The sequence below is a fragment of the Plutella xylostella genome, chromosome 5 (genome assembly GCF_932276165.1).
Source record: "Plutella xylostella chromosome 5, ilPluXylo3.1, whole genome shotgun sequence".
Classification (NCBI taxonomy): Eukaryota; Metazoa; Arthropoda; class Insecta; order Lepidoptera; family Plutellidae; genus Plutella; species Plutella xylostella.
In genome coordinates this window covers 6,122,559-6,175,563 of record NC_063985.1, presented here as the reverse complement: position 1 = coordinate 6,175,563, position 53,005 = coordinate 6,122,559, and the positions used below count along the sequence as shown (strand labels likewise).

The 53,005-nt window shown below is 41.9% G+C and overlaps 2 protein-coding genes and 1 long non-coding RNA gene across 5 annotated transcripts; 2 read left to right on the top strand and 1 right to left on the bottom strand.

Annotated features, from left to right (window-relative positions):
- Positions 1 to 686: 686 nt before the first annotated feature.
- Positions 687 to 4,345, top strand: LOC105385675 (phenoloxidase-activating factor 2). Of its 2 annotated transcripts, XM_048633139.1 has the most exons (7): positions 687 to 1,125; positions 1,468 to 1,724; positions 1,878 to 2,039; positions 2,513 to 2,610; positions 2,796 to 3,056; positions 3,436 to 3,634; positions 4,089 to 4,345. In XM_048633139.1, exons 1-7 carry the CDS (start codon positions 939 to 941, stop codon positions 4,251 to 4,253), a joined length of 1,329 nt encoding a protein of 442 aa, XP_048489096.1. In that variant the 5' UTR covers positions 687 to 938; the 3' UTR covers positions 4,254 to 4,345. The 2 variants fall into 2 exon arrangements, with proteins under 2 accessions (XP_048489096.1, XP_048489095.1); XM_048633138.1 differs by having other exon boundaries at positions 687 to 1,724.
- A 2-nt stretch (positions 4,346 to 4,347) lies between these two features.
- On the bottom strand, positions 4,348 to 52,664 carry LOC105385666 (zinc finger protein 423 homolog). Of its 2 annotated transcripts, XM_048633136.1 has the most exons (10): positions 52,513 to 52,664; positions 51,183 to 51,251; positions 44,823 to 44,867; positions 20,033 to 20,229; positions 9,425 to 9,567; positions 7,631 to 7,817; positions 6,668 to 7,285; positions 6,067 to 6,351; positions 5,518 to 5,796; positions 4,348 to 5,406 (listed from the first exon to the last, which is right to left on the bottom strand). In XM_048633136.1, exons 1-10 carry the CDS (start codon positions 52,604 to 52,606, stop codon positions 4,606 to 4,608), a joined length of 2,718 nt encoding a protein of 905 aa, XP_048489093.1. In that variant the 5' UTR covers positions 52,607 to 52,664; the 3' UTR covers positions 4,348 to 4,605. The 2 variants fall into 2 exon arrangements, with proteins under 2 accessions (XP_048489093.1, XP_037968822.2); XM_038112894.2 differs by lacking the exons at positions 44,823 to 44,867; positions 51,183 to 51,251; positions 52,513 to 52,664 and adding an exon at positions 25,998 to 26,367.
- Positions 21,704 to 22,314, top strand: LOC125491362. Its single transcript, XR_007268271.1, has 2 exons — positions 21,704 to 21,990; positions 22,237 to 22,314. It is a non-coding gene; the product is annotated as an uncharacterized LOC125491362 (long non-coding RNA).
- Positions 52,665 to 53,005: the final 341 nt, after the last annotated feature.

Sequence of the window (53,005 nt, the reverse complement as noted above, 5' to 3'; positions counted from 1 at the left end):
AAATTTTCTGATACTACGTTATACCATCATGCCATCACCCTCTGCCACTGCACACAAGGGCGATGACGAACACTATGTACAGTTTTGAATGGGGTAAGTATGGGGGGATAACAATGGGGTAAGTATGTACCTACTCATACAAAGTCCTTAGCTTATTTTTCAACTTGACCCTTTCAGTCACGCATTTTTATTTTAAAAACCCTATTTTTACGTACTTAACACATTGTTAATTTAACGATTGCAATTACCACCAAAAACAGTCATTTAGAATGGTAAAAACATCTATAATTTCGACTACCATTGTGCATACGCAGCGGAATGTAACTGGCCATTAAATATCCAAACTATTCCAAACACCCATTATCACTTGGTATTCTATAACATTATAATTTGGTGTGTGGTTTATTCATGGAAGTAATAATAAGTACTTACCTACGTAAGTACTTATTACTTCCATGGGTTTATTTGAGTATCAGCAAAATTATGTTAACTTCACTCAGATTACTTCAATTAACTAATCTTATGGCTCTTCTAGTAAACAAGACACAATCAAAATTCCTGAAAATTGTCCTAGCACAACGCGATAACACCAGCACACGTCATAGCTTATATTACAATGATGCAGACGCAATCGCTACCTGATCGAATAATCACTAACCCAGTAAAGTACTTCCTAGAGGTGTGAAAAGACAATGTTTAAAGTTGCATCAGATTACGACACATTAGATACCAACAATATGGTGATTGCTCCAATTTGTCGCCATAATGTGCATTACAGCATGAAGGCTGAGCTGTTAGGGAAATACCGCCATTTGCCGTATTGAGGACGGATTTAATGCTCGCTCATCATCGATGATCGTTTTAAAACCAACAGTTGGGTCAGAGCGGCCCTCAGAGCAGCCGCGGTCAGCCACTGAGGTCTAATATATCAGGTTACGATGTGCTTGTGGCTCATAACGGCTTGCCTGGGCGTGTTGCCCGCCAACCCCGCGCCGCCCAACGTGATCGTGGTGGGCCTGCCCACGCCCATCCTGCAACCCGTCACGGTGGCCACCGCCGCCACGGTCGTCACGGTCACCGCCGCCACCGCCGCTCCCACTACCACGACCACTCCAAAACCTCCTGGTAACACGACGCCGGCCCCCCCGCCGCCTGTGACTAACCCGCCCACCACGGCACCTCCGCCGACAACCACGGCTCCTCCGCCGACCACCACCGCGGCGCCAGCCACGACCGTGCCGCCGCCGCCCCCCACAACCCAGCCGCCGCCGCCGACTACGCAGCCACCGCCGCCTGCGACCACCGGTGCGCCTACCACTAACACCCCCGTCACGGCGACCCCGCCGCCCGCCACCACCGCACCGGCGGCCACTAACCCCGCACCCACCGCAGGTGGACCTAACATCATCCTTATATGTAACGACCCTACTCAAGTGTGTGTTGCTAATCCTGAACAACCCGTCACAGGCATCTCGATAGACCCTCGCCAGGGGACGCCGCCGCCCTCGGCGCTGCCGCTCGTGGCGTACAGCGCACAAGACTCTGCCGTTAAATTCCCTAGAGAGAAGCGTAGTGCGAGGCTGCTGATGAGGGGCGCCACCAACGGCACCCGGGCCGGGGGGAGGCAGCGGCGGCAGGCGGGGTGCACGTGCGTGCCCACCGGTACCTGCCCTACCAACACCAACTACGGCGCTGGCATGATAGACTTCAGGATTGTAACACCTGTAAGTTTTTTGTCAGACTTATCAGTCTGTGAATTTATTTTATTTTAAAGCAGTATCAAACAGTTTGTTAACAATACATGTGTGTGAGTGAATGTCATTTTATCATCAGAAATCCGTAGAATATACTTATACTGACGGTGGTGTGTTCGCCAGGGCAACAGCGGGCCTTGTCCGCAGGGGCAGGTGTACTGCTGCACGACGCCCGCCCCTGCGCCCGCGCCCGCGCCCACCGTGGCGTGTGGCACGCGCCAGGCCGTGCCCGCCACCGCCGCCGCCGGCCCGGGGCAGGCCGGCTTCGGGGAGTATCCCTGGATGGTATGTTACTGTTTATTTAGATCTTGATGAAAGAGCAGATTTGGTTTGGTGTGTTGTCCTTGTTAAATGTTGATAATGATATATTAATTGATTGAAAGCGTTAATGTCCTCTTCTCCCAACCTAACAAGGGTTGGCTGGAAGAAATTGCTTTTTGGCAATAAGCCCGCCTTTGTACATTGTTAGTTTTGTTTTAATGTTCTTCACCGTTTATTAATTGTAACTTTATAATGTACAATAAAGTGTTTATAAATAAATAAATAATGTGAACAAAATTTTAGTGATGTGATTTTGTGCCTACGTAGTAAAATTAAAAAGGCAACAGTCATTTGCATGGTCATTTGTGATTTTGTGATCATCATTATGTTTTTTTATACAAAAGGCACATACAATGTACAGAAAAGTTTTAAATAAGAACACGTCACTTCAGCCACCTACAGGCACCTACTGATGCAATCTTTCGTGGTATTTTCAGGCAATCATCATTACCAATACAAATGACTATGTTGCCGGCGGCGTGCTCATAGACCAGTACAACGTACTCACAGTCATCCACCGCATATCGGCATACATGTAAGTACTTATTTACTAACTTGTAGACAACAAAAGAGATCATCGAAACATAGATGATTCATCCATGTTTCATCTGTGACTCTGCGACTTATTACTTAGACTTAGGTAAGTATCTCTTTTGTTGACTGTACCTATAAAATACATACGATACTTATCATATATTTATAGATACCATTTATCCACAGAGTGGCAGGCACAACCCCGAACCTAAAAGTCCGACTAGGAGAATGGGACGCATCAGCCACCTACGAACCAATACCATTCAAGGAGTACACTATCCGAAGAGTGTTCCAGCACCCGTCGTTCAACTCGGCGACCCTGCAGTACGACCTGGCGGTGCTGAGACTGTCCACTCCGGTGCCTTTCACGCCGGCTGCTGGCTCCGTGCCCAGTATTAATAGGGCTTGTCTGCCCGCATCGTCTGCTACTTCGTTTACTGGACAAAGGTTAGTTGGTGGCTGTTCTTTTGTTAATTTGATGAGTGTTGTAGTGAAAAATTTGTATTTTAAATATCGAGATAAATAAATACTAAATATCGAGTAAAGTTTCTAAAGAAAAGCTTGGATATATACATAGGTATGATGTAATCACAGGATAATGCTTCTAAAAAAATATATCATTTCCAATTTATTACGAAAAGTTGTTAAGTAAGTATATTTTCGATTTATATGGAATCTGGAGTAAATCTTTCAGTTTTTTAAAGTATTATAGGTTCCCTGATTAAATAGTAGGTAATTAAGTGAAAATAATACTTATTATTCCTTCATTGGATGGAGACACTGGCGACGACGTGATGGGTCGTGATGATGAATATATTTCTCGCAGATGCTACGTGACCGGATGGGGCAAGAACGCGTTCAACCAGGGGGTCTACCAACAGATCCTAAAGGAGGTGGACGTGCCGGTGGTGGACTCCAACTCCTGCCAGAACCAGCTGCGCGCCGCGCGGCTCGGGGCTAGCTTCGTGCTGGACACTAATACGTTCATCTGTGCGGGCGGGGAGATGAATAAGGACTCTTGTACGGTAAGGAGTTTATGCTTCGTAGCACATCAGTCCAGCTGTAGTATTTGTCACCGTGGTGAAACGTTAACCATTTGGGTCTTTATTGATCGAAGAAAAAAATACGAATGAAAGTTTATCAAGATCTATCTGTCCGACAAGAACCGGGGATCAAGCCCTAGCTACTATACATTACATATAGTTACGTGAAATAGTGCCAAATTAATTCACCCAGTAGCACGATCACCAGTGTTGTCGACTTAAGTCGATATAAATTCGGTAGGAATTAAAGTCTCTAGAATTTATTATGTACTTATATGCGTTTTATTACTTTCTAACGTTACCGTCAGGGGCTCTGATCAAGATTTCATACAAATTTCTATCAAATTACGCTAGCGACTTGAGTCGACCGCACTTGTGATCGCCCTACTGGTTGTATAAAGCTATCGATAGTTTCATATTTCCTATGTTGTTCCAGGGTGACGGCGGGTCCGGTCTCGTGTGCGAGGTGAACGGGCAGTGGACGGTGGCGGGGCTGGTGGCGTGGGGGCTGGGCTGCGCCGCCGCCACCGTGCCCGGCGTCTACGTCAGCGTGCCCGCGCTGCTGCCCTGGATCCAGCAGCAACAAGCCACGGCAGCATAGTAGGTTACAGTGTGAGTGAGAAAAATGGAGCGCTTGTCGTGCCGTATGTTATAGTGTGTGACGTGAGGTGTATTTATTGAATAAAGAATATGTTTTAGAGAAGCTTCATAATTTATTAACTTAACAATTTTATACATATACGCGTATCAATGTTATATAAAACATACTATTCCTAAACACCAACATAAACGATACGATCTATACAGAAAATATAGCGTTCTAAACGCAAAACTTTAACGATATGATGTAAAGTAATTAACTAAATGTATATTCGAATTGCTGGGACGTAATCTAGTATTGCATCGCGGGATTCCCGCTTGTCGGACGATAGTGTTAGCTAGTGCAGGGCGGCTCAGTCCTCCGCGCGCTCCTGCTTGATGCTGGGCGGCGGGGAGGGCGGGGCGGGCGCGGGGGGAGGCGACGACACCTCGATGTACTCGTCCGTGTTGCGCTCCTCCTTGACCTCGGGCTCGCTCTTGACGGGCGGCGCGGGCTCGGGCTCCCCCGCGACCCCCGCGCCCCCCGCGCCTAGCGCCCAGGCCGCGCCCCGCGCGTACGCCTCGTAGAAGGCCCTCTGCGCCACCTCCGCCTCCTCGAGGTGCACGAAGGCGTGGTTGTCGAGCTCGGCGCGGAAGAAGAACTTGAGGTCGCAGCGCGAGCAGTCGTAGGGGCGCGGCGCGGCGGCGTGCTCGGGCAGGTGCCGCTGCAGCCCCGCCGCGTGCGTGAACACGGCCGAGCACAGGTAGCACGTGAAGGCGCCGCAGCCCGCGAACGTGTGCTCGATGAGGTGCGCCTGCAGGCGGGCGGGGGAGGGCAGGGAGCGGCGGCACAGGCGGCAGTCGTGCGGCGCGGGGGCGGCGGCGGGCGCGGCGGGGGGGGCGGCGTGGCGGCTGTAGCACGCGTCGCACACGCGCGCGTCCCCCGCGCCCCCCGCGCCCCCCGCCGCGGCCCCGCACAGCGCGCACCGCCGCTGGTCGGCCCCGCGCAGGTGGAAGCGCGCGTGCAGCCGCGCCTCCGCCTCGCTGGCCAGCGTCTGCCGGCACACCACGCAGGGCGCGGGCAGGGCCGGGTGGTGCCGCGCCATGTGCGACAGGAACGACTCCTCGGACGTCAGCCGCGCGCGGCACCGGGCGCACGTGTCGCCCGCTATCACCTGCAAAATTTAATACGGTTACTTTCACATAAGTTAAGCTGTTTCATTATAATGTAGGTGACACAATGAGTTGGGGTCTAAATCCCGTCAACATTTGATTCCAAGTCGTACCTTGCAGTGCGTGAGCTTGTGCTCGGCCAGCACGGCGGCGGAGGGCAGCACCTCGTCGCAGATGAGGCACTTGTGTCTCGCGGGCGCAGTGCCCGCGTGCGTGCGCGTGTGCGCCTCGAGCTCGGGCCGCGTGCGCGCGCGCTCCCCGCAGTAGGCGCACGTCAGTGCTACCGCCCCGTTCTTGCGCCGCCGCTCCTCGGGCGCGCCGCACGGTAAGCACTCCTCGCCGGAGCCCGTGTTGTTGTTGTTGGAGGGCTTGCGCGCGTCGCCGTTTTGGGGCTGGAAGTTGGTGGTGGTTTTATTAGTTTTGTGAATGTTATGCTGGGTTTTTTTTATATTTAATAAAATATAACAATTTCAAAAGCTAATAATACTGTGACAACTACATAGCAACAGCTCATTTTGGAAAAGCTACTTGATAAAGGTATTGATAGTGTCCTAAAGAGCCACTAAGGCCATAACTCTACAGGCACTATACCGTCAGTCAGACGCCTGACATCAGGTATTCATGGAGCAATTGACTACATAGGTAACAGTAACAGCACTCACCAGCGGCTCGGCGTGCGCGGCCTGCATATGTCTCTCCAGCAGGTACTGCACGGAGAAGGCCTCGAGGCAGGCGGGCGCGGGGCAGCGGTAGGCGGCGTGCGCGGCGGCGTGTTCCCGCAGGGCCCGCTCGCCGGCCAGCACGGCGCCGCACGCGCAGCGCCGGGCCGCGTGCTGCGCGCGCACGTGTGCTGCGCCCGCCGCCGCGGAGTGCAGGGGGGGGGCCGGCGTGCACGCGCGGCACACCCACACCTTGCTCTCGCCGCTGTGCGCCACCGCGAAGTGCACCTAAGGATGAAAAACTTTGTTAGGAAAACTATCCTGCAGTTGGTGAAGATGCCAGCTAGGAGACGGTCGAATGGTGTGTGTGGTTAGTGACTCTGACTGCTATGCCGAAGGTCCCGGGTTCGATTCCCGGCTGGGGCAGATATTTGGTTGAAGACAGATATTTGTACTCGGGTCTTGGGTGTTGATATTCAATATTCAATATGTATATCTACCTATGTATTTGTGTAGATATATCAACTGTCCGATACCCATACTGCAGGCTCTGCCTTCTTTTGGGGTCGGATGGTTGTGTACTCGCGTAGAAGTACGTTCTCACCTGAATAGCGACTTTAGAGTCGAAGACCTCCTTGCAGAGCTCGCAGCGGTAGAGATGTGCGGCGTGCAGGTCCAGCAGGTGCCGCTGCAGGTCGTCGGGCGAGGGGAAGGCGCGAGCGCACGCGTGGCACGAGTATTCCACCGAGGCCGCTAGGTAGTGCGCCGCGAGGTGCCGCTCCGCCGCCGCCGCCTCCGCGAATGTGGCGCCGCAGTGCGGGCACGGCGCCGGCGACCCACGTGACTCAACGCCACCCTCCTCGAGATGCCCTTTTAAATGCACACGGAAAGCTTCAAAGTCGGGTAGAGCAGCATCGCATTGATTACACAGCAAAGTGCTCGGCGACAGCGCAGCTGGCGTCCCGGCTCCAGATTCTGTTCTTGGGCGCTTCGGCGGTGTTGCCTCTTCTACTGCCCGTCGGCTGAGATCCGTGGGTAGTTCAGCGTCTCCGTTCAGCAGTGCGGCGTGCACGGCTCGCACGTGGAGCTGCAGCTGGTCCATGGAGGTGAAGGTGTCTCGCGTGCAGTACATGCAGGCCAGCAGCGCCGCCGGCGGCTGGGAGGAGACGCGCCGCGGCGGTGTAGGCGGCGCGTCGGCCCCGTGCGCTGCCAGCATGTGCGCCTGGAGAGAAAGGAAACACGCTATTTACTTAATATGTGCTGGCGACATCAAATCCTTTATGTCAATTCCCCAATGGATCACAAAAGGGCAAGCGTAGTTGGGCGAAGCCCCATAGACAGCCGTGGACCTTAATCAGCAGTAGGTAGTATAGTAGGAGAAATATAGATGTTACTTATGCCACTTGAGGTTACAGAGGTCATTTGCAATCCGGCTCAAAAAACCTTGATTGATTCTAACTTCATATTTCATTCGGGTATAGGTACGTACATCAAACCCATCAGTTCAAATACGGCAAGACCTTTGTAGTCCTATGCTTTTTTACCCTATCCTAGCATTAGCACTGACCTGCAGCAGATCCGGTCGGCGGAAGGCGTCAGGGCAGCGCAGGCAGCGCAGGCGGCGGCGCTCGGGCCCCTTGTGCCCCTGCATGTGCGACGTCAGCGCCGCCGCCGTGTTGTAGCCGCGGTTGCACACCGTGCACTGGAACGGCTTCTGGTTGTCGTGCGTCTTCATGTGGATCTTTAGGTGGTCGCTGAAGAAGAGAAAAGAAGAATAAAGTTAAGTTCGAATAAGCGTGGTGACTCGATAAAATTAAGTTAGAATAAGCATGGTAACGCATAGAATGTGTACGCACTTAGCCAGTGTACGGATTACCACGGATGCCTGAACAACTTCTTTAGAATATTAAATAAGTCATGTCATTAGTTTTGATCTGCGTAAGAATTTAAAAATAAAACGATTTGAATAAATCTCTTTATAAGGCCAGACGACAATTTGTCATACGCGACATAAGTGCCCACATAAAGCCCGGACCAAACAGAACTAACAAAGGGGCTTTTCACGCGAACTACAGAATAGAGCCGTTCGCCCAAACACCTCCACTAATGGCTGGCTCGCCGTGCCGGGTTAGGTACGGGCCATTATTTCATTTTTGTGAGACCCTCGACGCCATTTGTCAACGCATCATCTCTTTTCACTGGTCGGCGGCTCGTTGGGCCGACAAATTGCGTGGAATTAGTCTCGTGACCGCGGCAAGGTGACGAAAAAGGTGACGTGTCTTCGCCGGCCCGCGGGCCCGGCCGAGGCTTTGTGCGCGTGAGTGATGGGGCGGCCGCCATCAATCTTCCTCTCCACCATTGTCACCGACGGGCCTGCGCACACGCACCTCGCTAAGTTTCAAATGTTTCAATTCACTCACGCCTAAGCCTTTCAAATACTAGTGAATAAATTACGTACTCGAAAGCAACGTATCCTAATGGACACTTATTTGGTGTTGGATAACGTATCACTGTACTTATGGTTAAAAAGATTTCTTTAACAAGCTAATTGGTTAATATGACAAATGATGAGGCTCTACGCATTTGGGGATCAATAATTATCTTAGTAGAAGAGGTATCTATTGTTTAGAAAGTGTGTCAACTACGCATTGCTCACATACCTTTTATACTTACACTTACATTTACCAAATAAACACTGAGCAACCTCAAAGAATAGATGGTTTCAAAACTTCATTAGCACAATCATAATCAACAGCCCGTAGCAAATTCAGGGTGGAATGGACTCCAACTCCTGCTCTTCCTATTTTGCACCTTTCGCTAAAGGTCCTATTTGTATACTGTATTACACTCACTACACGCAGCCAGCAGTTACCTGCATCAAGGATTACGTCGTGCCCACCAAAGTGCACATAGTTTGAAGGGAAATCCTGGACTAACCTGCTCACAATGCGCGCAGCGGAACTTGCGTAATATTGGCATAATTTGGACCTGACAGAGGAGTATTGCTAATGTTTGGTGGTGGTAACCCCACTGGTCTAATCTCGGTGGCGGTACGGCCGCTGCACTGACCTGCGCAAGAAGGCGGCCTCGCAGTTCGCGCAGCAGAACTTGCGTAATATTGGCATAATTTGGACCTGACAGAGGAGTATTGCTAATGTTTGGTGGTGGTAACCCCACTGGTCTAATCTCGGTGGCGGTACGGCCGCTGCACTGACCTGCGCAAGAAGGCGGCCTCGCAGTTCGCGCAGCAGAACTTGCGCAATATTGGCATAATTTGGACCTGACAGAGGAGTATTGCTAATGTTTGGTGGTGGTAACACCACTGGTCTAATCTCGGTGGCGGTACGGCCGCTGGACTGACCTGCGTGAGAAGGCGGCCTCGCAGTGCGCGCAGCGGTACTTGCGGTCGCCGGTGTGCAGCTTCACGTGCCGGTCGCGCGAGCGCTTGTGCTTGAACAGGCGCGAGCAGAACGAACAGCGGAACGGCATCTGGTCCGAGTGCGTCTGGTGGAAGAATAAAAGTTATAGTTAATGACTGTACCTATATCCATCCGGACGTCCCTCAGCGGGGACCAAAGGCTTTAAAAAGATTATTGAGAAAAATTGTATGTGGATGGAGTAAAAGTGGCATAAAAAGAATCTGGAAGGACAGGAGCATCAGAATTTTAAGTTACAACTAATTTACAACTAGGTAATGAAAAAGCCAATCGATGAATTTATAAGAGCTGAGTTCCTAGCTGAAAAATTGAAAAAAATGCAATAAATCCATTCACACATAGATACGATGAAAATAGTGCACAGTACCTAATTTAAATTCAAATAATAATGTTTGATCATGATAAGGAAAAAGGCCAAAAAGAATGTTGTGGCGTTCCTTGGGTGAGGTCTATGTCCAGCAGAGGACGATCATTGGTGTTAATTCAATTAAATACCTCAGATGAGCCTCGTAATAAGCTCGTTGTAATGTCATAATTCATGGTCATCGTGACTACAATATCAAATCAAACCACTCGATTAATCTTTAAAATTGTACACGTATTACCTGCAAGTAATCGTTTTACTCTTGTACAAGAGTACAAGAGTAAAACGTGGTACGTAATAGAAACGTTACCGAGGACTTTGCCGTATCATATCAGTCATCAGAAAAAGTACCGTGAGAACTGGAGGGGACAAAGGCATGCTACCGGGCCCTGAGCATGTCTCACCCAGAGCGGGCATACTGACCATTCTGTATCAATAAGATAAAAAACTGACGGTGGCTGGTCGTGACACGGGAATGAGATATCTACTGTGAGCGGTGCGGTGCGGCCAGTCGATAGATTGATTCGTTCCGATATCGATATCAACATCGCTTCCGCATTCGACAGTCTCCGGACCTATTCGGTACTGTCTGTCTATCGGTCCGATCTGTACCTACATAGCTACTATTATAATAATTGCTCTATTGATAAGATTTGAAGGGAACACCATGACAATAGTTAATTAACTCATACGGCATAACAAACGGCTGAACTGTTTATGCCGAATCAAAGTTAGGATTTCCATTAAAAACTCAAGAACAGACCCTCGTCGGCTCCCCGCGTTGGGGAGCAACAACTACAAAAATTGAATTTTAAAACTTCAAATGTCTCTTCAAATATCTTAAAACACCGCTCTCATTCGCTTGCTATCCAGTCCAAGTGTTCTAAGATTTATTGCTTTAAAGGAATCTGTTACCGTTAAACAAAATAATCGATTTAGCACAGAATCAGAATCAGCGGGGAGTTGATTCACATGATCGATTTCATAATTGTCCGAGTCATTACGCTTTTCTCCATCGAATTGGTGGCATACCGGCGCGGGCGCAGACCACAGTCAAATAATTACAATAAAATGTACGGAGTCTCTGAGATTGCTGATTGCTGGACAGATTGTGATGAAACCAGACTAGATGCTTTTATGTAAAATAATATCGTAGGCTCGGGCACAATATAAATTTCTAATCCAATTAAGTATATGAAGTACACTTACTTCGGTAAAAAAATAGACAATAATTTGGCACGAAACACCATATTTTCCCGTTTGTTAAGTCCAAATAACATTAGTTAGATGTGACAAGAGGTGTTTATGTGGGCAATGGGCCAGGCTCGTGGTTGCCTAACGAGTATTTAATTCAACCAGCCATCGAAGCATCACGACGCCACGCATGCGCCAAGACAGTGTCCCACGATGTTCTACACTCACATTAGTTGGATACCGCAATATTTGTGAGGGGACATGATCAGTAAATTGCTAAATTATCTCTTTCACGTGTATCAGTTTTTATTCTCTCACAAATTAGAATTATATGATTATATACCAAGTATACTTAACCATCCTTTGTTTCCCTTAATCCTACATTTTACAATTCACTAACTACGCAAGAGGCTGAAATTCAATATCTTCAACTTTTTGTTCGTCAAACGCTAAGCTTTAAAACTGGCATAATTACATGACGCCCGCTCCTCATTAGTGTAAGGCACAAGAGGTGTGGAAAAAATGAAGTGTCTATTAGTGGTTGAGGATCACAATGAGGATGCTAATGTGGAGGAGCTGCTGCTGAGACAATGCGCCGGCCTTCGCCCCGGCCGAGGGACCGGACGCCACAATACCAACCAAAATGTCACTCAGTTCACGGTTCTCTAATTGCCACCTCAACGGCACTAATCAACTATAATGCTAATCACTCCTGAGTGATTGACTCGTGTACGTTCTTAGTCATAAAAACAGTCACGAAAATGAAAAACAAATAGAGCGCTCGCCTCCTTTATAACTAGTTGTTATTCACAAATTTTAGCGACAGCTTTGTTCGGCTGAAAATTACGTATTGTCTGGTGTTTGAGCACGCTTTTGTTGTAACTTCTGCTCCTCAATGTCCACGGCTGCCTACATTCACACACACACTCATAGCTACGCTCTTGGAACCGTAACTTATTGAAAAAACTCTTTGTTCTAACTAAAGCATCGGGAATATTTCTCCAAGATTCAAGTTTATTTTGTCATAAGAAATTTTACATACTTTGTATAGTCTCCTACTTGACAGTGCAGGCATTAAGTATTTTAAAGCAATAATATAGGTAGGTGATAGATACTACAATCAAGTGCTAAAAGCATTTTTTACTAGCCAACATCTACCTACAGTATATTCAGTAATCAGAAATTTGAGTCAATCTTCACGAAAACATAAACATATGTTGCAAAATCTTCGACATCGGTGGACTAGTAGTGACTGTATGCTTGTTAACATAAACTAAACTTTATTCTCGAAACTGCTTCGGGACCATTGTAGGAATAGACGTAAGATGGTTGTGATTAGAGGCGAATGACGCATGTAAGCTGTCCGTGTAGTGGCTCGGAGTTCATAAACATATCCCGAGCATGTTTACTCTGCCCTCTTAATTGGAGCAATCGTCTCCGGACAGTATTAATAAATCGGATCGCGGGCCTGCAATAACTCCGGGGCGGAACGTCTGCGCCCGGGACGCGCGCCCACGCATCACTGCCGTCGATTCCCGGACAGAAGATTCATTTTTATAATGACGCACGGAAACGGTAAGGAGTGGGAATATTTTATTAGGTAATATGGAAAAATCATAATTATTGTGAAGTTAAAATATTAAATAAGAACCTATTAGCTTCAAAAAATACCTCACAGGCCTTGTTTATACGGTAAATATTCTAGGACCGAGTTAGAGCCCAGTTCAAAGAGCTCATAACTCTCGGGCGAACCCCACTGAGAACTGAAACACAGATTAACGACTCGCCTTATTGCTGCGTGATGTTTGCGGCATATCGTGCAAAATATTGAGTCTGTCATCGGCGGGGTCCGTGCAGGGATTCAATAAGCCCGGGCTCGCGGCGGGGGCCCGCGCCGCCCCTGGGTGCTGCGGCCCCGCGCGCCGGCGCTCCCGGGGCGGCCCGCTTATGGACCGGAGACACGCGAATAACATCACGTTTCATAACATCCGAGACGTTAGTTCCGTGAGAGAATCCCCACAATCATAACGTTGAACACTTTTCCTCGTAAAAGTAATTTTTAAAACTAGTTTCGGAGGCTTTGGAGCGGTTGTGATTGTCAATAAAGGCAGGGAAATGGGCAGCGGGCAGTTAGTGCGGCTTTCTCGGTGTAATACTTGCGAGGTGGCTGCGGGCAGGTGTCGGGGTCACCGCAGCGCCGCCGCTGCCGGCTCCATCGCCTGTTATAATTCGCGATGCATATCAATGTCGTTCGCTGCCGGTTTTGTCGTCACGCGGCTACTGTTTCCTTTTCTCCTTGCGTAATTTTATAAAAACAACTGCTGAGTCGTATAAGCGCAGCACTTAAGTAAGGAAAGGAATTTTAATAATAAATGATAATGGTCACTTGATGCTACAATTGTGTTCGTCCGACAGAGGTGACTCATATCATATGGCAATTTGTTCTTTAACCCACATAATAAACTCATTCCCATGGTAGTAGTTCCTCGGAAAGGTAGCCCAAGCTAAGGTGCTTCAAGTAATAAAGATTTCTATCAGGCCGAAGTATGACATTGCGCTATCTTACATTACTTTTATTGCATGTCTAATAGGCCGGCTTAGTATTCTAGGAGCATCAATCTTGCAAAGTCAATCTTCAATCAATCAGTAACTGGAGAGCAGCCTTATCAGTGCAATAAAGTGAGTATAGAGATAAAGCTAATTGTGAAGAGTCTGCGGAGCCGCGTGACGGAGCGGTGACGCGCGGGGGCGGCGACGGGTTTACGAGCGCAGATTACACGCATCTCGTCGACTATCCCAATAGCTATCAGCGTATTTAATTAAACTAGATTACCTTTTACTGATAGATAGTATTTATTTAAATGAAATCGCCGAGTACCGCCGAGACGTTCAGCATTCATATTGCGTTTCCCGCAGGTGAGATTTATCGCTCCCAGTATGGGGAGTTGCGAATTGATTTATTCCTAATGATCACCTTTCCCAAGCATCGGTGAGATGATAAAGGCTCGTCTCGCGGAGGCTCGTAGGGAGTCGTTATCGCGGCTATTTCCGGCCGCGGATCTCGGATCACGGGCCTCGATCGAGCGCGATACATTTGTCGGCCGCGGCTCCGTCACCGCACCACGATCCATATCTGCACCGACTTTAATACCAGTTCCATTTCAACCTTATAATATGAACCGACTTTCGTATATCTTATTTATCTAACGAAAACCCCGAGAGTTGCCGGACGAGGTGGTGCTTTTGTCACTTTAGCCGTACGTGTTGATACGGATCGGGCTGCTGCAGCGGCGGCATGTAAAGTGACATTTCTATTTACCCTATCGCCCCATCTGTGCTTCGCAATCATAACACGTGGAGAGAGCGGGCGGCGGCACAAAGCACCGCCAAGATGTACGGCCGGCGCAGATGCAAACACTGCTTGATAAGCTTAAACTGCTCACTGGACTATTACGAAGACAACTCTACAAGCGACGTAACTCTACATCGTTCGTCATTCCTATGCCACATATTTGTTGTCTGAGTATGAAGAATCGAATAGAATTGTGAGCTTGAAGACAATCGGATCATTTGAAGTTATGTGGTCAGTTAGGCGTTGGCCGTAGAGTTCTGCCCGAGGAGACATTGTGTGAGGGCTACAATAGGGATTGTCTCTGCGCGCAGTAATGGCCGCCGGTGCGCATCCAAGATTGCATGAGAATCATGAGATGCATATCTACGCACCGCCCGCTTTATAATAACTGCAGCTGAGGCTGAGAGGCTACGCACCATCGTGACATGAGAGAAGAGCGGTTGTTTTCTCGGAAAGTCGGAGGTAGGTAATTCGGACTGAATAACCATGAAAAACAAGCACTTAATTATCCTAAATAATCTTAAGTAAACCTACCATACCGCGATCAATGGTTTCAGAGTTAATAAGTAGATCCTAATTCCTACCGCTATCATTGGTTATATACAAAGTTAATAAGCAGATTTATTAAGGGTCTGCAATAGGGAATCGAGGGTTGGCATTGTCATAGAATTATGTAGTAAATGATGCTCTACAGCCTTGAAAAAAATCACACAGGTAGCCGAAGAGTCTAGCTAGGTGCTGAATCATTCGAATTTAAGTAAATGATTATGGATAACTGTAAATTAAATTCAGAATATCACGAAAAACCAGGAAATGATACTCCCGTATTGTAACAACTGTGTCGTAATTATAAAAAAAATTCACATGATTCTTATCAAATTATAAAGATAAATGCTTGGACTAGGCGCTAAATACCTTGTTTTTAAATAAACACACACCTATTTTGTGTAAATTAATAACAAACTTGAGCAATTTTTTTCCCTCAAATCTTCATACAAATATCTATGGCGGCTTTATGTGTTATAAAATCATAAACACAAGCAACGTTTGACTCAGTCGGCCGCTGGCCTCCAAAGAAGGGTCACGTCGGTTTAGGCAGCACTGACAGCTCGCGATCTTTTCGTGTACAGATACAAAATCACTGCACATTGGTTGTCATTGCACTTTTTCAACTTTTATGACACCAACATAATTTGATTTGAAATTGAGGAAGCATAATTCTTACACTATATTCAATACATTAACCCATTGAGTGCCGAAGGTACCTAATGTCACTAGGTACCACATGGTACGTACTACGCAATATTGCGTAGTCGGAATTCAATGTGTTAAATTAAATTAGATAGTGGGCAATGTTCTCGCGTGACATTACAGTCTCGTAAAGTACCGATGAGGAGCTGGAATATAGCGAATGGATCTAAGTGATGACAAAACGTAGGAACATTAGATTAGGATTCAAAAACACAGTCTCATGGTGCTGGTTGAGGTATGGTCTCGTGAGGATCTGATGAGGGCAGTAACATGGTGGTGACTGAATTTTATTTCAAAGATGTTAATAGCTAAAAGCATCGAGCTATTAAGTATGTTTTTCAGAGAGACAGAAAGATATTTTTGGTTTCCTCTGGATTAGTTAGGTTTACTGGGTTTACTAAATTCATTCGTAACGTAAAATTGACAATGACGGAATTTCTTCTATAGACAGTAGTTACTAAAAAAACCAACGATAGATGGTGTAATTTGCAGAAGTACCTATCTAGTCACCCTGTCACGGGGTGACTTCGGTTGGTAACTCAGAAAAAATACTATATGTTATTGCATCAATAATAAAAAATATTGCATCAATAATAAAAAAAACAAGAAAATATTCAAAGTTTCCACCCTCGCACACAAATCACAAACTCATGCCTTGTTCTAGGAGCAGGGTCTACCCTAGTGCATTTCCATGACCACTTTTCACTTGTGTCCCACCGGTTTCAGTGCTCAGCGGAATAGCACCATTGACCATTATTATTCTGAGATATCATCACTTCTTATTCTGAGTTACCCAACATAAAAACACGCCATCTATTGAAATCATTTTTTATTTAGGATTTGTCTATGGTGTGGTCCCCAAATTTAAGGGTAAAAGCAAAATAATAATATTTTAACCTTTTTTATACCTATTATATTAAAAGACCTGTTCAACGATACCCTACCTTCACCATCAAAATAACCGGAAAAAATATCAGCCCCAATTTACTTGTATGGGAGAGGGAGTACCCCAATATTTTTTGGGGTACTCCCCATATCTATGCAAAATATCAGCTTGATATCTTTACCCGTTTCTGAGAAAAAGGGCGGTGACAGACAGTCAGTCAGACAGACGGACAACAAAGAGGTCTGTAGAGCTATCCGGAAAAAACGCAGCACATTCTATTCGATAGTCTATTCGAAAGTGCTGTCAACCTGTCAACAACAAAATGGCGGTGTATAGATTTGCGGAAGTTTGACAGCTATCATTCCATAGGTCATTGTCAGAATAATATTATGTACTCTGTGGTCATTCTTTTCGAAACTCATTCGAAAGGTAAAAAGTGTTCGAAAGTGCTGTCAAGTTGACAATAGTCGCACTCGCATTCGATTCTATTCGTTAGCTCGAATTTTCGTGATACGGGTACTGTTGCTTTTTTCCTTTTGAGGTACGAAACCCTAAAAATAAAATAAAATATTATTCGGCTACCAAAAAATATACTTACAAACATACATACATACAATCGAATAATATTACACTCCTCCTTCGGCAGTCGGGTAAAAACAAGTGAGACAGGGGTTCATTCTGAACTTTTGTTCTACGAGTTTTAAAAATTAACAAAAAAAACCTTTTTCATAGAAACTTTGATGACACGTGACTTTTTACCATGGAAAACGAATATTTTTTTTCGCGAATTTGCAAATTCGTAGAACAAAAGTTGTTCAGAATGACCCCTTGAGTCATCCCCTTTCGGCTTAGTATACCCTTAGTATCTACACTTTAATACCTGTAGTTACCTTTCTACAAGTAAGTAAATACTACATTTGTTTAGAAAGGTAATCGGGTTCCGAGGCGTGTTTTGAAACTATACAAGGCCAGAACGCAGAGGGTGGGACTGCTCACGTATAGTTTCAAATTAAAATGGTGCCATGATTTACTTGAAAGTATGCAAGGCCATTACGCACTAATAGCGTATATTTTCAAGTAAGTTGGGCCAAAATTATGGCTTGAAAATATACTGCAGCCGTTACCACTGCGTACTAATTGTGTATATTTTCAAGTGCCAAGCGGCAATGGGAGCACTTGAAACTATACGTGATTAGTTACCAGCTAGTAGGTTTTATATTTAATACCCATAGATAGACAGGGTAGGCTTGATGAAAAACTTGATGAAAAATATGTCTCTAATAGGTTTATAGGGTACCTAATACACTCACGAGCAATCAATAAGTCCAAGTTGCAAAATGTCAACACCAAATGACCCCAATTTTAAAAACATTTCATTTAGAATTTGATCAAAATTTACGTTTTTAGTTGGTTATAATAATATTTTGACGACCGAATGGCGTAGTGGTTAGTGACCCTGACTGCTGAGCTGAAGGTCCCGGGTTCGATTCCCGGCTGGGGCAGATATTTGTTTAAAGACAGATATTCGTACTCGGGTCTTGGGTGTTGATATTTATATTTAGTATCTATCTATCTATGTATTTGTGTAGATATATCAGCTGTCCGACACCCATAACACAGGTTCTGCCTAGCTTGGGGTCGGATGGCCGTGTGTGAGATGTCCCCACATATTTATATTTATTATTTATTATTATTTATTATTTTGATGTGTTGTTAAATGTACTTTAATATTGCCGACGGCGCGGCGTCATTAAGGTAGTCTTTTTGGTTCAGGAGCTATCGTCACTGGAACTTTTTTATTTCTCGTGAGTGTAGTAGGTATTACTCTTAATTCATATAAATAATAAGATATTAGTATTCTTACTTGCAAGTATAATGGCTGTTAATATCAATTAAATTAGAGTTTGTTAATCTTTATTTATTAACTATCTATAGGTGTCATACCTATAGATAGTTAATAAACAGAACAAGTAAATTGTAGTCATGTACATTTACCGAAATAGTTAAGTAAATCAGAATCAGCATGTAGGTATAAATTCTATGCGACAAGTACGCCAATCAAGCAATGTGCGTAATAGCAATGTATATTTTCAAGAACGATTCAGTAAATCCCAACTTGAAAGTATACGCGATTAGTACGCACAAACAGTGTATATTTTCAAGTAAAATAATTTTTTTTTTCACTTGAAACTATACAGTGCTAGTACACTATGGGTGCGTTCTGGCCTTGTATAGTTTCAAAACACGCGGTTCCGAGTATGGAGAAAAGTGGCACCCCTATTAATTTCTACTCTTTCCTGGTGCTTACCAGTGTAATTAAAAATTATACTTACCCTCAAATCACTACTTGAAAATAATTGTCAATAAAGTTGGTGAGTAAAAGTTTATGACCCACTGTGCAAACTTACATGTGTGCGTGTCACTGCGTGTGCTGTGTGAAGAGCATTGAAAACCCAAAATTGGCGCGGCACGTCACCATGTACCGGGCCTTAAAACGTAGGTACACTTGTCCAAAATTAATAATGCACATGCAGATCTTCACACCAGAATCATTAAATCATAAGAGCCTTAAAAAAACACTTGCATTTTGCACCTTGTTCGAAAGAAATAGGAGTCAATATCATGTGTCACATAATCGAAAACAACCGATCTGTCAAAGATTTCTATGCGCATTATCAATTTTGGAGCACTGTAACCATACTGTAACTGATAATGAACCTATACATATAATAAGTATACTGTCGCCTGTCACCTCTGTTCCTAGCCTTACTGATGATGGACCGTTTAAGATGACTAGTTGCTAATGTAGTCTGCTCCCTCGTGTAACTGCCCTGCGAATTTACAAACACCTACAGCAACTAACTGTCCTGCGTCTTATCTAATGTAATATTGTTCTGAGAATGTGCGTCCGTATAGTACGTAAATACATTAAATTACCTCAAATTGTTGCTTGAAATCCACAGAATTGTTTATAATAAATTCAATGGTTTCAGTTTACCAATTGAATAATTTATGTAAGCTTGATGAAGGATACCTACGTATGTTAACCGAAATCTTCCTTCCTATATCAATAAAACTGTGTTCATGATTGGTTCAACTAAATAATTTCGGATATTATTTAAGTTAATTCAGTTAAGTACTTCATTACTTAGCATTTTAAGTACTATTTGCGATTACCTATAAGTACATAAAATGTTTTACGATCTTATGTTTACTTTAGATGTCTATGGAAATAAAATAAAATAAAATATATGTGTGACAGGATCTCACATATTTTTTTTTGCGAACCTGTAAATTCGTTTAACATTATCCTCTTCCACATTGGCGCATCCCAAGATTCCCAAGGGAGTATTGATAAAATACACTCAAGACCAATAAAAAAGTTCCACATGCTATTGACTAGTATTGACTTGCATATATCACTAGAACCTTTTCATTGCTCGTGAATGAAATTCAAAAATTAAACCAACAAACGCTTCACATACCTGCTCATGCTTCTTCAAGTACGACAGCCTCGGGAACGCCTTGTCGCAGAACTGGCACTGGTAGGGCGTGTGGTCGGTCGCGCCCAGCGTGTAGGCGTCATCGGCCGGCTCGTCCGTGGGCGTGCTGGTGGGCGATCGCGACGGCGTGCTGGGCGGCCACGAGCTGCCCGCCGTGCTGCCCGCGCTGCCCAGCGCCTCTGTGGGGGGGAGAGCAGTTGAAGGTTTTGGAGATACGGACGTGAAATAACGGGATATGAAGAGGGTGCACGAAATGTACCAATTCGAGTAACGCATTGCCTGTAGCTTTTGTACATACTATTAGGTATGACTGGTGCAACCTGGATAGTAAGCGACTGACAAATTATGTATCTGGCTACTCCTCTTACCCCGATGACAAACCCTAGTTCAGCTCTACTAGTGTTTATCATCGACACGCTAAGAAGAACATATTTTTTTACTATAATCAGAATGAGATAAGATTCCAATAAGCCGAAAGTCGACTCATAACTCATAACGCTAATGATGTATACAGGGTGTCTGGAATTCAAACCTATTTATCCATACAAAAGTGTACATATAACAGTAAATAATCATAAGCCGAAGCACCACAACCATGCTCACAATATTTGCTAACTCCAATCTATAAAATATCATTACACATCTCGAGATCAGAGCCCATCCTTATCCGTCACAATAAACATACAGATTGAGCATTGTAAACCATCAATTGCGTAGCAAATGACAATCGAGCGGTCCTTACCGCCTCTGTAAAGTTACATTACTGGCATATTACGTCGGCTGCTGCAGATAATACCGCCATAAATATAGGCAAAGCCCCATATTTCGGTGTTAGGGTCCATATATCTCGAGAGCACCTCGGAGTGGCGTGAAATATAAACAAATTGAATGGCCGCCGTGATGAGCACCGCAAATGATGAGTAATGACGGAAGGCGGGAGAGAGTAGTGGATGCACAGTTTGTTAGTGGGATAAAATGGACTGCTGACGGTTGATAGCGGGAAGGCGCAAAGAATACCAACAAGCACCTTTTTAAGGAACTTTACCTAAGCTTTGCTTTTGGCTAGGTTAGGCAGGTATCTCGATATCTATAAAATTACATACATACAGGACGGAAACTACTTAAAGCAATGTGGAAATTTCTCAGAAAAAAAGACTTAGTGGAAAACTCAAGAAGACAAGACATTTAAATAAAGTTAACTCTCCTTTGTTACTTAACTTTTGAGGGATTTCACCAAAATTTTATACATAAGTTGTTTAGTCAATAAAGTAGTATTCTATTCTATTCTAAGTACGAGTACGTATTTAGATTTAGAACAAAAATTTATTTAAATAAAATTTTAAATACGTTTAGCGTTCGAGAAATTTTACTCTTACTGACGCTACGTATACAATTCATTTATTAACTCTGAATTTCAACTCTCTTTTATTATTCTTTGAAAGAGATTCATTACATTCTATGGAGAGAAGACAAGAAGCGGGCGATTTATATCAATTTATGGATTTTCTTTTTACCACCCCATTATGCAGTTACAGTAAATGTAAGAGCTTCACTGAAATATCAATTTCCCCACTGAAAAAAACCCTATAAAAGATGAGTATACTTAGTTTACAACTGAAATATTAGAACCCATTTTTACAAATAAAACCCATTTTAACCTCCTGATGCCCACGGTCCTTCTGTGAGTACTAAACGAGTATAGTTGTTACTGCCCAAGCTATAATATATTTTTTCTGGACTAAATGCCCACGGTCCTTCTCCGAGGACGAATACTTTGTGTTTGAACCATATTTGAATTTACCGCCATTATTTTTTGGGATTGCATCTATGGATTTAACATTCCATCACTGACAGCTGTCTTAAGTGTCATCTGAGGATAATCAATCGTTCATTGAAAAAACGTCAAAAAACGGAACCATGGCGGGGCCACCGTCGACTAAGTAAGTTGTAATCTCATTTTACTTATGTGATCTAATCATTTAATTAAATAACTTTAATAAAACCTTATTGTTAAGTATATTAGCAAGAGACGAATACTAATATTTTATCAATTAAGGATCTAAATAATATTCTACGATCATCCATTTACATTAGTACTCGTCTGAGTACCGTGGTCTTCAATAACATAAACTTTTAGTCCGCTATACTATAATTTTAGATATACTTATTTTTTTATTTTTTTACAGAATATAATGCGAAATCCAAGAAATTGAAGCAGATTTAGCTATGTCGGACATAGATCTCTCGGAGGACGATGACATGACGACATAAATGACTCACCATGAACCCGTAGAATTTGAATTTTGTGATGATGATATCCAGGAGCTGCCAGCTGAGCCTTTCATTTTATCTTATTTTGTTCCTATATTGATCCCAATAATTATAATAGTTGATAAGTGTGAGTTTATCAAGAATAAATATAAGTTCTAAACTTATGTGAGACTGATTTAAAGTGTTAAATGTGTTCCTAAGTGGTTCATATTTCATTAGTTTTGTTATTTCTAACAAATTACCTTATAAATATATTTTCTACCAATAAATTAAACTTTTTTTAACTGCCCACGGTCCTCACATGAGGACTAATGATTTTCGAATTTAAACCTATTGAAACTGGTTCCTTTTTTAATGCATTACCCGTACATACTACTAGGAACACTATATAATAATTTTTGCGACATTTATTCAAGTTTAAGTTTCTGGGCAGTAAGCTAGGTAAACGCAATAGTCCTTGTGTGAGGACCGTGGGCAGATAGTCCTAAAAAATAAAATAACGGCTGGGCGTCAGGAGGTTAAAATATTATTCTTAGTGTTAGTCGATACGTGAAGGTAAAACTTCATAATCTGAAAACCTATTTTGTATCAGAATGTCAATTCGTGTGTTCCTAAGCGTTTTTTGCCACACCCTGTATTAAATGTTTATAAATATTTCTTTATTACTTTTTTATCGCATACTTATAGGAATCGGAATAGCAGACGCTCCATACACACACCGCTAAGATCCAGCCAAGTGGTGGTCATCGCTTAATGGAGGCGCGTGATCTAGGGGGTCACTCTACATATATAACCAAAAACGAAATTTCGGAACGCTGCTGTGCAGCTACATCTCTATCTCATTGTTGATTGCAAGACTGGTCTCCTTCGTTCGTTTTTCCTCAGTATAGAGTGACCCCCCGGCACCTCGTCACCAAGCTGATGAGTGCTGGCGCCGGCGGTGTCCACACAATTAGGAAGTGTGCTTCCGCCGCCCACCGGCACCCGCCTGCAATCGTTCTAATTACTTAACTCCTCGTCTGCACTCCTTCAAGAGTCGGAGAAGTCAAGTATACGGCGATCGATGCACGGTACTTGACCAAAAATTATGCATAAGTACAATTAATGTAAATTGAGACAATAATGTAAATTGATGGCATTTCTTTTAAGATTAGGTAATAAAATATTATTTGTAGCTTAAAATAAAAAAAAATATTTAATTAAATATATATATATACATTCTGTGTTAAAAGTATCGGGACTGGGTCAATAAAACAAAAAATGATTGTTATTCATCCAAATTTATTTTATCACCTTCAAAGTATGCTCCTTCAGAAACGATACACATACGCCAACGAATTATCCAATCATCACAACATTTTTTTAAACGCATATTTCAGAGTTGTGTTTAGTAGTCGCCATTATATGCCATTGGTGAGAAGATGACTTGCTGAGACGTCGACTGGGTTTACCTTTACCACCGAACAAGACTCCGGATGGGTTTTACAAATCAATCACTTACTTGCACTGATGATACTGGCAACGTAGCCGTAACAGGTTACGGCCTGTAAATTGCTGCACCCCCTTTTTCGCAGGTGTAAAAAGAGTCTATAAATTACCATTATTAAAAATATCAGCTGAAAGAGTTTTCAGCTGATATTAAAAATATCAGCTGAAAACTAACTTCATAAAAATTGTCAAGCTCTTGCTACCTTGTTAGAAGATTTATTTACTCATTACATTTTAATTTAATACTAAAAGGATAGATCCATAATAATGCTTGCTAATAACCGTAATTTTAATTATGCACACCAACCTACGATTTTGTGACGAAAAGAAAATTATTGTTTTAGGTATGTGTTGTAGTTGTAACTACCGGATGGACAAAAGGAAATGCGTTGCTTAAGTTTTTTTTGAAAATCCATAAAATAACAAAAGTTATTCTGAATTTAATGATGTACGGAACCCCTTTCCAATTTTACAAAATCCTGTATTACTTCAGCGCAAATGGGCATTGTATCTACGATTTTTATATAGGTTTAGTTGTTAGGTCCCCTAAGAGTAGTTTACTAGTTTATTGAAATTCCTAATCTAAAGTTTTCAGGGTTCAAAATTTCAGAATAATCTCAACACTCTAGGAAGTAGGAACCTAACAACTTGTATAAAAATCGTATTATAGGTTTGCGTTGTTTCATTTTTATTATAGCATATAAAATGATCAGCCGGCGGGCTATATTTTTTTTTAAATCCTATTTATCTTGTCACGAATCATGATAGTTTTATTAATAAGTATACGTAGTAGGTCATCTCAACAATTTATTACGATTTTACGACCTAATCAGTAACAGTTATTTTCCAAGACAATAAAAGGATGGGAAAACTTGTCGTAAGAATGTTTGGCGGATGTAATGTAATTTCTCAATTATTATTATTACGTAATGGATAACCCTTCATCATTTACTACCTATTGGGTAAAAAGAATTACTAAGAAATTTCTATATTTATAATAATTATACATACAGGGTGTAAATTACATGCTCCCGAAAACTGAAACGTTGATTGAACAACTTTCCAAACCAAGAAACATACCCTTGGAAATGCACTTTTTTCGATCTTCCATACAAAATCCCACAGTAGATTCTATATCTAACATTGTATGAGAAATCGAAAAAAAAGTTTATTTCCCAGGGTATGTATGTTTCCAAAGTTGTTCAGTTTGATCAGTAGATCACGTGGTTTCAGTTTTCGGGAGTTTTACACCCTGTATATACGTTATTATATCTTTGTAAGTGCCAATATTTATGATTATTTTTTTAAATATAATAAGTTTGGAATAATTTAACACACATATTATTGAGACCATTGGTATCATAATTCATTAAATTTAAATAGGCAAGTTACGTGGATTTAGGATTCGTAAGCTAAAAAAACCTTTTAGATCAGTCAGTCCTAGAATCCCTAATAACCTACTCATTAGAAAAGTGCTTATTTATATGTTCTTTGCTTGTAACCCTTTCGGAATGGGCTATGATGTTTTTTTTATATCGTTCAAAAATTTGGTTTCATAGGTATACGCTATATTGGAATAGCCTGGTAATCGCAGGTTTTCCATGCACTTCAAAGTTTTTCCATGGAGCATTCTGGGATGACAGAGTCGCCATAAGTTTTTCTACAGCTAACCATAGGTCCGATACGAACACAAAAATCTATAATCTGCTGAAAAAAGCTGCTGGTGAAATTCGGGAAAATTAATCAGTGTACCTATCTCTCCAGCCCAAAGTTTTCCCGTTGGTATTAAGATAAGACTTTTTTCTGGCTTCCGTACCGAAATTTCCACATACGCTGGTCTATTCATTTGTCAGATGTCAGGGGAAATATTCATAGTAAAAATATGGTACTTACCTACCTGCTACTTGACTACAGGCTGGGGAGACTGCGGAGGCTGGATAGAGGACTGAGTTGTTGTTGGCCCCCTTGCCCTTATTGCCAGGCGGTGAAGTAACGACACAGTTACTGAATTTATTAAAACATAGGAACCTACATAACAATTTTTAAGATGAGATCGTACCTACGATAGGCCAGCAGCGGCACCCGATTAGTTCAGAGGATCGGGAAGAGGGCCTCAGGGTTCTCGTCCTAGTAACTGAAAATCCAAAACCTTTCACATATTTCTAATAAGAAATTATAGGTTAAGTACCTTTTATTTCGTCCGGGGTGACGTCGTGATTCTCCTTATTAGCTTGAATCTTCTCTATGAGGTGCTCCAACCTGCTGCTGTTGCCCTTGAATAGCATGATCATGTCGCGCCACGGGCCCGCAGGTGCATCGAGACCACTTTTATTTCGGAACTTTTTGTTTGCGCAATTTATCGCGAATTAATGTTACGCGTGGCGGACAGCTGCGCTTAATTGGCGGCACCCGCCCCCTTCGTACGCTTCCTCCACGCCAATTATTTGGGTGACTGCGGCCCGAACGGGTTAATTAGCGACAGTCATTTGCGGCTTGCACCTTGATGTTGCTCGGACAGGTGTGTGGAGCGAGCTGAGCGCGCGCGCGTGCTGCGGGGAGCGAGGTGCGACTGAGCCCTGAGCCGCGGCTCGGGTCCGGGCGCCCACGTGCCCCGCCCCGGCCCGCCCACGCCCCCCTGCCGACACCCACCACTACTGCGGCCGCTGCCCGACACCTTCACCAAACACTACACCGACACTTTCAGGAGACAGAACTCTTAATAAAAATTCTTATGATATAGAAGAATTGATAAGCCTCAATGCAAACATAAATCAATGTGTAACCAGTAACCACTCTCATCCATCATCTGTCAGCACTCGGATAATTTCACTCGAAGACGTGGAAAGACATGACAAAAATCTAATCCCTCGACATTCGAAATGATGGAATCTCTCCATTAACATGCGACTTAATAAAGCATGCGTGGAAAGGCGTAAGTAGAATGAGAGCAAATAAGAGCCCTTGACAGATACGTGACGTTAAACGGTTAAAAGCTTTTTTTGGTTTTTAGCACGCGTCGGGAAAGCGGCGAGGGATTTCCCCGCGGCCCACCCACGCGGTGGGCGCGGCCCTGGGCGCCGCCCCTCCCCCCGCGCCCACCGCTCGCCCCGCGCTAACACTAACTTTGCCATCTCTTCATTATTTTATTTCCAATACATTTTTTCTTCCTGTGTCTAACCACAATAATACACCTGGCCGAGCGGATCCTACGTTATTCGTATCTGTTTATATTGAAAACGATTGAAAACCTCTTTTGTGTTGCGTACGTACGCTTTAATGAAATTTCATAGTATAAGTAATTAAATACTATACGTATTATTACATGTTACAAGTATCTAAATATAGGTACATAAAGTAATACGATGAAAATATGTCCCTCAGAAAAAAGCTTCAGAAAAGCTTTTCCCAGGAAAAGTTTTTCTAAACATGCCAGTAAGATTTTATTTCGAATAAATATAAAATTATGTACGGTGCTATACTACTATATTTCAGTAAAGTAATGTAATTCTTCAGCAAATGTTTACTGATGCCTGATGTTCTGGTGAACCCTAACTAAAAACTAATATTTAGCTTAAATTTGAGGTAAAGACAGAGGTAAGTTTATCTAATAAAATGCAGTGGACAATATTTTAAACCTTTTTTAACAGCTATAAGTTTTTACATTCATACCATAATGTAACGTAGATACTAATACAAACCTAGATCAAATTTTATATACTTACTTACATAAGTATTTAAAATAATAACACATCAATATTTCATTCACTCAAGCACAAAAGCTCAATTAAAAATTAAGTACCTTAAATCTTTTCTAACTATCCTGCTAGAGATTATTGATCCCTGCAAGAGATAACACATACCTAAGGATTTAGGATAAAACATTTGTTATTTATAAATACACTTACGGGCAAAGAAACAGTTTCACTCACAAAATTCAAACACCAAATGGCATAATTTTTTTAAAACATTTAAAGCAAAATTTGAACAAAATCTTTGTTTTTAGTTGGTAATATTGTGATGCGCCGATAAATGTACTTAAATATTGCAGAAGGGGTCATTAAGTTAATTTTATCAGTTTAAGAGTAATTTGGTGATTTTCTGAATGGAACTTTTTCATTGCCCGTGAGTGTATTAATTCAGGAGGAGGTAATTCATTATTATTATTATTTAATTACAGTGTAAGTAATTCCATATTCAGAATTGTCATAGCAAAACTTAGTATAAGCAAGATTGTGAACTTATTAATAAAAAACAATTACATATAAGATTGCTTTAGAATAGAATAGAATAGAAAGATTGCTTTTTAGGTAAGTAGGTACTTAGTATGTTAGTTTATTTGGAATGACTTTTATATCAAATTGAATGAGTGATAAAACCATATTACTAAAAGTTTTTCATCAGACCATTTGATAGGCCTTCTAACGGATTTACTTAGTGACTCATATAAATAAGAATGTTATGCATAATATTTTTCACAACGAATACGGATTTCCTCTTCGAAACCCTAAGCCCTATGTAACCATATATATTTTCCATCCTGTATATAAACGTAAATCTATCTATATTTGCCGTGACGGTACATCCGATCACCCGCGTCGCACGGTCAGTGCAACAGCACCTCAGGGGCCCTCCACGACCGACCAGCTTTATTATTTACCTTTTAGTTGCGAATACATTATACCACATTGTCATGTTGTGACCGAACTGGACAATTCAACTCCAGAGCTATCGTATAATGTTGGGAATTCTTGTTTAGCTGTAAGCTTCCTCGGGCACCCTTGCGATTTTATTTGTATAATTTGTAAGTTTGTAATCAAAAGAAGGGTTTTATTAGTCGGTCACTTAATGTGTCTGGTGGTGGTTACATAGATAGGAATAGAACTATTGAAAATAAATAATAATGTTTCTTTTTTGTAAAATCAAATGTAATATTCAAGCTTATGTAGAGCTATGATGCTTCAACCAAAATCATCCAGCATTGTGGACCTGCTAAGTACTTATACATTACCGGGTGCATGGGTCTGAAGTTCTGAATGGGCATTTCTCACAAGAAACACTCAATACTATACGATGTATTTACACTCAGTTACACAATCCGCATAGCTGTAGTGACTGTAAGCAATAAGCAACAGCAACACTCATTACTAATTCACCCGACACCTAAACGCCGCACGCCCACATAAATTCAAAACAGCGCCGAACTAAGCGGGTGTATTCTCAATTCCTAACTGATAAATTAACGTACATTAAAATTGCACGAGGTGCTTGCGCGACGGATTGACACTGGGAAAGGGTTAAAACATTAATACGGGCCGGGCGAACTGACACGGCCGATTACCCTGTCACTGGAGTCTGCAGCCACTGAATAAAGTATTATGAAAAAGTGCTCCTTATCTGAAGAAGGCAGTCACAGTTGCGGGACAACTCTGATGAGGGTCACCGATGTTTTGGCGTGCTTCTTTCTTTGTCGGCCGTGTGTTGACCCTTCTCTAATTGTTAAAAGGGTGGTGTGAAGGGAATGCTTAGAAAGAGTATTCTAGCTGGACATAATCTAACCAGGCCTGAGTTAAAAACACGCAAATTGATGGGATATTTATAAAAACTTAAGCTTAAGTTATTTTTTGGTGCACATTTTTTTTAATTATGTGAGTACCTATATTTAATGTTTTATTACCCCTTTACGTAAGTACCGAACAGAATGACCTACTTCTGCCACTCAATCTGAGACAAGTACAAACATAAATTGCAATTTGAAAGACAACCCTTCTCCCATTCGATAGGGGATAGGGGAGCCGATCTGGTAAAGGGTAATTCTCAGCGAAGGTGCCAGGAGTGATATCCCTTGCATACTTTATTGTGAGACAAGATAGACTGTCGTGCAAATAAACGTTACGTTACGACTTTAGTATACTTTAAAACTCCTTAACTTTTCATTCAACTTCATGTGCAAATAAATATATAATTAATTATCAAGATTTAGCTCAAAAGTACCGGTATATTATAAAGATTTCAAAAATGAATTGCTAGCGTGACGAACCTTGTCGTCAATCGTCATCCAACACCCAAACAGTTTTTTTGGTCATCTACCTGCATGATGTAAGGGCGCATTCACAATGTGGCGAGGACACGCGTGCAGTGTGCCCGCGTCCTTATAAATCAGCGAGAAGGCAGAAACCCGTCAGCCGCCCGGATTAGTACGTCATTAACCCACCCTTTCACATCGGCTTTTTGTGTTTCCGACAACTTTATCGTCTGTTTTTTATTAGTTAAGATGTTTAAAAAAGCAGATTTGTTTTTTTTGTGGAGTATTTCGGTGATTTATAGATTGTCAATTAAACAATATTAAAAAAAAAAAATAGTCACGGTTTGCATAAAAATACAAAAGTGGATTACATGAAATGAAAAGCTTTTAGGTTTAATATTATTTCAATATGAATTCAAAGCTTTAAATTAAACCTAGTCACAGAATAACTTAGTACCACCTAGTGTGCATTTTCCAAAACTTTACAAATTGATGATTTTATAATTTTTAGTATATTGTGTCTGTATCTTTTTACCTATTTATACAATTATTTGGTAGAATATATACAATGGGGTAGGTTCTATATCCACAAAATGACTGTGTAGCGATCTATCAATGTTTTGTGCAGAGATGGTGCCATTAGATAAGCCGCGGCGGGGTGGTCCCAGCATGGCGTGTCTGGCCCCCTCGCCCACCCATCGCTCTTACACCTGACACAATATCACTTTACCTCAATACCAGCTACGAAAACAAATATGTACATACTAAATTAAAATTAGCTCAACTGTTTCACAAGTCTTCGAATCTCCAACACGTTTTTCAACTTAATTTCATATCACAGTCGTGACGAAAGTTAACACTTCAACCGCAAACGTGTGAGAATCCAGCGTCATTGTCGGAGTGTCGTAATAAACACCCTTCTCCACAAATGTGGCAATGCACGATGTTATCAGCCGGGCCTAGATTCTCGGATCCCGTGTTCTGAGGATCACGTCGAGATGGTATCCAGCAGGCGGCGCGGGGCCTCGTAGTACGCATGCGCGAGATCTCACACGAAATGGGTCAATTAAGACGTGGGAGTGAACGCGACGTGACCGTAGCGGGCCGCGCCGTCATGACGCTGCGTTCACGCTTGATGCGGCGTAAACGTTCGAGATAACTTACACAAAGACATGTGATGGGAACGCGAACGCCCCAACTTAAAACGATTACTTTTTTGACTGTATTCGACACCGATGTGCTCTGAAAGCGCTATAAATCCGAATTGCGTACAAACGATTAACTCTGGCTGTGAATCCAGTCAGGTTATGGATGGCTTGAGTAAACCGTTAGCGGAGTGGGCGCGAGCATGCAACAATCACCTTCGTTTAACCCTCCGGATGCAGGGGCGATTGGTGATTGTCTGGAATGGGCCTGAATAGCTCCGATGTTATCGCCCTTGTTTACAGACACGTAATGTCGGAGTGCTTACTGCTTAGTGCTTACCCATCTCTTCATTTCATACCGTCAAATTTGATTCCATACAAATTCATACAATATTATTTTGGTGCACTTCACTGCAACGTGTAGGTACGTTGTACCTAGGCTAGGAGTCACCAATAAGCTAGGTTGATGGATCACTATGGAAGTTCCAATAGTTTCACCTGTAATACGCTATGCTATTTAAATGGATACTTCATTTACATAGTGTTTACCAGCGAAACGAAACAATCGGTTCATTAAAATCTGGCCTTCAGAATCGTAACAGTTCGATAAAAGAACGTGGTTTAATTCAGCTTTGTTTTAGTATTTTCTATTCAGGCTGTCTAGTGTCTAGACTTAATTAATCATTGGGATGCCTTTGATCTTAATTAACTTATATCGATAAAACAATACAACAGCTTGTCTCAAGACCGCAGATCTTCAATGTTGTCTGGCACAACCACTCGTTGTATTGTCACTTCGATAGAGAATGTTGTCCATTGGTCGGCGGTGGCCCCGGGGTCGGCGCGTGAGCCGCGATTACACGGCGCCCGCGCAACTTTTTCAGCGTCACTTGGTGCGCTATGCCGCGTTAGCACGCCTCAGCCACGGTTCCGTGTCAAAGCTTACACTATTTGTCTTCAACTAGATACAGCTACATCTGTCCCACGGACTGACCATCAAATTAATCAGACACCTGGCCTTATTCGTGGTTACCGGTTCTAATCTAACACCTTCGGGTTGGCCTTGTTAGCTTCGAAGCTCGCGCTTGATTGATCTTGCATGGCGTTCGGAAATGTAATGGAAAGGAAATCATAAGACAATGCAACAAGACATTTCCAATTTGAAGATTTAGAAGTGATTGTCCGGTGCGTGCAACGCACTGGGTCGTGGTTCCTGCTGCTGCGCGGGCGCAGGTGCCGCAGCGGCGGGGGCGCGGGGGCGGGTGGGGGTAGCGGAGCGGGGGACGCACCTGCAGCCGCACTGATACCTAGATACTTATATTTAAACTATTCTCACCATTGGCTATTTAGGGCTCTCAGAGGATTAACCGCATCATCAACGGCTGTATTATTTATAACACTTGTGATAGCACCGAATAGGTATAATATGCAATTCACGGTACTAAACAGATACATACATGTACGTACTTACACATATACCTACATCCGAAGAATTTTACTAAGAAATTTATTTCTCTTATGAATCCTAGTCCGAAGACTTGCTTCGGAATTTACATAACAATAGTAAGAAACAACAGCATATTACTTTACTATGTGAAGGAAGTCTATCCGCCCGCCCTTCAGACCGGAAGTGGACTCCACCGGAACTTCCGGTGGGCGGCTCACTACTGCGATGGACTTCCGCCGCCTGAGTGTCTTTACACGTGTCCGAGTACGAGTAGTGTAGATAAATACCTCTACGTGTAAATATTTAAGTGAGTATACTCTATAATTTTTCCACTAAAAACTGCGTTGTTTTAGAAAATATTGAAGAAATTTCTACTGAAATAATAAATATTTCTACTTTGTGAATTATTTTTCATTGACATCTTGTATATACCAACCACTACCAGCCGTAGGCAGCATTCTTCAGTGAAGATGTCATCAAGTTGAAACCCGGCCTAGTGTTTACAACAACGAGCGCGGTATCTCAACAATAGAACTAGGCCGAAACAGGCAGGAAACGCCGAAGAACCGAGACGCAACTCCAAAATAACTGTTCTAAGACAATGCTATTGTTACACGAGGAATCTTAAGATATGTTATGGTTAGAAGGGAATGGTTGTGTTATTGTTGCGTTAATATTTGGAGTGGTTTTGATTGTGAGATGGTTTTCGGAAGGTATTTGTTGGTAATTTTGCTGTCGAAGGTTTATAAACATGCACACAATCCTAGTTTTGATTTATTTTTACCAATTTTCTAAGTGCTATTGATACAAATGTAAGGTTGAATTCAGTAAAAGGTCTTGTTAGGTACGTCTACTTACTTAATGAATAATAAAATTAAACACACTTGTAAAGTATAATAAAAATCTTATCAAACATTGAAAATGTCTTTTTGTTCAGAGTCAAAGCAAGGCGACCAGCGCAATTTTATTCAATTTCTATATTTAAAAAAAAATAAACTTCTCTAGGCAGTTAGGTACACATATTTTAATACTCTATAACATGTTTTAAGAATGATTTGATTATGTTGTTATCAAATGTGTTAATTTTTTTGCATGTAATTCAATTAATTCATTAAATATTAATTATGTAATAAAATGAATAATGCATTAATAGTTATATTTTTAGCTTAAGTTAAGTTTTATTTAAGCTAGTGGTTAATGTAAATGTTGTGTGTAATTATTAATAGGGCAATAGATTTAAAATGTTTTTATAATGCTGAATTTTATGTAATATGGTAATCTATAGGCTGTTATTACACCTTTTTTAAAATAAAATAAAACATTACAAATATTAAAAACGGTGTTATTTAAACCGTATTTTCACAAGGGAAAGCCAAACCCTACACTTCACATAACTCCACATAATAAGTAGTTCATCTCCAAAAGCGTATTCAAATCAGCAGAGAGTGAGCTGGCGTAATGGAGCCTAAATCCGTGAAATGAGCGGCCGCGACCACCCAAAATTACCACTTGAAGGCTTTATCTAAGCTTGAAGGCTATTCGCTGATGACAACGATGACTAGAGGTTTTTCGATTATGTGATATAAGTTACACTTGGTCGATGATTGCTATTGGGTTTTTAGATTTAGATGTTGTTGTGAGCAGGTGGTTAATTGGTTATTAAATGTAAGTACTCAAATTAGAGCTGATGTTGTTTGATAGAATTCGTTATAAAATGTTACCTACAGAGATTGGTTTGTAGTACAGTCCATCTCTAAAGTCATGAAAATAAAGAGTGCGATTTTGGAATGTCTTTTCATGATTGAAGCTCATCTATTTAGATGTAAAAATAATCGCGCGAACACATTTGTAAGTATAAAATCGACAAAACACCTACTTGAATAATTACAGTTAGGATCCATTTCCGTTTTCATGATTTTATAAATACCAACAATCTGGAAAATAAATATTGTATTGGTCAACAGAAAAACTAACATATTTTCATGTTCAGCTTTCACCAAAAACTGGTTTTCGCGAAGTGAATTGGACTTCACCCAACTTTTTTGAAGACAAATGTAGAGTGTGGTTACATCATACTCATGATTGTGTGGTCTCAAAGTCTCCGTGTAATTGTAATTTCATGGAATCTGCGGGTAATTATCGGTTTGTATGATTAGTTTGTGGCAAACGCAAACTTGCGGGTCACGTTTTGTATTCTGATAGACAGCTTATGCACTTAGATTGTTGTAGATAGATAAAGTATTATTTATTTACATTAAATAAAGTGTAGTTGCCTTTTACTTTAAGTTAATTGTGATAAATGCATTATCCATAAATTGCGATTTTATATCGATATTTCTTTGAAGCCGATTATTTGACAGAAAAAGTGTATACTGAATACTGACTAACCCGAGTCCGCGTTGTTCTATGCTGACTAACAACAAAGCTTTTGTACAATCAATAAAGCGAAATCACGTATGGATAATACGGATAATAACACGGATAGTTCCGCTATTATCATCAAATTTGTCTATCATCATCACAACGTATTTTTTCACTCCAAATTACAGCTCACCAAAATAAGTTATCAACGAATCATTATCACATACAATCGCAATTCTATTTTCAAAAAGTTTGAAAACGGCACGTTCTTGGCACCTGTAGGCGGCGGCGGCTGCGCAGGTGGCGCGGCGGTGCTGCGGTGCGCGTGCGCAGCGAATGCGCTTACCCCTTCATTACCGACATTTACGAATAATTTAACCATTTAAACCGAAGCCACAGGTAATCAGTTGTTTTCTTTCTTGGATCAATCAATGTGGCTTCCTGGCTTTTTTTTACGAATCAATGGTGTTAAATTGAGTATTTTGAGGCGGTTGATTATAGTGTTTTTTTCACGCTGACAAGGTGGATTTACACAGTTAGGTTAATGGTAAATGATCTTGATTATGTTATGGATACAATCATTTCTAAATTAAGCAATAGGTAAGTAGGTACTAAGTAGGTAGTCAACGTAGTGCTACGCCAAAAACGCTACCCTGAAATTACAAAATTTACTTGTACCTAGCTAGATATGTATTCATTCGGTCTGCATAAAAGCATCACAATACCTTTTCTCATAGGTACAGCCTGTGGTTGTGTTACACAGATTAGAATTTATACTTAGGTATGGAGTTTTTATTAATTTTAAATAGATTTTAAGGCAAAAAGGCAAAAAGCTTATGGGTACGGTCAAGCATAAATAAATAAATGACACCGTTGGCGTCGTCATGATGATGATTCTTGAACTGCATATTGTCTGGGTTAATTACCAGCTATCGCAAATTCGCAATCACAACACAATAAGCAACTCTTATCACATTTTAACCCCAGTCCATGCGGCATGGGTGCACACGTGGGTGCGGGGCGTGGTCTACTGTCTCCGCCCCCGCGCCACGCCCCGCCCCGCCCACACTTGGGTGACCCTGGGTGCCACTGGGTGCTCTATTAGGACCATTTGGTGTATTTTGAATTGGTTAGTTTTGGTTTCAGTACCTGTTTCACTAAGTGTTCTGGTTAAATATACACCTACTCTAGCAAAGTAGGTATGTATGATCAACACAGCTTTTACCTAACTACACCTAAGTAGGCAGATACTTAATTAAGTAGGTAAGTACCTAGGTATGTTAAATGATAGTTTTGTGGGCCATTTACTTATTATTCAGTACATTTTCTCGAATCCATTTTGATTCTATTTAAATTCAAAAAAAAAAAAAAAAAAAAACACGCACTCACGCCTTGTACTAATGTACTCCCTTGCGGGGTAGGCAGAGGTGCATTGCTGCACCCACTTTTCGCCAGAGTGTATGTTAGTCCCAATGTAATAGGGGGCGGGCCTATTGCCATTTTACGGGCACATCCAAGACCCGAGAACAAATATCTGTGTTTAAACAAATATCTGCCCCAGCCGGGAATCGAACCCGGGACCATCGGCTCAGTAGTCAGGGTCACTAACCACTACGCCATTCGGTCGTCATTTAAATTCACGAAGAGCATTATTCGCATTATTCGCGCTTTAATGATTCTGAGCATTACCAATAAGAACTAGTACTTGTTATCATCATCTAATTTCCGTTTTTATGACCCTTTTTGTAACCCTTATATTTTCACTATATTTTGTCCTAACTTTAAATAGTTACTAAGATATCCAACAGATGTCGTGAGTGCGGGCCTCCTCCGCCCTCCGTCTCCGCGGCCCGCCGCCCTCCCACGAACTTTCCCTCCTCTACGCTAGAGTGCGCTGCAAGTTACTAAATTTCTTTCGGAAAAGTTTAGTGATGAGTGAGCAACTGAGCACACTACCTATCACTTAACTTACCCATAGACCATCGCGGACTAGAGTACCTAATGTAGATCTACTACGACAAAAATGGAATGATCAATTTTAAAATTAAAGATTCAGCAGATTGCAGAAACGTCCTTTAAGTTTTTAAAACGTCATTAAATCCAATTGAGTCGTTGCAGAAAATCACTTTAAATAATAAAAGCTAATAACAAATAGAAACTTATAATAGCACCACAGCACCTCACGAATATCACGATACAGTCGCCTTATCATTAAAAATTCCAGCGCCAAAAGAGGTTGGTACAGTCAATAAAAGAATTGATAAATCATTTCAATTAAAGCGGGCGATAATGATCTGGGAGCGAGTTGTAAACGGAGGCGCGCAATCCGCGGCGGCGGATCAAACAAAGTCTAGATTATCTACGTCGGCATCTGCTCACAAACACCTAGAAGCCGCCGCTAGGCTTAGCCCACGCGCCTTACATCAAATCTCTGATAAACGCTTCCACTCATCTTTAATTTCATCTGTGTACGTGAATGTACTTAATCCAGTGGAATAGATTTCGCGATTCGCGTTGCTGTTGAGTTTTTGTTGGCGACAACGGCGTCTGTTTGTAGCGTGGTGGACGGCATCACGACTCGCCAGTTCCCACGCAGCTTTCCCCAGCATTTCTTCGGCGGTCAATACCCCGTGGAGGTGACATCGACGAATCGAATGTTTACTCTCGATTAGTCTCGATAATCGCTCGCAAAGAAGAAAGAAACGCTTGAATGGGGCTCTTTGTTGGTCCCAGCTGTTCAACGGTTGTAGCTGATCTCGTTTTGCATAAGTAATCGAAACACCATGTTTTTCAAAGCTGAATGCTGTTAGTTCTATGTATAGTTATTTTTATTTGGGAGTAAATTGTGTAAATGCGCTTTTAATTTCATCATCCAGCTGTCTAATACAGTGTGAAGTAAATAAAATAAGATGTAGGTACCCATACTCGTATGAGAAACAATCGTAGCGGGTAAGTCGCGGCAGTCTCGGTCCATGCATAGCTAAGCGCGGCGCTATCAGCGGACGCAATATCGCACCTTCCCCGAGGTGCCGCGGGTAACTTCCTCGTGCCCTTCCACTTCCACATGCGGGTATTCAAATGTGGAATGGAACGCATGCTGGCTGGTAGAGTAGAGGTTGGAGAGCGGGAGTTAGAGGCTTTGGGTTGTAGGAGATGAAGAAAAGGGTCATCAACAATAAATATGAGGCAAAGCTTCTCGACATACATAGTGACTTGTATAAAAATAAGTACCAAATAATACATATTTTTTCGTTAGTTAAACTCGTAAGTACTTACTAGTACCTTAAGTGCCAATTTCTCCATAGTCGGTTATCTAACCGACAGGGATTGATGTGTCCAAAGTCAACCACTACTCCCTGGTTATGCTCTAACCGACTATGGAGAAATTGGCACTAATAAATATGAGACATACACACGTTCCAAAAATTCATTTGAAAACATGCATGTGACTTGGTTTTCGTTGGTATACAGACAATATTGCCGCATGCATTATTATAACGTAGGTATGCAAGGTGGCCTAGGGGAGGGCGCCGGGTGCCCTCGGGAGGCTCCTGAGATATTACTGTCGAGGCCGCCGAGACAACTGCTCGTGCCCACACGTTATCAACACGACTGGAGTATGAATGCATAATTGGATAGCAATATGTTCTATAGAATCAATGTATTTCATGCCAATTCAATGGATAGGAACTAAATTTTTCGTTTCATTGAGAATTTCGCATGAAGTAAGTACTTAATAGGTAATTAATGATATACAAAATAACATTTATTTACAACAGCTTAAACAACTAATTTAGGTAATATTGACGAAGTTATAGCCTTAATGCACACAAAATACCACCCTTTGTGCTTTATTTGTAATATTTGAACAATAAAGAGTTACCTAAATAAATAAAAATAAATAAAAGACAACCCTCTCACGATACTGAAACAATGTTTTTTAACCTTTCACCGATATGACTGCAGTGGCAAAAAACAGTGTTGCAACGACACGCGCTACATAATTGAGTCGTCCAATGCTCTAAGGTCGTCCACTATCTTATGATACTTTGTCATAAAGCCTGCTTTATTATTCGCTGGTCGAGTGGGCGGAGAGCATGTCATCTTAAAGTTTAATTGAGAGGAGCCGCAACCCGTCGCGGGACCGGTGTCTCGCTTCCTGACCGGAGAAAACTTGCGAAAATTAACCCACTTCCGTACACTATTGTCTATTGTTCCAAGCAAGCTTAGACAGGCTGCTTAGATATGTGATGTGTCATCATATAGGTATTTTATCAGTATCACTAAAGTCGTGGACTATAATGTGAAGCTTTCATAGCTTTTATAAATGGACCGATGGAAAAAATATGCTTATAAAAAAATATGAATAAGTTTCTAAATAAACAATCCGATTAAGTAGGAGTTTTGTTATTGCCACCTCAGAAGGGCTGCGCCGCCCAGCCCCGCCTGCTTTGTATTGTTTTATCTGCTCGATCTGCGGCGAGCCGCCTGAATGCCCCGGCCCATTCATGCGCCACAATTCACCTCAAAAACAATCAGCGTACCCTTTCACGAATAAAGAGGACCCCAGAAAGACTTACGAAACGCAAAAAATCACAATACTTCTTGGGAACCCTTTATCGCCGGTGAGGGCAATCGAATGCTTAAAACATTGCAATCGAATATGAGTCGGGGTGAATGAGGGCGACACAATGGCTCACGTGGTCGCGGGCGGCGGCGGCGGCGGCGCGGCGGCGGCGTGGCGCGGGTGTCGGGTTGCCGCGTCGCCCACGCCGCCGCGACACTCGATACTCCACGTTATTCCATAATGTCTACACAATCGCCGCTGCTGCAAGGCTAAGGGTGAAGACAATGCGCCCGGAGGTAGGAAACCCTTTATACGCACTCATTGTCTCAAATAAATCGGGTGCAAATTAAAATGTGCATTGAAGCTTCGAGGTTTTATGCCTTGTGGGTTGGGTTGGGAGTGTTAGTACTTACTATAAGTAAAACAATCATAAGGAACTGAATTAAATACCAAAAGACAAACATCTTACAGATATAAAATTATAACGTAACATATTGTACTATTTGTACTTAATGGTCATGTGATAAAATAAAAAACCGGCCAAGTGCGAGTCGGGCTCGCGCACAAAGGGTTCCGTAGCAGCAAAATTACAGTTAAATCAACCTATCTCAAAAACTATAAGAGATACTTTGATCAAACCAAAAATCGTTGAAAGAGTTAATTAGCATGCATCACCTCTATTTTTTTTAGAATTTTATACCCCGTAGTTATAAAAATAGAGGGGGGGGGACATACTTTTTACGACTTTGAGAGCTGATATCTCAAAAACCGTTCACTTTAAGAAAAATGTTTTTAAGAAAACTTTATATCATTTTAAAAGACCTTTCCATTGATACCCCACACGGGTATGTACATCGAAAAAAAAAATTTCATCCCTCAGTTACATGTATGGGGGGCCCCACCCCCAATTCTTTTTTTTACTATTTAGTGTCATATTTTTGTAGCGGTTCATACAACACATATTCCCATCAAATTTCATCACTGTAGTACTTATAGTTTCCGAGTAAATCGGCTGTGACAGACGGACAGACGGACAGACGGACAGACGGACATGACGAAACTATAAGGGTTCCGTTTTTGCCATTTTGGCTACGGAACCCTAAAAAGGGCACCCTCAAAGAATCCGAATGTAAGCAGACTCGTTTGTTCAGATTTTATTGCACAATACGTCTGCTACTCCACCACACACAATATGTCCGAGGCTCATTTGGCAAAATGCGAAAACAACTCGTCAAAATGCCACTAATAAATTGTGTCGGCTTATCCTGATTGGCGATCCGGCGTAATGTGTATTTTGGGTAATCAGATCCACGGTGGGACCCCTCCAACTTTTAATTCCCCTACGAGGAGGAAATTATCGGATAAGCTTCTAAGTAAGTATATTACGTTATCTAGCCCGCACTCTATGTCGGTTGCAGATACGGATTATTTGATATTCATGTAAATTAAAAAAATAAATGAAATTACAACATACGTAGTTTCTTTGTCATTAACGAAATCTGTGTCTTTTAAACGCCACTGGACTATCGAGGGAAAGGTTCTTGGATTATAACTTTTTGTATATATGATGTTAATAGGAAATTAGGAATATAGCAATGTCTTGTGCTTTGCAGTAAAAAATAGTCAGCCAACCCTACGGTCCAGCTCAACTGGAGCACTACACTGGTCCGCTCTAGCAGCGGTTTGCAAACGCGCTCAAACATTCGCCGATCGCGTAAAAAGGTTGCGGATCGCTCCTCGTCCGGCGATTGGCTAGGCGGCGCCCGGGGGTCCCCAGGGCCCTATACGAGAAGCGAAATGGGCCCCAGAACACCCATAAGAGAGCGACCCCGCCCGCCACGGCCGAATAATTAGGGCTCTTTGTTTAGATAGCGGCAATTTTATTTGGAAGCGAGCGAACGCTAGGGACGTCTTCTCGGCCATTTCGACCGCCCGATATTAATAAGAAACGTGTGCGTAGAATAACGGCCTCTGCAGGGAACGCCGATGGATTATTCTGCGGCCTGATAGGTGCTTCGTTTGATTACTTTCCGTGGAAGATTGGTGAGGTTGCCGATCTCAACTGAAATGAAACTTAACAGAAAATCTAAATACACTCACGGACAATGAAAAGGTTCCACTGAGAAAAGCACCAATATACTTCTAACCGGAAAAGGCTATCTTAATGCCGTCTTCTCCAACATTGAAGTATATTTAACAGAGCATTAGAATATTACCAACTAAAATCGGTAATATTTTGTACCAATTTTAAATAAAATCTTTGAAAAAATTGGGGTCGTCTGTAGTTGGCATTTTGTGAGTGGAACTTTTTCATTGCCCGGCAGTGTATGTGTATCTTATCTTACACCTCGATAACCATCTATCTAAGTAGGTACCTATTTCCTATTTTTAATATTGATGGCAAAAGTTGCGTGGGCGTGAGTACGACCACAAAGTTCATGGAAAAGAAAAGGGGAGCGTTTGGAACTGCTCGAGCAATATCACATAAATAATGCAGCCAACAAAATTGAGATTCTGATTTGTTTTCTTAGAAAGTTTTATTTGACTTTCGGGTCCGATGGCACAATAGCTGAGATTCCTTTGTCTTAGGTACTTACCTATTATTTTATAGAAACTTAACGACTTGGAAATGTGAATGGTCTTCGTTTCTTCGTTATGTATTCACCCATAATCAATAATCTAGGTAGGTGACAATATGAGAGGATAATCTTATTAATGATAACGCTTGTTTTTCCGGAGAGTTTCTTTGAGTCCTTGTACTCCTTGTTGCATATTGTATGGGCGGGCGGGCGGCGGCGAGCGCCGGCTGAGCGGCTCCTCCGGGGCTCGCCCGTCTCGCCTTTGTTTCGTCCCCGCAAACTTGCCATAAATGTTAATATGGGATCTTCTTACATTTGAATATCTATTTCTTCGCGGGCCCGTTCGTTAACACGGCCTTGAATTTTAAATTTTATCGCCGCACTGGGAATCCCGCAGATGAGGTGTGCGCCAACGCGAGCTCTTGGAGAAAACCACCGAGAAAAACTCTTATTCCTTATGTTATTACATTTTGCGTAAGAAAAACTAACAGCAAGGAAAGAAATCTTCCAAAATCTTAACCCAAACCCATCCTAACTGCCACATTACTAATTCACCGGTGCACCGGCAAGAAGCATCTTAATTAACAAATGGCTGATGTTACCCCAACCCCCTGTAACACACAGTATCGCACGGCCGCGGTAACAAAGACGTCGCAATTACAGTTTCCATCGTTTTGATGTCACTGCACTGACGGGTTAAGTAACTTAGGAACGGACGGATGTTGTTCAGGAATAAATTAAACATACTTAAGTGCATTTCGTGTGCGTAGTTGTAGTTTAACTAGTGACAACAACTTAACTAGCTATGGAGCAGTTGTGTTAAGTATAATATAATTTATATAACATAATATGTATTAGTGTTAAAATTTACATTAATAATAGACGATTCGAATCAAAAATCATACTAGTGGATAATTATAAATGCAAACGGTGACACTCAAGCCCTTCAACCGCCCAGCAGTAGAATTAGCATAGCCAAATCTAAAAGCCATTAATAAAATCTAAATTGGCATCCGAATGCGGCACAGATGGACAGCCGCGTATGACGATTGTAAAGTTTCAGTTGGAGTATTTTAATGCCCCCCCTTTCAGTCTGACCCTCAATTATATCGCTGCAGTCCGCCACCCGCACCGGCCCATTGCGAATGCACATTTTAAACTGGAGCTGATTGCAGACCCGTGTTACTATTCACGCTAAAAAGTCGTGCTGTCACCTTATTTTAGCCGGCAATCGGCTTCATTTGATTCCGCTGTATTATTTACCGCCCCCGCTTTGCCGCCTGTTATGCGATGTAAATCCGGCACTGCGTTTACAGAATTTAACACTCTACATTGTATGTTTACTGCCCGCTGTTTCCCCTTCTCGCAAGATTCGTGAAGTTTTATGCTGAAATATCGGAAAAGTTGGTAATAGTAGCTGTAAAATATAAGAAAATTACGAGTTAGATTAATTTTTCCTTTTGTGAGTACTTACTACCTATTATTGAAACTGGCAGTAAGCACTTACCAAACCTATACCTTCTGAAAGTTCACACGGGGATTTTCACGAGACTATTTTGGAAAAGTTGGAAATTTCCAGTAAGTCTGGTCTATTTCGGTGATAGCAGTTGGTGAAAAACTATCAGCGGCCGGCCGCCCTGTCTCGGGGCTCTCCCTGCATTATTCACTCTCTACCAACTTAACTATTCTGTGGTTTCAACCCAGAAACTTTGTGCTTTTATCTGTTTTTATTTTTATACATACAGTAGTAAGCCGAAAGCTACATGTGCAGCATGGTATGTCTAAGCCCGAAAATGTAATTAGAATTTAAATATTCGCAAAAAAAGTCATTCTCCATATGAAAAAGTCACGTGACCAACATAGTTTCTATGGAAAATGATAGAAGGTATATTTTTTCGCGAATTTTGAAATTCTTGCTTTTCCAACTTTTCCAAAATAGTCTCGTGAACTTTCACAAGGTATAGTAAGTAAGTATGTTGTATAAGTTATGTAACTATATGAGTAAGTATTTAATAGAGTACTGTAACAAACACTAACATTCATCATATCTCTCAATCTACAACATCTCCCCAAATACCAAAGCATAAAAATAAACACCCACTTAGTATCAAAATCCAGGATCATCTGTGAAAAAAAGCACCTGAAAAAAGGCTAGGTGTCCAAAACATATAGGCGATCTAAAAAGCCGGTGCGCAGTTTTATTCCGGTCTCAAATTAAGAACCACCCGACACGTGCTAAGTGACGAACGATGTTGCAATTTGCCGGCGTCCGTTTTAATTGTAAGTTCGGAAATGGCCGCGGTCGCAATGCAATTTTAGGACCGTATTCCGTCCTATATCTAGCCAGTTTTGCTGCTTTTTTATTTATTTATAATACTGATGCACTTTTTTGATTCTCTCATATTATCTTGTTCTTTTAAAGTTTGTAGACGTGATTTTTGTACGACGGTATTTATAGTGAAACGTTATTACATAACGATATTCATACAACCGAACTTAAAAATTTATCACCTCAAATTAGATAAATTATCACACGAGGTAACAGTAAGTAGGTTATTATATTAAATTAAGGGTCGTAGCATTGATAACGCCATAAAAGCTAGGTTTGGTAGAATAAACCGCTAAGGTGACGGCGGCGATGAAGATGGCACACATTACCTAGCGAGCTTCGGGCGTCCAGCATCACTGCTTTCCTCTCTGCACCTCAACTTTATATTCATTTTATCTCTCGCCTCTACAACTAAACGGGGACCGCGCCAAACGCCCTCCAGCGCTCCCTTAGCGCCAAACCGGCCGTTCAACATCCAACATTTTTACACTTTGTACTCGTCAAATATTAACAACAACTCTGCCATAACCTCGGCACTTATCCTAGATGTGTTTGTGACTCACCCGACTCGAAGCTGTCCATGCTTTCGGACTTGATGTCGCCGATATCTGGAAACAAAGAGCAGAGCAAATATTAGAGAGTTCAGAGTTGAAAAACTTTTTGTGCTAACACGAATACCTTCCGACGGTTGTGTTAGTAAGTTTGTGGGCATGATAAGTTGGAGCCCTACGGAGCCTCGCCGGCGGCGGGGCTGCGGTCCCGCGGCTCTAATCCACTCGCCTCTCAGCCACCGCCGGGTGATGGCTACTTTTACTTTTGTTCTAAATTCCCAATTCCCGTGAAGTTTTAGTCCAATTTATTAGTTTTTAGGGACCACTTGGTGTCTGACCACCCCGCCTACGATCCTTTTTGTTTAAACGACATTAGCGATAGCAAAGTAGGACCATTACTTTTAAACCTTCTGAAATCAGTGGATATGGGATTTTTTAAGAGAGTAAGCAAACTTTTTATGGAATCAAATTCCGCATGGACAAAATTTACACCAATTAAAAATTTGTTGATTGTCTAATCTTATTATAAACAGAAAACTTACGAGTAAATCTGTTCATTTTCCGGCTTCGGGAGTGCTTTCACAAAAGTTTCACAATAACCCTCTTCCTGTCTAATACGTTATCTAATAACATTATCTTCGCCATTGCCAGCGCTGTCGTATCGGAGCGGGGGCGCACCGGAGCCCTGACTCCCAGGGGGCTTCGTTACCGTCGAGACTGGAATAGACCTATTCGGGACACCGAGACAGTTTTACAGCGATACTGAACATGGCGCGGATGCATGGTAATAGATAGAGTCCCACCACGCGGCTATAACTAAATAACTACTCATTTAATGGAATAAATAGGTACTTATGCTGTTTTCAGCTTGATGAAATAAAAGCATGAGTCCTATGATTCGTTTGATTGATAGACCAGATCCTTATGCCTGGCAATGTTAAATAAAGATAGTTTTACCTTGATAGCGAAAAAAAATAAAATAAAATGGATATGGATATGAGAGCACATAGGGCTGATACTAAATTTTAGAAATAATAGAATAGATTACAAAATTCGAAGTTTCATTTAATCTGCAATGAGATCGTGTTTAGTTAAACTTGGTATTTCATCAAGCAAGAGTAGACCTAGCCACTGCTCTTAAATGGTGTCAATGCCACCCTTCCCTTGCTTACTACTTATTCAAGATAGATATAGAAACGCATTTGCTATCCTGAAAAGCGCCCTGCCGGTTTTATGACAGCTACCCGTGGTCCCTTACCACCTCACTGCATCAGCTGGAGGACAACTGAATGAGGTGGAGCACTACAGAGAAAACTTGCTGTGGAAATGTTACATTATACATAGGTATAATGTAACATGTAAGTATAACATAGCTATACCTATATACGACTCACTGCTTGTAACTTGTTACACGTTAAATAATTATTTATTTTTAATTAAGTAAGTACTACTTGCAATGTTTTTGCAGGACATTAAAAAACGAAAAAATGAGCTACTTATACACTTTGAAAACTTAGACATAAAAACAATATTTCAGAAATAGGTAAATATCTTCCCTCCAATCGAGTTTTACGACTGCTAATGGCAAAGGTTTTACAATTGAAATTGAAACGAGCCCTAATTGCTGTACTCACATTTGAATTTTCTATCACTACTGAAATTGATCATACAGAAACTCACCTCTTAAAAACTCCGACCTAAAAACCTAAATTATTCATTGTTACATTTCTTACTGATTAAACCTAAGTAGGTAAAGTTAACAGCCCCGGACAGTAATCAGCAGTTAGTTGTAAAATGTATAGCTGAACCAGATTTGAGGAAACTTGGAGCTAATTAAGTGATCACCAGACCACCAGACTGACACACAAACAATCGCCAACCTTATCACCATTCTTTATCATCCACACGGTAATTAATCATACACTTTTACAAAGGGTAATTAAAGGGCAATACGCCTTTGCCCGGGCATTCCTCGGTGGCATCCATCAGGCGGAGTCGTCAGGATATAACAGACGTCCCGGCGGGGTGGGCGTGGGGAGCCGTTCTAAGGCTGCCGTAGATTTCCCGTGGGGGCATGTTAATTTTCTGCCGCCTTGAGCATAGTGCCCTCCCGGGGACGCCTACCTTTCGCGAAGCTATTCAAACCGAAGGTGTTATTCCGGTAGCGCCGCGTACCGTGCGGCTGGTTGGGAAGAAGTGCTGTCTTCATAGTTTTTCATAGGTTTATGAAGATTATTTCAGGCGTGGTAATTAATTAAATTTATTAAAAAAATATTAATTTAGCGTGTGGTTTTCTATGTTTAGGAATTTACCTAATTTATTCATAACAAGTCTTCGAGTGTTGTATTGTTATGTAGGTACCTACCTACATTGTAGTCTTTGGGATTAATTAATGAGCAGAAAGCAGTATAAAATACTCAGAAATAGAACGCAGAACTCAAAAATATTGTATACTATCGTTATCTTAATAATGACCTCTGAAAAACAAAAACATAACACCCTGGTCTATCTCGATATATCTCTAGTGATTGTGATTCCAAAGAAGAAAATACAAATAGGTTTATATTATACCGGAACGAGAAATGTAGAGTGTGTTTGTCCTTAGTTTATTTACTTCTATGGTGTTTAAATACTATGCAGATTCTGTCAAATGTGATCTGCAAATGTATGTACCTACAGTGGCGGTGGTGTATTTTAAATTTGGCGCCCAAGGTAAACTTAAATTTCCGCCCCATAAAGAAAGTAGTGTAAGTATTGAGATTTTACTTAATTTGAATTCAAATGATTTCGATAATGATTTTACGGTTTTGAAGCCTAGGAAATGATTTCACATCGCCCGTTTCAGCTGTTCATCCTGCCGGCATGCGTCTCTGGAGAGAACGTTTTTCACGTAGCCGAATAAACATAACAGAACACGCTCCGTGACCGCGTTACCTGATAACGACGATGCAAATGCCCTGTTTCATAACCAAAGATAGTTTTTAAAACCTCTGAAAGTTTTCGTTGACGGATAGTAGACGGTAGAGTCCGTCAAAGCTAACTTTGCAACACAAACAAGCGCCCACGTCACGTCATAAAAATATACAATTTTAATTTTTTTTTAATTTCTGAAACGTAACGGCTCTCTCTTCTTCATTAATTTAATTTAGGGCTACCAGTTTATGGAAAACTAAAACATCCATCTTTCACTGTTGCAAAGGTAGCGTTGTTGGACTCTGTGTCTATATGTGGAAAATTTTATAGGGTGGAATTCTGTCAGTGAACCTTCCGTTGGCATATTATGTCAACGGTCCCGACAGACTGAGCCAATTTCATTATGGAACCAACTATGAAATCGGGAAAAAAGCTGCATCATAAATCTAAGTAAATTATCTTATGATGAAAGTTGCCAACCGTATAGACAAAACATAAATAACAACAAACATAAATAATGTTAAATCAGATTGGTTGGCTGCACCCTACTTGCAAAATCAAAGTAACAATTAAACTTTACAATAAAATTATTCTTTGTAATAGATGTTTACCATACAGGCACGAGTCCAATGAAAAAAGTTGTGGATAACAATTCAACTATTGAAAATGCAATTAAACTTTGTAAGTTGGAAACAGAGTTGACCTATAAACTCGTGATTGAAGTTCATGGGCACCACATCATTACATAATATTATGCATCATGTGTTTGCAGACAAATATCTACGACTCTATCTTACCACTGGCAAAATGATCCTGCAATCTCCTATTGAAGTTCTTAAATAAATACAGGTAGGTACACTAGGTACCTACCTATATGAAATAAATTATCATCATGGAATATTAAATTGAAAATCCAATATAGCCCTGTAAAATATAATCATAACATAACACAATATTCCTCCATCATTATAATAACAGCTATGTGGAGGTAGGTATATGCAAGATTGTCGAATAATTGTCGTTATAACAAGTGGATGAAGGCTTTCTTTCGTTCGAGCAGTAGTGAGCTGATCTCACAAGTATGTTTGTGTGTCAATGTGTGTGTGTGCACGGGTCGAGGATATTCCCACGGGATGGAAGGAAGTGCGGCCGGAGCGCCACCTGGGACCGCGGGGGCGGCGCGGGGGAGCGGGGCGGGGGCGGCGGCGGCGGGGGGGCGGCCGGCGGAACGTGTTACTGAAGTAATAGACGTAAGTGATGGATATTGGACTCTCAAGACGATGAGCAATGCCCACAGTGTACCGAGTACTACACACACCCCGCTGACCCGTCCAACGCAAACGGCCTGTAACATCGCAACGATAAATCCCTAATGAAAGCGGCCACAATTTGCAATTAAACATTGAAATAGCGCTGTGGAGCTATGGACCCAGGTCGTGGCCTCAAGCCGCTCCCGGGAGGCTGTTGATAATATCTAAATGCCTAATGGCTGGTGGGCCGTGTGACGAATGTATCGGGCCTGCCCCGCCCCCCGCGCGCCCCGCATTGCCTCCACATAGTGATAATTCCAAACGCTGCGGCCGCGCCACCTGGGACCTGCCAGAGATGGACTCTACATACTATTTTTAATATCATTTAAAAGTTATGCTAAACATGAGGTAAGTACAATGTTCAAAGATCGACAGGAGACAAATATGTGGCTCTTATAATTATATAGGTAAAGGTGTCTAAGTTATTGTAGCACTTGTGGAATTTGATCCGAAATTCAAACTAGGGCGGAAATATTCCAGTTAGAGTAAGCAACAATGCGAAGTTCTCGCTTTGCCGTGCCAATGGACACCGCTCAGCGTTGATCGGAACGCGTTGTGGTGTCGCATACCTAATGCACCCCCATCGATCCACCATTGGCATTTAATTACCCACGTGCCGGGACGTCCCGCCCGAAATACCTCGGCCATTGTTGTTTCGGGTAAGTTGACAGAATAACTTACAAATGTTTCACATTGTCAGTTTAGGTTCTGCGGACAGCATGAAAATGTTATTGGAAGAATTCCACAAGTCTATCGTTGTTGGGGTGGGATTATGGCAAATATGTTTTGATCTTAATTAACCAGAGGATGTAGGTAATATTGGATTTTAAAGACATTTTACATAGAATGAAATTTTCAAACTTTCAGCATTTAATTAAGTAATAGCTACTCATGAAATGTCTCCTTAGAAGTTCTAAGCACAGCAGTAAAGTCGATAAGAGGTGTTTGCAGTGAGTCTGGCGCGTGTAGTGAGTGAGCAGCTGAGTGCGCCCCGGCGCGAGGTCCCCGGGGACTCACCCGCGCGCCCAACTTCGAGCTCAGCGCCCCCCGCGCCCGCCGCCCCCTCGCCTGGGGACTCACCCCCGCACTGAATACATTTGCGCAACACTCCGCGCCGGCTACAACGACTCTCTGCGACAGCGGAATAAACCACCCATTTTAAAAATTTAACCACTCATTTCAGCTAGCCATCGGTGACGCTCGAAGGCTTGTGTTTCCGCTGAAAGGCAACAGTGACAACATGGCCGCTCGAGGGCCGGCGAAGAGCTGGCTCGCACCGCTGTGGAGTTGGTTGTAAAAGATAAACAAAGAGTGATTCCAGGATTATTATTGCCATACGTTGTAGGATTTAGGGCGCCTCGAGAGTGAATCGAAATATTTTTTTCAGCAAATTCAGACACACGCATGCTTATTATATGACAGATAGTAATTGTTCTCATAACAACTTTCAACTTCCTAACTGCATCATTGTTATCTTTCCGCATCATTCACCAAAATAACTCGGAAGTTACGGCGGCCAAGATCGCTATCCCTCTTACGACCAGCATAAAAGCCAAATTATCTGGGTGGCATAAAATTACAATGTCGTGGCCGGGACCGGTTTAAAAACTTGTTCAAGTTATGAAAGATAAAGTGCTCATCAGTCGATGATGAGGCGTCTCGGCGTATAAGTTGGGGTTGTATTTAAATAATCTCGGGTGCGGAACGACGGAAGTGGTCTCGAATTAGCATGTTAATATTTCAGGTCCAAGGTTTCTGGAGGAGATTTATCGCTAACGGGCCGCGATAAGCCTCGGCAAGGGTCGTAAAGCAGCCGCCGCCGCCTGCCTAGAACCCACACCCTTTGACGAAACTGTAAAAACGACGTTAAATCGCAGTAAAAGCGCATCGCCCGCTGGGTGGCTCGTTGGCTCTAAACCAGCTCTACTTCACTGGCCTCCTTATGAATTTCAATGAAGATGATGGCGATGCCTAAAATATGACGAAAGCAGTAGGACAGCAGCCTACGTTGAATTAATTTAAGGTTAATGTGTTTCTAGAATATTTATGCAAATGGTAACTCTATAGTTCTGGATTCAAACTAAAGTACCTAAGCCATTTAATTTAATAAAGTTGTTATATGTATGGCACGAGGGTTGTTGGTACCTACCAGGCATGTCCTCGCCGTCGTAAGGGTCCGCTTCTTTTTTCAAGTCACCCTCGAGGATTTGCTCGGCGCCTGAAATCAGATAAATTTATTTAAACACAAGCTTTCCACGTGAGCTTTGCATGGTTACACGTGGAAATTCTTAAATTCTGTCCGGTTACGTTATATTCGATGACGTAAATAAAAAAAACTATTTAATGCCAAGAGGTACTCTAACTCTAGCTTAAAAAAACGAACGAAAGAGAGATGTCATTCGTTTTGTTTAATACAACAAGATAAAGTTCTGGTTATTGCAGCAACGGTAAGTATCATTCGAAATTTCATTTTCCGTAAGCTAGAATGTACCACATCTTTCTGATATAAGTATCTACACCTACCTAACCTTGTAAGTTACGAAAGCATTAAGAAATCAGAACTCAACAATTTTCAAACTTTCCTTATATTTTACGGGTAGAACCTAGTACCTACCGCATCTTTTTACATTAAAATGATGCTTTTAAATCTTAATGTATGGAATGACAGGCATAACGGCGTTATTTCCCCGAGCCTCCCGAGGGACCCGCGTATGGAAACGAAAGATAAATAACAAGGTAATGTAAATGCATCACACACAACACATGACATGTCGGTAAGAATATTAATACTTAACCATTATTATCAAATATATCATAATAATATGCTTAAAAAATCGATCAATTATAGCACAAATACATATAAAAAACATATTATTCAGAACGCCTAGACAGGATCACAGGACGTCTTCAATCATAAAATTTCACCTAGAACCTGCATCATCAGCACACAAATCAATACTCCCGTACTCGAACTAGGCTCGCCTATAGAAGCATTATGATTTGCGGACGAACGCCTCCACAGTGCGGTAGGGTCAGCATAGCACTGACACTGACGTACGGTCAGAGATAACGTATGACGTACGAGGCCTCGCCAGCGCTGGGTGCCAGTCACTGCTGTCGTTGACAGATCGCTGCGGGGGACCAGTGAATCCAGCGATGAACTTCGACTAACGAGTTGCGAGCATGATTTGTGTAGGTATTGTTCTTGTGGACTTTACTGGCAATTTCTGGCATATTTTATCTTACTTAGAACTTTAATCTTGCAATACAATACAATACAATAGGTAATCTTTACAATAATCTTCGTAACCGGAAATAATCATAGCCCTGTATTCCGTCCTTATGTTGAGCTTATCTTGACTTTCTCAAGTCTCAAATTGAGATTTGAGTTTTCAAAGGAGATTGGTTCTAGTACTTTTATTAAACTACCCTCCCTAAGACCCTTTGAACTTACCTTCAATATATATTTTTTCACTTACCTTCAAAGTCTTTCTGCACATCTTCCAGGTTCCCATCACCAGTCTCCTTGTCTTGCGACGTCTCCTCCCCCTCGTGCTCATCAGATGACTCCATGTCTTCAGGGTCGTCGCCAGTGTCCGCTCCATTACCCGTCTCAGTCCATTCCTCGTCTTCGGCTGGGAACAAAATGTTTATATTACTTTATAAAATGGTGTATTTCACGTAGCTTTAATATCCGACAATAGAATAACTGCAGGGAGAAATTAGGAAGTCATCTGTTTGTAAATTTGTAAGTCGAAATGCCCAGACCGGCAGTTTTAACTACTGTTGGTCAAGTGATTGTTTTATACATATACTTATGGGAAGTTACTTAAATCTTTTTCAGAATTTGAATTTCATACCGAGTCCGCGTTGTTTTATGTTGAATTAAGATGATCAAATTATGAGCCTGCCTTTGCAACACCTTGTGTATCCGAGACTATTCCCTTAATAGTAGGGCACCACTACAATTCA

What these genes read in the sequence shown, in the direction of transcription:
- LOC105385675 (XM_048633138.1), top strand. Translation starts at nt 939, where the DNA reads ATGTGCTTGTGGCTCATAACGGCTTGCCTGGGCGTGTTGCCCGCCAAC. An exon ending in CACCGCATATCGGCATACAT is followed by an intron (nt 2,611 to 2,795) that starts GTAAGTACTTAT and finishes ATTTATCCACAG; the next exon opens with AGTGGCAGGCACAACCCCGA. An exon ending in ACTTCGTTTACTGGACAAAG is followed by an intron (nt 3,057 to 3,435) that starts GTTAGTTGGTGG and finishes TATTTCTCGCAG; the next exon opens with ATGCTACGTGACCGGATGGG.
- LOC105385666 (XM_048633136.1), bottom strand. Translation starts at nt 52,606, where the DNA reads ATGGAGTCATCTGATGAGCACGAGGGGGAGGAGACGTCGCAAGACAAG. An exon ending in ACTTGAAGAAGCATGAGCAG is followed by an intron (nt 9,568 to 20,032) that starts GTATGTGAAGCG and finishes TTCTTCCACCAG; the next exon opens with ACGCACTCGGACCAGATGCC. An exon ending in ACTCTAAAGTCGCTATTCAG is followed by an intron (nt 6,352 to 6,667) that starts GTGAGAACGTAC and finishes TTTCATCCTTAG; the next exon opens with GTGCACTTCGCGGTGGCGCA.